The sequence below is a fragment of the Cinclus cinclus genome, chromosome 6, assembly GCF_963662255.1.
Source record: "Cinclus cinclus chromosome 6, bCinCin1.1, whole genome shotgun sequence".
Taxonomy (NCBI): domain Eukaryota; kingdom Metazoa; phylum Chordata; class Aves; order Passeriformes; family Cinclidae; genus Cinclus; species Cinclus cinclus.
In genome coordinates, this window is record NC_085051.1 from 56067514 (window position 1) to 56137485 (window position 69972).

Sequence of the window (69972 nt, forward strand, 5' to 3'; positions counted from 1 at the left end):
GCCGCGCTCCCCTCGCTCAGTGCCGAGCTCCGATTGGCTGCGCCCCCGCGGAGGCGGGACCGGGGGAGAACCGCGGCCAATCCGCGCCGCCATGAGCGCTTCCCTCGGGGTGGGGGCTGCGCGCAGGCGCGGCGGGGCGGGGCCGGCGCGGGCGTGAGGGAGGGAGCGAACGAACGGGGAGGGCGTGAGGGAGCGGGCGAGCCGCGGGAGGCGCCGGCTGAGGCGAGGGTAGTCCCGCGGTACCCGCGGTGTGTCGCCTTCCAGCGGGTTTCTTTTCAGGAGAGCGGCTTTCCTTTTCCGCGGAGCCCCCGTACCCCTCTTCGCCCCTCAGACGAAGTCTCCCGCCGCTCTCAGCTTGACCCCGGTCCCGCCGCTATGTCTCTCGGCCAGCGCCTGGCCCGGCTGGCCGCCCACCTGCAGGACCCGCGAAAAGTGGCCGCGTTCCAGCGGCTCTGCGGGGTGGAGGGGCCCTCGGGCTGGGCCGGCGCGGAGCAACGGGGCCCGGTGGCGAACGGCGGCCCCACGGGCGGGCAGGCGCATCCCACTGGGAACGGGGCCGTTCCCGGCGCGGCGGGAACCCCGCGGCGCTGGAGGAGGAGGCCGCGCCGAAACTCGCTGACGGAGGAGGAGGACGGCAGCCAGGAGTTCGCCACTCGCAGCCGCTTCCTCTACTATCTGTTCAGCCTGGGCACGGAGCTGGGCAACGAGCTCTTCTACATCCTCTTTTTCCCTTTCTGCATCTGGAATGTGGACGCCTGGCTGGGCCGGAGACTCATCATCATCTGGGTGTGGGTGATGTACCTGGGGCAGTGCACCAAGGATGTGATCCGCTGGCCGCGTCCTGCCTCGCCGCCCGTGGTGAAGCTGGAGGTCTTCTACAACTCCGAGTACAGCATGCCCTCCACCCACGCCATGTCGGGCACCGCCATCCCCCTGGCGCTCCTGCTGCTCAGCTACGGCCGCTGGCAGGTAATGCTCACACCTCCGCGTGCTCATCCGTGCGCTTTCCAGCCCCGGGCTCTAAGGATGTGGCACACTTGATTTCTCTTCAGGAGGGGAGGTGGCTGAGTTTGGTTGGGAAAATGTGAGATTCGTACCTTTTTTCCTTGCCTCACTCTTTTTCTTTTTTTTTTTTTTCCTCTGTGATTTGAGCAAGTGCTCAGGTAACGAGAGGTGTAATTCTGTCTTGTGAATGGAAGTTGTGCTGGCTTTGGGGACTAGCTCAGCACGCATGAAAAGTTCGCGGTAACAAATCTGCATTTTCTTTCTGTGAGGCTTTTTTTTTTCCGTCTTCTCTATTTGTGCAAAGTTTGGATGAGCATCCAGTGTTTATACAGCCATTTGGTTTTACAGAGTGAGAATTTGGTGGAGAGCCAGGGCTTCTTGTTGATCCTTCTTTGCTTCGAGTCACTTTGTACCGTCACTGAGTTGTAGCTTTAGCCTTTTCTTTAACGATTTTATTTTCATTAACCACAAGCTGGAAATTATTCTGGTATGTGTACTTTCAGGAGGTTCTACAGTCTACCAACGTGCTGATAATTAACAGGAACTGATAGTCTGTGTTATTTTCAGCACCTTCATTCAGCAGAATCTCTAAAATCTGGCTATTGCACTTGGGGTCAATAGATAAGTTAAAATAACACTGTTGATCGTCTGATTTACGCAAGCAGTGGCATGTGCTTTGGCGCTGGCTGCTGGAAGTATGGCAACAGCAGCAGCTCCAGAGAAAGCACATCCAGCTCTCTAAATCACTGCACCACTTTCAGCAGTAGCTGAGGAGAAGGCATTCCCAGATGAATGTCCTGTGCAGCCTTTTGCTGTGTAATGTTTAAGAAGTTAGGCAGTAATCCGACTCTTAAATTGTTAATGTTTACTAACCCTTACTGTGACACCTGCCTGGTTTAAGTTGGATATAAGAGAACTAACTCCGATTCGAAGCTTCGTGCAGGGGCTTAACTCTTGTTTTCACAGGTACCGGCAACAATCACCAGTTGTCAGCTGGCGCTGCCTGACACTTTGTGGCTCTGTCTCAGCATCTAGATTGGGTGACTGAAAGGAATGAGATGATTAAGGTTTAGAGATTTTATTTGGCCTCTCTAACCAAAGATCATGTATCTGTTTGTGCAAGGTGAATACATGTGCCCAAAAGGAAGCTCTTAGGGATTCATATTTGCTAGGCAAAGTTGAACTATTATCTGCTGGAGTTACACAGACATAATAATTCCATATATATATATATGTCATGTTTTGTGTTTGAAATAAATTTTTGAAGTTTTGCCTCTCAGATGTTTAATCTCAAAGTTGTTTTTATTAAATGACTAAAATCTGTATATTTGATTATTGCTTATTAGATGTGTAAGGCTGGTGTCATTTGGAAGAACAAACTGGATTTGTACTTCTTTGCATGTGGGAAAGCTCATTTAGCAGTACCAGTCGATCAGCTTTGCACAGACTGATGTCATGTGTGCAGAGGAGAACCTGTCTCGATTGCCTTTATAGAACCTGCATACAGGGTGTGAAATGGTGTTTTTCCCAATGAACCAACTTCGATCTGTGGTTTGCCAGCCCTGCTGCCGCTGCAGTCTGTGAAACACTCTGCTCATTTACTAAACATATTTACAATGAATGCGTGGTAAGAAATCATAAACGTTCAGCCTTGTTATTCATGTGGGACTGTGCTTAAGAAATGAAGAAGCTAAGTGTTTGAGTCTTGATTTTGAATCCTTTTTCTTAGAAAACGAATATGAATAAAAAAACCTCTCTGTAACCAACTTGTCATTTCGAAATACTCATGTAAAAAATATCCCTTCATTTTTAAATTATTTCCAAAAGTTAATCAGTAATTAATTAATGGCATGTCAAGAGTCTTCTGATTAACCTCTAGAGACAGCCTTTCATCTGGCACTTCTGTTCTCCCTGTTTTACTTCTGTTGAAAGGGAGTAGAACCTATGTGACATCTTTTTGTCATGGAAAATGGTGTTTTTCTGGAAATGGTGTTAAAAAAGACTGACCTCAGAAGTTCTTGGAAAGCTATTCAAGATAAACAAGTTTTAATGTGATTTTTATTAAATGCTACAAATTTACCAATAGGTGCAGGTGGCTAAGCTTAAACCTGTTGTCAAACTCTTTCTGTATATATTTAGTATAAAGAAGCCTTACACAGAGCCTGATTGTGATGAGACAATATCTTGGGACTGCAAGTCACAGTGGAAGGAGGCTGAGGGTGAATTTAAGCAGATACAGGTGTGTAACTCTGCAGGGACTTTTACTCTGAAATACAGGCAGCTTTGAGTTTGTCACTTTGAAGTTTATACTAAACCAAAGAAAGCTGCTCTTCCTCTAAAAGATGTTACACCAGTGAGGAGGGACTCTCTTTCTTGTGTAGCTTATTTGCAGCTTGCTGTCAGTGATCTATGACTTCCTACTATTGTGTAATAGTTCTTTTCTATCAGACAATCTGAGTCTTTTTCTTGAGGAACACTGTGAACAGAGAAAATGTGCTCCTATTTTTCTAGGCGTGGAAAGATTATCCATTTAAAAACATGTTTGGATTGCAGTAGGGTTTTTTCTTAACCTGTTGAGTTTATGCTTTTCAATTTTTGAATGCCTTTAAGCAATCCTCTTATTGTATTTTTATTCACATAGTATGCAAAAGGATTTTTGATTATAAAATGAAAATGCTCTCTATAAATGAAATTGTTCAAGTAAAATATTTTCAGAGATAATGTATTTTAAAGATGGTTTTGGCAAATTATCACAATTAGAGACTTTGGGTATAGGGAATATTCAATTAAACTGTTTTTCAGACAGAAGTGAGTTGCATATTAAGATAACTTTCATAATAGCTAACTGTTCTGTCCATTGTATCCAAATTTTCAGGGAGAACCATTTATTTCAAAGACATTTCAGTAACCTTGAAATATAAAGCTCATGTCAGACTGAGGAGAATTTGGGAATGTTATAAATGTTGATTGCCACACACCCCCCTCCCCCCCATCTTTGAAGCACAGATACTCTGAAAAGGGAGGGCAAACACTTAAAAGACATTGAGGTTATAGATCTTGATAAGATGAAGGAAAAAGTAACCTTTACAAAACTGGAAAAAACGTGCACTCTTTGAAATAGCACCAGTTTGAGCCAGGCTGGCTTATATCATGTCCCAGATGAGGGGAGGAAGAGATAGTGTGGACTGCTAATTATCCACAAAACCTCCAAAGGCTCAGGCTGAGACTTCTGGAAAAAATGTTTTTTATATTTTGTTTGATTGTGTTGAAATGCTGATTTCAAATAGATATCAAGGTGTATTTTATTAGAAATGCTCCTTGAGTTGGGATGGTATCTGAATGGGTCATAACTCTGCTGGCTTATTTTGAGGAGGAAAAATAAATACCAGCCAGGGGATGCAGAAAACTTGCTTCTCTCCCAGAGTTCCTCCAGGATGCAGCCTGGCTCTAGCAGTAGCTGGCTGCATTAGGAAATGATGGGTTTGCACTCCTTCCTGAGCTCTGCCTTAATGGGCTCAGTGAGGAGTTGCTGACTCTCACTGTAGCCACTGAGCAAACTTGGGTTGGTGTTCAGCAGGAGCCCAGAGCCTGGGCTGATGAGTAGCAGGCCTTTAACTACATTAACCAGCGCTGATTTCCCTTCTGAAGCAGCTTGTGGTGCTGAATATGACAGCATTGTCCTCCCTGGGTGCTGTCTGGGAGTGTTTGATATGCAAAGCCTGTCATCAGTGACTGCCTTTCCACCCTGCTGCTGTTAATGGTGACCTGGATAACACCTCTGCTAAACCCACAGTAGGTGCATCTATTCTCCAATGGCCTCTCTGATGTATTTTTCATTTACAGTTTTCATTTACTCAGTGCTCTTTTGACTCTCTGTAGTACTGGTTGTGTAAGACTCTTATGTGGTACCATGTGAAACTCCCTTGCAGAAACCTTTCATCTGCACTATGACTTTTATCAGCCAAGGCTGGTGAATGCAATTAAATGGGATGGGTTTGACAGTTTTGTATTGGGATTTCAGGGAGATCTGCATCACTCTGGTTCTGATTGACCGCTACTGAAGATTACCTCTAGAACTGTCTGCCTGCTCTCTCATTTCAAAAGGCTGAACTCTGTGATTCCCACTGGAAACAGGGAATAATTGGTTATTGGGGATGAATAAACAGACTGATCACAACAGTGCTGTAGTGAGAATTTTGCAGAAAGGGCCACATCCTAGTTTTAAATGTCTGTCCTTGGTGAAAGGCTTGCATTTTCAGTAAGATTGATGTAGTGATAAATCGGAAGCTACACACAGAAAACCATCTCTTACATACAAAATCTGTGTGCAGGAGCAAATGCTGTCACTTCAGGGCAGATCACCTCTCAGAGAATCCCACATGGGCCTTTGGCTAAAATTCTAAAATGTTGAGAAAAAATGTTGGCAAAGAGATGTGTGCATGCTTGTCTAATTGGTCTTCTTATATGTGTTTCTTAAACAGTCAAACAAAACCTCTTCTGACGTGAGAAGCACAGCTGAAGGGATGATCTGAAAACACAATTAGCCACACAGTGGTTTGAGAGAGATGGGAATTTGGAGGGTCAGCACTGGCCTTGTCTTGTGTGTTTGAGATGTAGGGTCTTCTGTGGGCCATATTAATGCATGTAGGTTGTAAAGGAAGCTGGAAAAAGTTGTTTGATGCAGGGGTTCTTAAAGGTTTAAAAAGAGCACAGCCAGTTCTGACAAATGTCACCAAGGAATATGACAGCCTGTTTTATTAGTCTGCATTGATTATCAGTAAATATATTTTTCAGTTTTGCCTAAGCAAATCTGTAATTAATGTAAAGGGTCTGGGGGAAAAACACGTAAATACCAATGCTCTAAGGTTGGGTACAGAGTTTTTGATGAAAAGATGTTCAAAGGAAACACTTCTCAAGCAGTTTCTTTTTTCTTGGTGCATTGTACACATGTAAAGCACTCCTTGTTCTTTCAAATCGGTGATTAAACTGAGGAAATACTATTTTGCAGAAAAAGTGTAGTTTCAGGTATTGGGGCATAAACAGAGCAAGCCATAAGTGATTGTTGCTAGCTGTGTTCAGAGAGGGATTATTTGTTTAATGACTGCAATGAAAAGAAACAACAACCTAATTCCTGTTGTTACTCCTTAATTTACAGATTAGGCGTATCAGAAAATTAAATACTTTAACTTCCTTCAGGACTGGCATTGAAAAGTTTATCTAGGAATTTTAAAAAGAGGTTCTTGTAGTGACATGTAATACTGAGGTTTTTATATCTCTTGATATTAAGGTTGGTCAGTGCGAGAAAGGAGAAAATAATTGGTAAATGTATCTTAACCACTAGTATTTACCACCTGGCCCATTTTGAAAGAAAAAGTCTGTTTTTCTTAAAGTGACTGATTAGTGGTCTCTGTTTTCTAACAATCCTCTTCTCCCTTTTCTCCTGCACTGTTCCCAAAATCATTTTTATGCTCTGCTTTTTGATCTCATCTGTCCAGCCAGGGTGCTGGAGTCATTCCCGTAAACATTGATTATAGCTTTTCATATGACTGTTGCCAATACATGGCCCAAATACCTTATTAAAAACCTGGTGCTGCAAGTGTTGCTTGGATTCTTTCAGTGAACTTTAGCCCAAAACAATTGTCTCAAACTCAAGTTGAACTTCTGAGTTATGGTATGATTAAAAAAGATCATTGAATACTGTAGAACACTGAAAATATTGGAAAGTTACTTTGGAATCCTTTGTGGGTGCTAGAAACTTCTCTGCTGTACAATGTGCTTTAAAAAGGTAAAGAAGTGAGTATTTATAGTTTCTTTTAATAATGTTCCTTTATGAAAGAAGGAATTTTCTGACCTAGGTCAAAGCTTTTAGGACAGATTGTTTCCTTATGAGCATTTTTAAACAATGGTTTTGTTATTAAGACTCTTGGCAAAAAGATCAAGGAGAGGGAGGAGGATGGGGAGGGATTTTGTGTGTAGTCTAGTCAGAAGTTTGCAAGCCTGTTTTTGGAAGATGTAGTGGAATTTTCTATAGGATGGGAGTTTTCTTTTAAAAACAGGGCATAAAGGTCTCAAAACTTACTGAGAGTAGTTTCACTGCCGTTTTACAAACATGAATTTAATTCAATTTCTTTGATTAAAACAAGATTCTGGATATGGGGAAAAAATTGAGGTAGGAAACATGATGAGTAGTTTATTCAGTCAGTTTTATTGCTAGCTTTACATTAATATGTGCAGTTAAGAAATCAATTAACTTTTAAAAATTATTTTTTAAATAACACACTTGTTGGTTTGGGTTTTTTAATATGCAAAAAAATAAAGCAATATGCAGTTCAAAAAAAACCACTCGACACTCAGAATTGATGTGGTGGCTTGTTGGCTATGGAGGCATAAGGAGTTTTTCAGGATATAAGATTGAGGGTAGAGACAGGGTTTGAGATGTTTGTGTCCAAAATGCTCCTGAATATCTGACTGAAAGTGACACCAAGTGTGGTCAAGAACTATGGTACATCAATTCTTTTACCAAAAAGAACAAGCAGAGAGAATGAGGCCTGGTTTCTGTGTCTACCTCTCTCAGCTGTGATCTCTGACAACCTTCCACAAGCTCATCTGGAGGGACATGTAATGCCAGTCTGCCTTCTGATGCCTAAATGAGTAAAACCAACAGCGAATCAGGGAAGTGGGTAGAAGTAAATTTGTGATCTCTTGTCCTTTGTGCCTCTGTAGGTCTGATCTGGCATGCTAGGAACCATGGGACTAAACTGCTGGAGTTCACCTGTCTTGCTTTAATATCTCACATTTAAGTAGAGACCCAAGTCGAAATCATAAAAAGAAAAAGTGTTTATGACTTTCTTCCCTGAACACTTGATAGAAGTTTATATTCAAATTTTCACATTACTCTTTTATAAAGTATGCCTGTTTTAATAGAAAACCTAGTAAAAGCTGTTATTTTCTTTCTTTCTTTGCATATTCATTTATGATTGGGAGAGAAGATTTTTGAAATCCATTATTATAAAAAAGTATTATTAATTGCTGGTACCTCAGCCTTGCAGGACACAATTTGGAAGTAAGCTTCTGGCATCAGCTTTTTTTACAAGGATCCAGGTGATATCCCCTGTTGGTGGTATGACTCGGCATGCTGCTGAGCTCAGGGGTGTGTGGGAGTGCTGATATTCTCCTTGAGTCACCTGTGCACTTAGCCCTTTGTGTGAGGACCAAATACATGCTTGTCTTACCCCATCTCAGGGCAAATTTTAAGCAGGTGCTACCAGTTTGGTGTTCTGGGAATTCTCGAACCCAGTGGCTGCTTTAAAAGGTAGGAGTGAAAACAGGCCAAGGAGGACACAGGGTGTTGTGCTGAATTTGTGATCATTTCTTAAAAGGTGCCTGTAAGAAAGATGGGAGCCAGCTCCTTTGGGCCTTTGGTGATAGGAGAAGGGGTGAAAGTTCTGAACTAAACAAAGGCTACTTTAGATCAGATGCAGGGTGGAAGTTTTTTTATTTCTGGTGGTGAAACACTGGCACAGGTTGCCCGGAGAGGAGGTGGATGCCCCATCCCTGGAAACATTTGGGGCCTGATTGGATGGGACTCTGAGCAATCTGTTCTAGTTGAAGATGTCCCTGCTCCTAGCAGGGAACTTGGACTAGATGGCCTTGAACTGTCTCTTTGAACCCAAACTATTCTACTGTGGTTTGCTACAGAGGAAATAAACTAGCTCATGTTCTCATATGGTTTAAGAGGTATTTATTCAGAATTAGAGTGAGATACGACAGAGTCAAATAATCTTTCTAAAACATTCTTCAGAGCTGGAGTTTCTGTTTCTTTCTTCCTCAAACACCCTTCCCCTGTGAGTTCCCTGACAGCAAGCATTTCTTCTTTCATTTTCAGAATTATTATGGTCTCCCTGCTGTTCACAATCACCTGCTCAGGACTTTTAAAACAAGACTTCTCACCTGACTATTTCCTTCATACTCCTTGTTCTCAGGATTTTGCGGTTAGCTGCTCTAACCTCTTTCCTCCCACAATCCCAACCTCTTACCCACACTACCATGAATGGCTGCTGAGCCTGGCACTTCATTTATCCTCCTGCTAGAGCTCTAGGTACTGCAGAAACAGGACAAGTCTTATTTATTAAAGAAAAGCCCTGCCCTTGATTGGGCTCTGAAAGCACACAAGATGTGTGTCAGGAGACAAGGATGGACATAGGGTATCAGGTGATGGCCAAACAGCTGGGAACTCGAAGCTGCTCTTTGCTTCAGAGTCCGCAGGGCACAGCTGTCCCTGCTCATCCAGCGCTTCTGCTTGGGGAGTCCTGTGGGAGGGGAGTGGAGCAGCACGGTGCAGGGAGGGTGTGTGGCTGGGGCAGGCAGCATTCCTTCTGCCCTGAGCCCAAAGGAAGAAGCACAGTGAGCACAGGGATGTGGCTGCACTTGCAAGGTATTGGGGCTGCTTTTGTGGCTGCTGTAGCCATGTTGGTATCTGATAACTCTGCAATCGTGTGTGAGTGTGACACAGTTACTGGTGCATGGCCCGGGATTAGCAGGGTTCTGAAAGGCAGGAAACTCAGTTTGTTCACGTCAGAAATGAGTCTCAAGTACACAGTTCTGTTTAGATTCAGTTTGTAGATGAATGTGATAGAAGCAAAGACAAATGTTGCTACAGGAAGTAGAGTTTAGTCTAGATGGAACACAACTATGAGCTGGGTGTTTAGAATTTATTTTAATGTGAAATCTGCTTCTTATGTAAAAGGTAAGCTTCCTGATTTTCTCTTAGTTTGAGAACAGTTATTTTGGGTTTGTCATACAAGCATGGTCCTGGAGTTGAGAATCCAGGGAAGGCAGGAAAAATGCAGAGGAGTGATAGTCCTACCTCCATCCTTCTGAAAGACTGATTTTGGAACTTTACAATCTGTCAAGTGGCCTTCACAGAGGACACAGAACTTCCTCCAGTAATTTTAAAGGTATTTTCTCTAATTGGCTGGATCTTCTACCCCTTCAGGTTATCTATTTAAAAAAAAAAAACCAGGGAAGGGCAAGAAACCTGCCTGTAATTCTTAGATTTTATTTCTAGGTTTGAGTACCTTGAGGCTGCCTATTTATATTGAAAATGTTTATCGTAGGAAGCGAAGCAGTTTTGGAAACTTGCCATTTTATCTTGTGACTGTGTCTTTTATAGAATAGTGACAAAAAAAGGAAGCTGTATCCTGTCTTGTACAGCATTTTGCAATAGCAGGGAAAATACTTCTTACTGTTCTGTAACATGGAGATTAGCATAGTTTTATCCAAAACCTGAGAAAGTTAAAAAACTATGTTTCTCTACATGATATGTGCTTATTAAAGCAAAGTATTTTATTTCTTCCTGGCAAACAGTCCTTATTAATAAAAAAAAAGGTGAGAAGATGAAATTAATTGGAGGTAATTATTTGATGATTTTTGTTTAACAAATGCAGCTTGTAGGAGGAAATATATGTGGGTTTGGAAAGAACAAAAAAGATTACTGTTTTAGGAGTTTCATGCTGGTGCTCAGAGATTGAGTCAACAATTTGCAGAAGCTCTAAAACAAAGAATTGAGGAAGGAATTGAATTTTTGTAATTTTGTTATGAGTTCTTCCTTTTCAGGAAAAAAAGTGAAGCCACTTGGTTCTGCCTGAGTAATTAATTGCTAACAATACCTGTATGTGATGGAGCTGCTTCACCCAGTGTAAAACTGTTGCACAGCTTAACACACTTGTCTCTGCCCATGTGGTCAATTCAGGATATCAGGGCATGGCAAGACAACTGCTACAGAGATTGATGCATTCCTTATTGCTTTGAAAAAGTCTGATCAAAGCACTGAAATTCATATAGCCTGAATGCAAAGAAGACAGGGGAAGTTTGAAAGCTTGACTTAACAATGACTTTATGAAAAGGTGCTCTGCTAGGCCTGTGGAGGGTAGGGAAAGGGTAAGCATCAGTGGCATTAGTTGGAATTAATTGTAGAATGTTCATAGAGTAATTATTCCTTTTTTTTCCCCAAATTCTAATACAGTTTCTGCATTTTTCTTCCCTACCAGTATCCCCTTATGTTTGGACTGATCCTGGCATTCAGCTGGTGTTCTTTGGTTTGCTGTAGTCGAATTTATATGGGAATGCATTCAATTTTGGTAAGAATATAATCTAATCTACTACTGAACTTCTGTTTTAATCCTGTTCTGATTTTATGAACTTCCATCACATTGAAGGTTTTACAGTGCAATAATTTTATACAGATGAATTTTATGGAATGTCCTACCATACAGAAACAGAAGATTTCCATTTCTTCAGCATAGAAATTGATAAAATATCTAGAAGTGGCTCTCACACTAAACTTATTCTTGTCTTTTATAAACTCAGTTCATGGTTGAAACTTAACAGGTGTTTTATGTAATTTTTTAGTGCAGAAATTGATGACTGCTCTATAGTGTAGACTAAATTTTTCTCTACAGAGTAGAAATAATTTTGCAGAATGAGAAAGTGACTGCTAAAGCTCATTCCATGTCAGCTGCTCAAAGCATGTGTACTTCAGAGTGCCACTCTACCTGCTAGAGTTTCATCTACCAGAGTTTCTAAAACCAGGTAACAAAGTTGTCATCTTTGAAAAAACAAACTCATTTGTTAAACAGGATTAAAACTCCCCAAACTGAAACACAAGTGTATGCAATGTAAAAATGAGAAAACAAGAACACTACAAAGTGGTAATCGCAATGCAAGACTGCTAATTAGGCTGGCTAAAGATGTTTTTGAGAAGAAAAGCTAACAGACAGAAAAGGCTAAGCCTGGTAGGGAGTAGAAAAGCTGCCAGATGAGCACAGTGTAAAACGAGCATGGGAAGATAAAGCGGCTAAGAAAAACTAAATGACATTTTTGCATCAGTAGTTAGGAGGCTTCCAATCTAAAACCACTCTGTCAAGGATGATGTGATGAAGTGATAGTTCAGCTGGCACAAAATGTCATACAACAAAGTCATGCAGAAAATAGTGAGCAAGCAGACAGGGCTATTTTGCAGTTTCACATCTGAATCCTCTGCAGAGTTTGAGGAAATGCAGTTCATCATGTGGTGCCTGCAATATACATCAACCACAGTGCCTAAGTTTGGGGGCAGTAGGTGGGAAATAGAGCAGAAAGTTCTTGTTGCTTCTGAAATGAACAAGTGTGATGTTTTCATCAGACAATTTTACTAGAGCTTTTATCAAGCTTTCAATTAGTGGAAGCAAATAAAAATGATTCATTGAAGCTGGAGTAATGCAAACTCTGCTGATTGAAGTCCTACCTCCTGGCTCATGTGGAAGAACTTAGAAGAATGAAAATGAAGGTAGGCCACTTTGTAGTGCTTGGGTTGCACAAATTCCTCTTTAACAATCGAAGGTGACCAAAGTAGCAGAGAATTCCATGCACCTGAGTGTTCAGTCAACTGAAATTTAATGCTGAAGTAAAAAATAATTGGGTAACCTTTTTATTAAGAAAGGACCTTTAAAAACAAAAGTAAAACTGAAAATCAGTTAGGAAGCCACAGAGGTTATCTCTTCCTCTCCTTTTGTATTTGGAAACGGTTCCCATTCTTCCAACATTGTTAATTGTGAAGCTGGAGTGGGAAGTTAAAGCTGCTCAGCACTGCCTGGCTGCAGGGGTCCTTGACTGCTGCACCAGCTGCTGCTGCTGCCAGTGTTGGGTGCGTTGGCACCCAGGCCCTCTGAGCCACTGTTGAGCTGCTTCAGCAAACTTAAGTTGGCAGAACATATTTAGCTGGGCTGGATTTGTGCCGACTGTAGGTTGGAATGCCCTGGCCCTGACAGGGCCAGCAGAAAAAAATCGTAAAAGAATCACAGAATAGTTTTGGGTTGGAAGAGACCTTTAAAGATCATCTAGTCCTTGCCCCCTGCAACAGGCAGAGACATCTTCAACCTGAACAGGTTGCTCAGAGCCTCATGTGACCTGACTTTGAATGTTTCCAGAGACAGGACATCCTCCACCTCTCTGGACACCCTGTACCAGTGCCTCATCGTGCTCATTGGATAAAAAATGTCTTCCTTACATCCAGTCTGAATCTCCCCTTTTTTAGTTTAAAACCATCACCCCTTGCTGTGTCACAGCAGGCCTTAACTAAGAAGTCCAGGCCTGCAACTTTGAAGGATCCTTTGATCATAACTTCATCCATGATCTTGTCAGGATGCAGGTGATTGGTTAATAGGTGATCAAATGCAAATCCTTACCTTATGTTTAGCATAAGAAAGATTTAATCCTGTAAAAGGGTAACGATGGGAATCCACAAGTCGCTTTTAACACTACAGCAGCTAGGCTTGTATTCTTGCTTGTATTCTTGTATTCTTCTTAATGTAACTTGATTTTTTTTTTTTTAATAGTTACTACACTGAAACCATATCTTTCTCTTCAACAGGATGTTATTGCTGGATTTCTGTATGCTATTCTTATCCTGGTTGTCTTCCATCCAGTTGTGGACCTGATTGATAACTTCAACTTAACTTACAGATATGCACCCTTAATTATCATCAGTCTCCATTTGGCCCTGGGAATCTTCTCTTTCACCCTGGACACGTGGAGCACGTCACGAGGAGACACAGCTCAGATCCTGGGCTGCGGTGCCGGCGTGGCCTGTGGCTCTCACGTCAACTACATCCTGGGTCTGCAGCTGGATCCTCCTCCCCACACCCTGCCCTTGTCTCTGTCCTCCCTCACCGTGACTGTGTTTGGAAAAGCCATACTGCGCTTGTTGATTGGAGTCATCGTTCTGTTGTTAACAAAAGTGGCCATGAAAAAAGCCACGATTCCGCTGGCGTGTAAAATGTTCCGCATCCCGCACGAGGACGTTCGGAGAGCCCGGCAGCGCATGGAGGTCGAGCTGCCCTATCGCTACATTACCTATGGCATGGTTGGGTTCTCCCTCATGTTCATTGCTCCTTGCCTCTTCCATTTCATTGGTCTTTCCTGAGGCAGTCGGGTCACTTTTGAGTAGGGAGAACTGAGCTAGTTGCTTTTTGAAGAGGTGCACTAGTTTGCTAAGGGAAGGCCGGCCAGCTTGGCTTTAGCAGGGTCTTCCTATTAACAGCAATACAAAGCAGGCAAAGCATTTAAAGGGCTTTGCACATCTCTGGGGATGGTTTAGGGCCAGCAGTCAAGCATCAGTCCAGGAGAAGTGCTGACCTCTGTAAATGCTTTTTTTGGACTTATTGCTGTAACCAAGTCTGTGTGTGTGATGCAGTTACTGTATCTGGGATGGCTGCCAGTCTGTACCTGTGTACACTGACCCTTTAGCAGGTATGTCTGACAGCTAATCAGAAGGCTCCATTCATGATCTGTTTGCCATTTCACAGTAATAATTCAAGTTGCTGGACCATAGAATGTTAAATTTGCTTTCTTCTATTCTTTCCTGAAGTCTTGCTTCAAGGTATTTCAGCTAATATGTATTTCTCATGGACCAAACTTGTAATGAGGTTGAATTTTTCTAAATAAACAAGCAGAAGCTTTTTTCTTTACTCCCCCTTTGCAGAGAAAAATGTCTGGATTGCCATTGGTAGATATCACTAGAGTATATATAATTCAGGTACTGTATTTTATGGTTTAATAACTGTGCCTTTCTGTTGCTAAATTAAGAAATGCCATATGTACTGTGATGCAAAAATGCCTAATTTTATTGAAAATCCTAAGTAATTAGGCAGATATTAAAAAATGTTAGATTGTCCATGTTGTTGACGTGGTCCAAGTTAACAAGAATGTTCAGTTTTTCTTGATCAAAATTGCATAAGTGAAATGACCCAGGAATTGTGTCCTTGAGCTCAAGGTATTGTAAATTAACAGTAGTCCCTTTTGTAAGTATTTTTAACATGTATTGTAAGTTACTGCAAGAGGATATATTTTTCTGGAGATTGTTTATACAGTGGATGGATATTCAAAATTAATTATTTAAACATATAAACAATAAAACCACCCCATTCTGCAAAGAAATGGGCCTCACTTATTATTCCAAATTAATCTAGGAGGACTGCTGCTTTTAGGTATTTCGTTACAAAATATAATACTTATTCTAGAAAAATCTGTATTTTTATGCATTAACATACTATATTTAAAGGTGATGATAACTTTTATCCAGTTTAGATAGTTATAAGACAATGTAACAATTAAAGTACCCTTGTAATAATTCTGATTGACAGATTGTGAGGAGTCAGGACAGTAAGGTCAATCCATGAAGTTTTTGATGTCTATATTTGGCAGGATTTTATTATGTACTTTTGGGCTTCTCATGATCCTTTTCCCTTCAAGTGTAATTTCACGTGCCTTTGTCTCTGTTTCATTTTGTCTTGTTCATGTGTTGCCTGATCTGTTCTTTTCACGTCAGGAACAGTTACTGCAGGAAGCACTGTCTTACAGACACCATTACTTCATTTTGTATTGTACATGTTTTTCAGGAGAAGTATCATTTGGTTAGGAAATATGGTGATTAGATAGAATACAAAGCCTACAGGTTTTTTTTTTTGTTTTTTTTTTGCAAACAATATTTGGTTTTAGAAGGGCTTTTTTTTTGTGTTGGAGATGATATCTCCAACCTGTTAATGTGTAGACTGACACAATTAACTTCACTTTCTTTGAAGCAAATGAGATTTATGGTACGCTGGCACTGGATGATGTGAAAAACTTAACTTTTCTGGTGCATTTCTCCAGTGTATCCTGAGTGCACTGCAATGAATGTATTCAAACTGAGGTATTCAGAACTGAGAGTGTGTTAAACAACTCCCAGAGCTGAAAAGACCTTAACAAGTAGAAAATGGTAAGCCAGTTTCAGTGTATTTTTCTGGATTTGATTTTTGTATTTTTTCCTCTTTTGCAGTACAACGCTGAATGTGCAGTAAAAGGTAGATTGATTTTTGGGCTTTTGAGAGTGGGATTTCCACGGATTTGGCTTCACACACCAAGACAGCCATTAAATAAATAGCTGGGGGAATGTACATGAAATGCCTTATGCTTAAAGCCCTAAGCAAGTTTCAATTATGTTCAGTTAGTCTGCGGACTACTAATAGTGAAAATAGTTAATAGGATAAATTTCTCTGAAATTCAGGGCATATTCTCCTTAAATATCCTAGCTTTACAGTTTATAGCAAAAAATGTTAACATTCTAGTACAGAAAAGTGAGTGAGCAAAACTAATTTTTTAAGGTACATATTGGACTTCTAGGAACTTCCAAGTTTACATCATAACACACATAGTTAAACCTGTATTTGCTCTCTTGTATTAATGGAACATGAGATGTAATGTGGAGGATCTGGAAGGGGTGAAAATGATCACACAGAGCTTTCAACAGGCTAAGGAAAATTGCACTGTAGCTTATTCTACTGTCATAAATGTGTTTTTTATGTTTTTATACATTACATTGAGTAAGTTCAAAATGTCACGTTCCATGTACCACTACCCAGGAAATGTCCATCAGAATGTTTATGCAGCACCTTCAGCAGCTACTTCACTGAAGTTTACATGAGAAAAAGGTCTGCTGTTCTATTTTCATGTTTTATAAGGGGCTAGGCTCGAGAGGGCAGTTAGCACAAAATGTCTTGCAATATGAATACCTTTAGAGAATAGGGAATCATAGACATACAAATACTTAAAAATCTGGGTAAAGTATTAGTATTGTACTATAATTTTGTTTACTGATAAGCCAAGATTCCTTGGAGTTGGGCATAACAAAGCAGCAGGTAAAACTGGAGCACTTTCTTTGCCCTAATCTATACTTAGAGTTGAACATGAAAAATGTTTCTAGTGTGAGCACCAGCTGGTACCAAATTCTTTATAAATAAAGTGAACATAGCTTTAAGAAGTAACCAAATGTCTTTCTAGAAGGACAGTGTGCTTGAAACCCTTTCTGACTTGGTGCAAAAACATCCTGTTACTGAACTCCCTCAGTCCCAGAGGGAAATACTTTATAGAACCAGCTATCAATGCACATTTATTACAACCAGCTACGGGCTAAATTTGCCTTTTAAAATTATTGTATGAAATAAACCTTAAAACTGACAGGCAGATGGAGAGCAATTTGACATAAAATTCTGTTTTCTGAGACTCTGAAGAGACTCAAAATAGTCTGAGACTGCCTTAAACATAGGAGCAGGATTTTTTTCTGACCTGGCCCTCAGTCAGAATTGACATGTGCATTGCATCTTTGGTGAGTTTTAGAATCTGTTATTTAGGAAAAAATTTCATGTTTCTAAAAAAGTGTCGCTTTTGCTTTCTCCTGTGTGATCACCTGTGAAGCTTTTGGGTCTCTGATCAAGAGGTGGAGGAGTGACTTGAAGGTAAATGGGCTAACCAAAGGGACTTGGGGGTTGTTTATTTATTTGGAATTTTTTTAAGATTATGTACAGCGTTTATCCTGGGGAAAAAAAAAAACAAACAGAAAGATGCATTTCTTTTGAAATGGCATCTCCAAATGTGATGTGTGACTTTTGTGTTGTTTTGTTTTTTTCTTACCAGAACAGTGTTAGATTGTCTGGATATTATAAGCTAATATGCTTTCCTTTTTTTTTTTTTTTTTTTTTTTTTTAATTACTGCTCTCAGTATTTTTTACTCCATTTTTTGCTGATTTCTGAGAGTGTCCAGAACTTCTGCAAGCAATTACTACTTACGTGAAGATTGTAATTTTGAACTTGTAAATAATTAAGGGTTGTTAGCTGCAAAAATATGAAAACAAATCCTTGCATGCTGTAAGTAAATACATCTGTTATGCTAAAAGTTGTTTCTGTTTCAGTATTTGCTTTCTCAATAAAAAATTCCACTTTTCACACACAATACAGAAGATATTTAATAATTCGATGGTATGAAGGGGCATTGCTGTCAAACTCCTGCTAACTTTACTGGGAGATTTGCACTTGGTTCTTTCCACACCTGAGAATGAAGCCCAAAGGACAAATCCATGCTGACCTGTGAGCAGGCTCAGTGTGTGTGATGTGACTTGGCTTCTAGATGTGATAGCCTTGCTTTTGGGTGATTCTCCTTGTTAAAATCACAATTAGCCCTGTTTTTACGAGATTGCTAAAGGGCTTAACCTGGACGCCCGTTCTCTGTAGGTGGAACTGGCAGCACATTTCTAATGCTCCCCCTCTGTACCATAATTCTGTGAATGAAGAGACCCCAGAATAAAGTCAGTAGATAAAATGAGAAGAGAATTGATTTCTTGGGGTATTGTGACTCAGCTTACTGTAATTGATTCTTGAGTGCTCCTTTGGTCTAATGTAGAATGTTTGTTTGTTATATAATTCTGTATTCTACAAACAACTTTGAGGAAGATTAACTTTTTTGTGGGAGGAAGTTGAATGACTTCTTGCCAGACTTTATTCTACAGGAAAGCTTAAATGGCCTTTTTGTTTCAAGAAAAAGAAGTAAGCCTGTTTTAAAATTTACTGCAAATGATATATTTGTCAAATTGATAGATTAATTGGGTCACTAATATCATTGTTTTTCTTGCAATACTGATAAAAGCCAATGAAAGCTGAATTTGGAAAGAAAATGTGATATTGTGTGGCAGAGAGGATATTGTAGCACTCTAGGTGTTCTCTAAAATGCAAGTATCTACACATGCTGGTTTTGAAGCAAATTTGGCCTTGCATTAGAAAAATTCCTTTGCATTCCATTCTGCATCAGAAATTATTTGCATGTTGGTAAGAGGCCTTGTAAGAACAAGAAGGAAAGCAGGGTGTGCTTGCAGTGTATGATCAGTAACTGTTCCTGTAGGATCAAAGGAGAAGAGAGGGTATGTGGGAAAATAGTACCTTAAGGATACTGACTAGGAAATGTAAATAATTCCCATCAAGTTGGAGAATTTTTTTCAGTCACTGAACTTTGACTAAATTAGTCACTAAGTTTTCCCAGAAGTTTATTTTTGTTAGAAAGTGTAATGGAAGATAAAACTGATATTACTGAAATGGAAATTATCTTTTATGGCAGTTCTAGATGTCTAAATTATCAGAACTGAAAAAAGATCAGTTCAGGAGCAAGTAATGGGAACAGTAAGAATAGAGTCTGAGGGGGATTTTGTATTAAACTTAATGCACTTAAAAATTATGCCAAAATTTGGCCCGCACTTGATTTACATGAAATCTGTAGTACAATATAAATACATATATACATATAATATTGTGTATTGGAGTTTAATTTTTTATGTATAGATTTTTTTTTTTCTGGTTACTCAATTCCCTGATAAAAGGAAGTGTTGATAAAATACAAACCAGCTTTGTCTGTATAAGGTAAGGCTGTGTGTTAGAAACCTTTTGGGAAATAATGCAGTTGTAACCCAGTCTCTCAACCTCTTGGAGAACTTGTTTTTAAAAAAAACAAAACAATTGAGAGGCAAGCCCCGAGTTAGTTGAGGATCACATAATGGTTGCTGTATAATAGTGTACAACTGATGTTTTAAAAATTAATACATCAGAACTTTTTGTTATACTCTTGTTAATGATTTTGTACTCGGTGTGCACTTTCTGAGTTGTCAATTAATACTTAAGCTTATATTGACTGGTAACTGAAGTGTCTAACTTCATCTGCATTGTGTGGGTAATAAACTCCTGTTGGATTCAGTTGTGTTATTTGTCTTTATTCCTTCCAGTGCTCAGGGACAAGATTTGGGTTTGTGGATGGATTCAAATCCCAGAACAACCCCCCACCTTTGTTTTCTGAAAGTTCTTTTCCCCTTATATGTGCAAGGCTGATTTGATGCAGTAGCTTAACAAGCATAAGCAGAAAGTATATTGTGCTTCCATGTCATTTGAAAAATTATGTTGAATTATTTAACCCAGCATGGTTTTTCATCTCTCCTAGTATGCCAGTAGCCATAGGTGGGTGGGAATTCCTGCTGCAGAGTTAAGTTCTGGTGGCTAATCAAATCCACTACTGCCTTGGGAAGATTGCCAAAATAATGCCTCTAATGAAGAATTCCTTTGCAATTGCTTACCTCATGCTGTTAGGCAAAGGGATGTAATCCTGTTTGCCTCGTATAGAATGATTACATTTCAGAACATGATGACCCAGATTTCTACTAACTTGCAAAGATTTTCAAACTGGAAATTTAGGGATGCTGTTTCCCATGCTTCACTGTATGCAGCAGGCACTTTAATAATCTGCTTTTGGTGCTTTACTGCTTCCAGCATTATTCATGCTGTAATGGCTCCTGATTGCTTAATGGTCATTGCTGTGGACTGCAGTACATCAGCTGCAGATGCTGAAACTCTAAATTAAATAAAGCTTTGACTCAAATTGACACTTTCAGCTTTAAGAGTGAGAGTATTTTCTCTCAGGTGATGTTTTTGGGGCACAATGCTTTCTCTGATCATTTTTAATAAGGTTTGAAAGTGTAAAAGTTGCTGATCTCTTTAACACAGTGGTGAAAGCACAGAGTCAACAGGTCTGGCATCCAGAGTGATTTCACAGCGATGGTAATTAGCACTGCACTGTTGCAGCAGCAGTTCAGTTCTCTCCTGAGGCACTGGCCATGTGTCAGTGTTGGTATTGTGTCTAGACTTCAGGCCGACTAACCTCACTAATCTATAGTTGAGAGAAAAATAATAAATGCTTCGGGTCAGGTTGGCTCTTTACACTTTGTGGCCTGTTTGGGCACCTTTTTTAAACTTATGATTGCCAGGTTTTTCTCGTGAATGCAAATAAATTATTATTTTAGAATTTATATACAAGATACTTCGGTAGTTACGCAAGCACTGTATTCTAGGATCAAGAATTCTGAACTACATATCTGATACAGTGACCTAGTGCTGAATTTGGGCTTTTGGGGACCAATCTTCTGTAAGTGATCTTGGTGTCAACCTGTCTCAGGGTAAAGAGATTAGTTGCTGAAGCAAAAATAAAGATGGCACCCTCCCACCACAAACCTGTACAACCTGTGGACTATAACAATCTTCCTTCTCCAGAAATTGCCCCTCCCAAAGGCAGTAAGCAGCAGATCTGAGCTGCTTTAAAATGCAGGCCTTTTGCATTCAGGAATCTAACACGTGGGTGGGTTGACTGAGGTTCTTGAGAAAAGTCAGCAAGAAGGGTAATGGCTCAAGCTTGCTTCCACTGTTTTGCCTCTGTACAAGCACAGAAAAACCTGAGAATTCATTAAGTGAACTGTGCACTTCAGGTGCCCTCTGCTACCCCTCAGGTGGAAGGAAAGCTCCTGCTTTAGTGGCCAGCTTGATCTTTCCTCTTCAGGGAGGAATCTGGAATTCTTGCCACTAACAAAAGTGCCAATAAAAAAAATCAGATTTCAATAAGTACGCTCCAAGCAGGACTGTTCAGGCAGTGAGGATGACCAGGAAAACATATAGATGTGTCTGCAGTCTGTTTTCCTACCTGAATCCCCTCAGCCTCCGAGGGTCAATTACAGGAAACATGTGAGGAGGTTGAGGAGGAACCCCCAGTGCATGGCCCAGGTTTTTGCTTTCAACAGGATCCAATATAAAATCTTAACCTGACACCCCGGGCAGGTATAAGAAATGGTGAGCACTGCTGCCAACAGCAGCATTATTAAAATAAAGAATTGCTGTAGCAAAGAGATACAGTTTATTTACTGCAGGATGAAGGAAGCTAGCTTAGTTTATGTGAAGTCAAACACTACTAGCTCTAAGCTGACCTCCAAAAATGGTGTCCTTACCCAACAACTTGACTTTGCAATCAAAACTTCTTTTTATTGTACTTGTAATCAGAGCATAGAATTTAATCACCTTTGATTTTGGTTTATTAAATGCTTATACAGCATTAAGTGGCAATTAAACATTGAAGTGCCTTCAGTAAATCCCAAACCTTGATCATCATCAGTAATAATAAATTTGCCTCACTTGTGCATTTTGTCAAGTTCTGCAGCTAGAACTGCCAAAAAATGCTGGAGAGAGGTTTGTGAGCTCCCTGCTCCCTCTTATCTCCAACAAACAGAGGAGAACTGAGAAGTAAAACCCAATGATCTGTAGCTTTTAAAGATGTTAAAAATAAACCCTTCTCTCCAGCAAACCACATTAACTTCTGCTACTTCAGCTGCAGGAATCTGCTGAGGGAGTTAACATTCATTGATCCTTGGTATGTAACACTTTCTATGAGTGTCGGAGCTAATTACAAATTGTTATATTGAAAAAGTTGGTAACCAAACTACACTGCCACAAAAAATAACCTTGGCATATTAAGTAGATGCAAACAGAGAGAAGAAAAAAAATCTCATTCTAGATAATTTGCTGTTTGAGTTCTTGACCTCTGGCGTAGAGTACATGACACTGAAACTCAGATTTGTTCAGACTTCAGTTTCTTCTAAGGGAGGGGCGCCGGTCTTGAAGATTCCTTTCTCAAAATATCATTTATGTCTGTAAAGTAACTGTCAAGCATTTTAAGTGATCTCTGGAGCATCTGCCCTGCAATTCCTGAGGTAAACTTCACCCCTGCATCTCTACCCATGGTACACTGACTCAGCAGCATTGGTGTGCTATACAAAACCTGGTATTTTCTGTTAATACAGCTGCACTTGTCTGAGAGTATTGGGCACCAAATCTGTGATGGCAGACCATGGCATTCCAGTTGATCTTGCAGCTGTTTTTACCACATGAACAATGAACAGAAGGTATTTGATGAATTCATGGTGACTGCCCTGGGAAACTCAGATTAAAAACTACAATCTGAAAATATGATTGTAATACTGATATTTATAATACAGTCTTATAATGCATATTGTGTCTTCAGTGAAATCATCTGCCTCCTGTTTGGAAATCTTCAGAACTAATCTCACCAGTGTGAGCAGACTTTAGTTCTGGGTGACAGATCTGGCAGGATGAGGCTTTACAACGAGGGAAAGACATCTACTATGAAAACATAAGTGTGTCAGTTGGGTCTTTGTGCTTTACTGCACTTAGATATTTTTCTATGTTCAGTGCACTGTAAAAATGTCCACCAAATAACTTTTAAGGAGCAAAAATAAACAAAAAAGAGGCACTTTTGCATGGCAGTTGGGAGTTTGGTGAGCTGTGAATCTGTGACTCCTCAGGAACCCAAGTACCTGGTTCTAATAAATTATTCAAAATGCTGCAGTGATCAACAGAAAAAGGTAATCTCTGCTTCCAGAAAGATAATTGCAGTGGTAGAACATAAATACATGCATTATTTATGTACCTACCTAAGTGGAAATGGTAAAAATAACAGTTGTACTGGAGCATGTAGAATTAAAATTTTGCACATGGCTAGTGACAAACAAATGAAATTGTCAGCATTTTGAAGTCTTTTGATTGACTTTCTTCTTTAAGGCGACATAAAACAGAACTACAAGGTGTGCTTTTTATACTGCTCTAAGGTCATTGTTCATATAACTTGACAACATCATTTTTTTTAGCTAAAGCTTTTTTATTTTGCTAGAACAATACCTAGTCAGCTCAAATGTTAAGATTCCAATTTTAAAAAATGGAAGTGCAAACTTAGCTAATGAAAATATTTCTATGGTTAAAAAAAGCCTTTAAGTTATTTATTTGTCCATGTTATTGGTAATATTATTGACATCGTTTATCAGAAAACGCCATATATGTGATTTTAATTGCTATGAAAATAAAGGTACAAATTATTTTCCTCACTGAGTAACATCCATCCAAGGCTATGGATTAATGCTGCTCATCATTGCTGGACAGTAAATTCAAAGTAAAGCAAGGAATTTTGAATTACAAAACTTGGGGAAATATTAAATAAAACAATAGAAGAAGCAAATGTTAGTTATGCCATCTTCCTTTTCATAGCCTGGATGTGTTAGCCTAGTAATTGGTAAGTAAAAAAAGGACAAAAGTATTATTTGGAAGTTGAATTGGAAGAAAAATATAAGGATCTGGGAAAATCTGACAACAAGATGAAGGAAAAGGAAACCTAATGAACCTTCGTCTCTGGGTTCCTCCTAGGAAACAATCCTGTGTGTTGCTGCTCTCCCGGAGCTCGCTCCGGCTCCGGGCCCGCTCCCTCCGGGGCCTCCAACCGCGACACGGCCGAGCGCAGCCGCGGCGCCGGGGCGGGGCTTCCTGCGCCAGCCAATACCAGCGCGCCGACTGCGTCCGGCCCCGCCCCCTCCGCATCTGCACCAATCCCCTTCCCGTGCGTCGCTTCCTTCCCCGCCTCCACGGGCCGAAGATGGCGGCCGCTGCAGCCAATGGCGAGGCGGGGGCGGGGCTGGCAGGGGCCGCGCGGGGCGCACGCGGCGGAGGCCGGGGGGCTCTGAGGGAACGGGAACGGGAACGGGAACGGGAACCGGAACCGGAACCGGAACGGGAACCGTGACACGGCCGGGATAAGGATCCAGGTAAAGAACACCGGCAGGGAACAGGGATAAGGATCCGGGTAAAGAACACCGGCAGGGAACAGGGATAAGGATCCAGGGTGAGGAACACCGGCAGGGAACAGGGATAAGGATCCAGGTAAAGAACACCGGCAGGGAACAGGGATAAGGATCCAGGGTAAAGAACACCGGCAGGGACAGGGATAAGGATCCAGGGTGAGGAACACCGGCAGGGAACAGGGATAAGGATCCGGGTAAAGAACACCGGCAGGGAACAGGGATAAGGATCCAGGGTGAGGAACACCTGCAGGGAACAGGGATAAGGATCCGGGTAAAGAACACCGGCAGGGACCGGGATAAGGATCCAGCGTAAAGAACACCGGCAGGGAACAGGGATAAGGATCCGGATAAAGAACACCGGCAGGGACCGGGATAAGGATCCAGGGTGAGGAACACCTGCAGGGAACAGGGATAAGGATCCAGGTAAAGAACACCGGCAGGGAACAGGGATAAGAATCCAGGTTGAGGAACACCGGCAGGGAACAGGGGTAAGGATCCAGGGTGAGGAACTCCGGCAGGGAACAGGGATAAGGATCCAGGGTGAGGAACACCGGCAGGGAACAGGGATAAGGATCCAGGGTGAGGAGCACCAGCAGGGACCGGGATAAGGATCCGGGTAAAGAACACCGGTAGGGACCGGGATAAGGATCCAGGGTGAGGAACACCGGCAGGGAACAGGGATAAGGATCCAGGGTGAGGAACACCGGCAGGGAACAGGGATAAGAATCCAGGTTGAGGAACACCGGCAGGGAACAGGGGTAAGGATCCAGGGTGAGGAACACCGGCAGGGAACAGGGATAAGGATCCAGGGTGAGGAACACCGGCAGGGAACAGGGATAAGAATCCAGGTTGAGGAACACCGGCAGGGAACAGGGGTAAGGATCCAGGGTGAGGAACACCGGCAGGGAACAGGGATAAGGATCCAGGGTGAGGAACACTGGCAGGGAGTAGTGATAAGGATCCAGGTAAAAATGCCTGCAGGGAAGAGGCTGCCCAGGGCAATGGTGGGATCACCGTCCCTTGGAAGTGCTCAAATTCATATGGATGTGGTGCTTAGGGACATGGTTTAGTGGTGGCCCTGGCAGTGCTGGGTTAATGTCTGGACTTGATTATAAATGTCTTTTTCAGCCTCAATAATTCTGTGACTCAATAAAAATATGCATTAGGAAATCGTGATGGCAAGCACCAGCTGACCTCACCCAGGTTTGGTGCAGATGGGAATCTTTATTAGTAATTGTAGCAGTCTAAAACAACAACAAAAAAACCCAAACAAATCTGGAAAAGGTCAGAAGAAGAAATAAAAGTCGCAGTTTGGGGGTTTTTGTTTGGTAGTTTTATTCCCTTGGGGAAAAAAAAGGAAAAGAAAGTTTTCTATAGTTTTGGAAAAAAAAAAGTAGTTACAGAACCTACTGCTAATGCTGTGATATCATATTCTTAAATTATGTTTTATATAATTATCGGATATCTCACAGTATACTGTGTTGCAGAATTAACTTTTCCTAAAAGGTACAGGGAGTGGAATCATCAGTTCCTTGTGATGTTACTAGCTCATATTGGTTACAATCCCATAATTCTAAATTAATTTTTTCTAGACACATGGTACATATTTGAAAGAATGCAGAAACACAAGCTATTTTCTTAGTATGCTGGTTTTTAAGTCTGTAAAAACTTTGTTCTGAGAACTAAGTTATGTTAGTGTCTTTTATTTCCTAATATTTTCGGTGTGTTTCCTGTTTGAGAGAATAGTCAGGTTTAGTGAAGTGTGTGTGCAGAGCAGCTCTTGAAGATAATTGTCCCTGTCAGCAGAATAAGTGAACAGGTTTGTGTTCATGTGAATCCCATGCTTTCTAGGTGCAGTTTTTACATGGTGCTTGTTTAAAGTTTGCATTTTGGTTTCTGTTTGTGTAGAGTTAAAGATTGGTGTAGCTGTTTGTATTTTTCTCCAAATACGATTTTATGGGGCCAAGGAGCAGCTGGGTAGGGAAAGGTGGGCACAAAATTCCTGGGCAGCTTCTGCATACATTGACATGACCTGAGGCCTGTCTGTCTCTTCTGTGGTCTCAGTCCTTCTGCAAATAAATATATTCATTTTTTCCTTATAAGACTTCTGTGCATGGGATGATTGATGATGTTCAGGTGGCTTTTAAAATTTTTTTTTTTTTAAAGAACACAGAATCGTAGAGTGGTTTGGGTTGAAAGGGACCTTAAAATCTTATTCTATCCCCCAGCCATGGGCAGGGACACCTTCCACCAGACCAGGTTGCTCCAAGCCCCATCCAGCCTGGCCTTGAACATTCCCAGGGATGGAGCAGCCACAGCTACTCTGGGCAGCCTGTGCCAGTGCCTCACCATTCTCACAGTAAAGAATTTCTTCCTGCCCTCTGTCAGTTTGAATCCACTTTCCCTTGTCCTGTCACTCCAGGCTCTGGTAAATAGTCCCTCTCCATCTTTCCTGCAGGTTCCCTTCAGGTACTGGAAGGCTGCAATTATGTCACCCAAAGGCACCCAAAGCCTTCTCTTTTCCAGGCTGAGCAACCTCGATTCTCTCAACCTTTCAGAATTATTTTTTTAAGTGTTTTTTTCTTTCTCTGCATCATTTTTGCAGGACAGCCCTGGGGTCTGGTCTGTGCCTGACTGCATGGGTTGTCTCCTGAGAGACCAGATGGTTGCTTCCTGCTGACAGCATTTTCCAGCTTTGTTGTGCTTTTTACTGGAAGAGTACAAATAATGGTATTTCCAAGCTTTTCTGGAGGGGAAAAAAAAGACAAATGGGCAAAACAGAAGGGAATCAGCACTACCATGCTGCTCAAGTGTGTTGCTACCAAGCTGCCTCTGCAGACAGTCTCAGACTTGGGTTTATTTGGTGAGTGAAAATACAGTTTTTATGGGGCTCAGCTTCTCCTGTGTGAGGACAAGCCCATTAGTGGCTTTCACACCAGACATTAAAAGGAAGTGTTGAGAATTGTGAATCAGGGACTTAGCAAGGTTTTGGAGTGTGCTTTTGGACTTGAGAGCAGTTCAGGTGCAAGATGGGCAATGGGGGATGTAGGAAAGGCAGAAAAAAAGCATATAGCCCAATTCCATCTGGGGTTAGGAAGTTCAACCTGAAACACACCTTTGCCCTCCTCAGGGACCTTCAGCCTGACCCACCACCCACTTCTCCCTTAGGTCTTGCCCTTCTCATGTCCCTGCAGCTTCCCCTTTCCTCTAACAGAGAAGTTAAACACAGAACTATTGCATAAATTCTTGCTGGTGCATTTTCCTCTCTTGTTTCCTCCTGCATTTAATTTGGGGTTGGTTAGTTAAGTGTATGTGGAGGTAACTTCTGCACACGACTGAGACAGTTCTTTTTTTCTAGCTTCTCCAGTGAATGAAAGGTGGAGGGTTTGGGAAATGGGATAGAGATGGGTGCTTTGGTAAAGTAGAGCTTTAGACTGGGAGTGAAGGATGTCTGGTACCAAAATATTGCCTTGGTTGAATTGTTTCTATTATGTATTTTTGCCTTAGCTGATACTTGGATGCAAGTTTTAAGAAAATATTTCAGTGAGAACAAAGCAGGAAGTGGGGGTGGGAAAGTATTAGCTAAGCCAGTGTACAGGAGTGTAAAAATCACACTGAAATTGCAGCACAAACACTGGGTGATTCCATGAGGCTGTTCTGAAGGTCCCAGCATAGATTGTGTTTTCTGTCCTGTTTCTAGGCCCTACAGGATGAATTTTTGCAACAGTCAAAATAATTTGGAAGAATTGGCAGGAAGCAAATATTTGCAGCTGTCTATTTTAACAAGAATTATATTATAATATATATTATTATGCTATAAGCTTTTTAGTCTGATAAATTTTGATTCTGTTTATGTCAGGTGTTAAAGTCTGAAAAGGACTATTACATTATCTAGTCTGATCTCCTTTGCAACATAAACCATGTGTACTGTTGTTTATACCCTTTATAGACTTGACATTAATTTATCAACCCTTTTTCACATTCATCTGAAAACACTTCTTCCAGATTGCTAGTATTATCAGGGTTTTGTATTTTTTTTATTGCATTGTTTGTATTGTATTGCTGAAAATATTTCGAGGTGACCTAATGTTTACTTTGAGACTAAATTTGCAGCAGATAAAGGAATGCAAGTATTTCAAAACTTACTAGTTCCCATTGTTTTCCTTTTTGAGACTTGTTTTGTATAAAAATGCACTGTGGCCTTGAAAGGGCACTTTATATATATATATATATATATTTATTCTTTAGTTTTTCAGATAAATGAAAACCTAATAAAAATCAAAATTAAAAGTTCTTTGTTTAATATGGTAGCTGAATCTTACCTGTGAAAAGGCAGCTGCATTAAAGCACCCATGGTTCTTATGCTGACTTAAATTAAATTATGCAAATCAAAAAATAGTTTTAAAGTAAAATGATTGTTTTGCTCTACTGTTTATAACCTTTCTTGCAATCACTTTTTTTCTTCACCAGAAACTTTTTTTGTATTTTTAACTGATTAACAGCTTTTCACTTGCACCTCTCTCTGCAGCTCACCATAACTACTGAGATCTTTCTTTCTGCCTGTTTCAAGGCAAAATCATTGCTCTACTTCTCATTAAAAAGAATGTGTACAATTGGTGAGCAGTTAAATTGGTGAAAAGACAGCCCAGTATTTAATAAAATTGGCAAACTGGAGTTGTATGCTGGCAGTACCTGGAATAGGAAGCTTCAGATATTGTTCACTTTTCAATGATTTGAGGCTCTTTTCATAATAATAATTTGTGTATCTTTGTTGCTATGGCAATGAGTGGGAGAGCTGGAATTAAGTGTTATTACACCTTTGTGTAATCAGAAGGGACAAGCAGCTGTGAAAGAAAAAAGTTTAGAAACATCCAGCTCTTAATAGGAATTCTAACTTGAGTTTTTATGCAGTTTATGAAGGAGTTTTTTGAGGTGAGAGGATTTGATTTTAGTTTATTTAATGTCTGTCAGGGTATCTAAAGAAATGCATGACTCAGTTTTGAAAGGGAGAAAAGCAGATTTAAAGAGAAGTTAATTCTGGTGGTTTAATGGATTGAGCATCTATAACCTTGCATGTGCATTGGGCACTCCTGATTTGGGAGTGTTTGTGGGAGATAGATTATACGAGTGTGAGAGATTGAGAGAGGAAGGGGTTTGTAGTTGTTAGGTTTGGTTTGTTCATCCCTCTTCCCTAGGACATTTGGGATGGGTGTGTCTGGACTCAGCACTTGCTGGATGCTGAAAGAGCAAGTACCAATGCTCGCAAGTCAGTCATTCCCTGTGTGTTCACCTGTGCCTTGCATGGACACATCAGGAGCCTCATCTCGCATTGTTGTGAAGTCTGAATGATCAAACTCTGTGGATTAAATTCATCAAATGAGACGTTAATAGAGAACGTGTATATTTTTAACCTCTGTTGAGAAAGGAAAGTCGTGACATAGCTGAATTTGGTTGTTTTTTTGTGGTTTTTTTTCATCCGTTTTTCGTGCTAGGCAGTTCTAAGCGAAGGCTGTGATTTTTGATTAGCGGTCTGATCTGCGGAACGGAGGCTTTTAAAAGGAAGGAAAAAAAAACATTGGTGCTTAATTAACGCTCGGGGGTTAATTATTATTGGCTCGGGTAAATCGCGACACTCGGTGAGCTGCTCTGGGACGGTCACTGGCGACACCCGGTGGCCGAGAGCGGAATGACAGCCCATGGCAGCGTGTCCCAAACTCCGGGGTTTTCCACCCAAAATCCTTGGCATTAGACGTGGCTGTGTGGAGGGGCACGCTCAGCTCCTTAGGCTGGAACTGTCCCGACAGTTCCAAGGTCATGGAGAGGAGACCACCTTCAGCTGGAAGCTGTGTTCTCTTCATGCACATACATGCTCTCTTACTAAAGTCTTGATGCTGCTTTTGAAAATATGGACTGAGCAAATATTACGTCTTGCTGTTGACTGCCTGGCTGCATGGTATCTTCCAGAAAGGAATAATGAGCCAGCTTATCTCAGAGTTGCTTGTTTCTCAGTCTGCCTTCCTATTTGGGTTCTTTGCTGTGCAAGGACAGTGGTGGGTGCCAGGCTGGCGGGGTTATAAAACCCAGATAAAGACAGTTAAAGTTTTTACCCCCACTGTTACAACTGGGAAGTATTTTGTAAGATAAACTTTATGATTTCTGCTTCATATTTTATTTATGGTCAGTTTATACTCTTAAACTCTTGTGCCAGTATTGTTCTTGAGCAGCTCCCCTCCCACCCCAGCATTTATTCCTTTGATGTATTTGTAGATAGTGATCCTATCCCTGCTCAGTCTGTCTTTGCCAAGCTACACAAGGCAAAGCATCCAGCTACTTCTTGTGAAATAAACAGTCCATTACCTGCATCATCTAACCCTTCCTTCTCTGCACTTGATTGTGGCTTAGTTATCAAGACATTTGCCTCAGCAAAGGGCACTGCTGGGAGCCTGCCATGACCCTGTGAAATATAGGTTTACTTAAGCATTGAGAACAAACAAACAAACATGGCTTGAGAGCAGGGTTACGAAAATGCAAAAATCTCTTGACTTTGCATTTTGTCCTTGTCTTATTTTGGGGCAACAGGCTGCTGAAGATGTTGTGAAGGTGTTTGTGGGTTTTCAGGGTTTGTGTGTCCTAGGAAAAACACGGAGTTTTGCTAGCAGGAATTGTCTGTGTTGCTGCATACAGCAGGTCTCTTGATTAGAAAGTCTGGAGTATCAATACCTGCACGCTTTCTCCTTTGTCCTTCCCTTTCATGATTTTATTTCTTGTGACTGGGTCCTAAATCGCTTAAAGTTGCTCACTTAAAGTTGAATGTGAACTTCCAGTGGATTATGGAAAATCACTGTACATTTGGGTGTCATGAAAAGTAAAAGCTGACTTTTTGAAAGCCTTTTATGGCATTGGTGAAGCTGCTGATAGACTTCCTTGTATGGTTCAAGAGTAATCACTGTCTAAAGGCTCCTGAAGACAAAGAGCTGAAGAGAATGAAAGTGTCTTGCATGGGTTCAGTATTCAACGTCCACATCCTTGATGCCTTAGCATCTTTTGTGGAGACTCAAAAATAAATTCTCCTGATCAGGATAAAGGCAACATATCTCTGAGACCCTTTATTTCAGCCTCTTCCATCCTCCTGTTGTCACTTAGATGACATCTTTTCCTTTTGTCTGCTACAGAGCATTGAAAATGGAGCTTAGGGCATGATAAAGATTCAGCAGAGCTTCCAGCTGTCAGACTGTGCACAAAGAGCATGTTTTGGAAACTGATAGTCTGTGAACTGTCACAGGCACACAGGGATCTCAAATTTCTCTTGTTGCTTTGAAACTGGAGAGGGTCTGACAATTTAACTTGAGGTGGGGATTTTCTGGAGTAGCTAAATATAAAAAAAAAAAAGGATATTGTGGGATGTGACTGGTGAAGACACCTTAGTTTTCTGCAAATTCTGGGGAAGCAGATGAGGAAAATGAGGAGAAGTAGTTTTCCCTGCTTAGGCTTGGCAGATGTTTGTGCCTGTGCAGTACATCTGGAACTTCAGAGAACTGCTTGGGCAGTGATGTTAGAGTGGGGCTAAGAATTACCAAGCACACAAATGTTTGTCTGCTATTCCTCTACGTCTGCCCATGCAGGGAATTATCTTACCTGTTCACCAGCAACTGATTTAAGCTTGGGTTGTTAAGAAAAGAATCTTGAAGACATAATAGTTTTGTGTTTTGAAAAATGAGCTCTCATAATGAAGTGTACTTAAGGTAAATTACTGTTGTGAAAGAATTTCTGAAATGTTCCAGTAAATACAACATCCACTTTATCTTGTTGTAGGTATTTTGGCACCAGTATGTGGTAGTAGAAGTTTTCTTGTAATTTTTCCAGTTACAAAAAAATTTCTTTATATCCTTTTATTATGGTTGCTGCTAAATTCAGGCTGAGATTTCCCAGGTTTCCTGTGGTATAGAAATAAATTATTTGGAAGAATTTAATAAAATTTTATTAGTCTTTGGGAAGACTTCTTAATTATTTCCAGGTTTCTTCTTACTTATTTCCAGGTTTCTTCTGTATGAGGATGCTGGTAGTAAGTGCCAGTGTCTAAATTGAATGAAATAAATGGTGTAGTTTCAGGGTCACTAAATTATTCATGCAGCCATGTAAGTAATTTTTTCCTTTCACCTCTCTCTGTAGGGTGGATCATTGGTGTTGCCTGTTCATGTGGTGTTTTGTTCAGTTTAAAATGGCCCTGAAAATCGTTGCTCTTGGAGTACTTTCTTGTAATCCCAAACTTGAAAGGGCATCAGAGCACTTTCTGATTGTGGAATTTGCAGGAGCACCATGTTGTCACAGTGACTTTTGCATTGTATCTTGCAGTGTAGACATTCAGAACAAGGCTTTTTGTGTGAAAGTGTGCTGCAGACTGTACTTACTACACCTTGTTTGCGTGCACAAGGATTGTGTGTCAGGCAAATACTGTCCTTGTTTCACTGATTGGGAAAGTGAGGAGAGAATGTTGGCCCTTCCTGGGAATTACTCAGCAAGCTCTTCTGCCGCAGTCAGGACTGGGAAGTATTTGTAGGCCAGGCTCTTGTTCAAATCCACTTAGATAAATACTGTATTTCTGTCTTGTTTGAGATGACCATCTCAGTGCATAGCTCTAGTGCCAAGTCAGACAGCAAAGCTGTTGGACCTCTTCACAAAGGAAAATGCTGTTAGTGAGCTTGAACCTCCTCTGGTGGCTGCTGTGTTGAAATGTGAATGGATCAAAACTTAATGCTACATGCAGGTGACCATTGTACCCTCCGTGTTTGATTTCCAGCAGCTGTTGGCTGTCTGTTATTTGAGAGGCTGATGAGTTCTGTATCTTCTTTCCTATGTTTGTGGTTACAAGAAGTCATGGATGCGTTCGGTGGGAGGTGCTCACAGGAGAAAGGAAATGACTTCTCTGTGGTGGCTGTGGTCTGATGAGATAAGCACAAGTGCAGAAGGCTGAGTCTTGGATTCTCTTCAAGGTTTGCAGCACCCTGGCAGGATAGCTGTGGTTCCATTAAGGCAGCAGGCACAAGCCCCATCTTTGACCCCTGTTTATCAGAGCCTTGCTCAGTGCAAAGCCAGGGCCCAGCACTAGAACAGTTTTCCTGTTCTCTAGAATCCACCTGAGGATGCAGCATTTGTTGTTCACCTGTTCAGAGGCTTCTGAGACTGCAATTCAGGCATAGATGAGCTTTCAAAGTGTTTTTAAATACAGTATTCTTTGCCAGAAAAAAAAGAAAACATAATAATAATATAATAATAATAATAATAATTTAGAATACAAATAGCCCAATTGCAGTATCTCTTTCTGTAATTTACCCTTTGCCTGGGACTTTTTCAGACCTGCCTTTATAAAATAGGATTGCTTCTGCCAGCTTGATCTGAGAATAGCCATGAGAGTAAAATAGAGCATCTCTTATCCTCTTATTACTCCTTTATTGGATGACCACCTCACCCACACCTAGATGCAGTCACATCCTCTACCTGGTGAGGTCACTACAAGAGAAGCTCCCCTCACAGAGGAGTTCATGGCAGAGTGGGATTTTGGGGACAGCTTCCTTTTTGGCTCCTCTGTTGGTAGGTCTATGTCACCAGCATGGAATTGCATGGAAAGAGAAGATTGAAAAAGGGATATTCTCAAATGTGTTTGAATTATTATTTTACACAGTTCCTTAGAGTATTTAGAAACTATGTTTCCCATGTTTATGCCTGGGTCTTATAAATTGTTCTAGAGAAGGCAGGTTAGCAATATGAGCATCATATTTTAATGAATTTGCCTTAATTTTGAAGCCAAAAATTGTAAATTGGCATTTTTATAGTTTCGTATAGTGCTTTCTAGCTTATTTGAGTTTTTTAATTGTATACTGGATTATTCTACACTTTTTCAATTGGTCATTTGATCTTTTGCAGGTCTTTACCATCTCTTTCATTCATGAATTACTGTCACTAGGCTTTCCTTACTTGAGTTTGAATGTTAATTCATTGCACTTTGGACCCAAAGGCATGCCTAAATATTCAAGATCTCTAGATCACTCTAGATCTCCATCATATTTTCCAGTGTTGGATGCAAAATCAGGATAGGTCTTTCTAGTTTGAATGCAGAATCTTACACCAAAAAGAAAAACAACCAGAAAGTATCTTTTGATGAAAATAGTCACTGTATGGTTTTTGTGATCTATGCATTTAAAGCTATGCTTGATCCAATTTAGGAGTTGTTTTTGCATTCCATCTTTATGAATGTCCAGTATAATATTCAAAAGAGGTTTTTTTTCTGTATTGATGTGAATACTTGTCTATGCCCCCAAAAGATGAGTTCAGAACAGTTGTAGTCTCCATTTAATTTTTTTTTTAATTATTGAACCCCAAAGCACTGAGCACCTGGGCCTTTTTCCCTTTATTCTCTTCTACATCTGACTCTTATTTTTTCCCTCCAACCAATACTGTTTTAGGCTATTTCCTTGATTCTCTCTCCCACCTACAGTTCTTCTCTCCATTGCTAAGCAGGATTACACCCCAAAGGCAAGTAGCTTGGTAGACCTATTTTTTTTTTTTTATTTTCCCACAGACTTTGTGTTTTTATCTTTTTCCTTCTTTCTATTCTACTGATACAATTTTCTTTGTACCACGAATGAAGAATTACATGGAGCTTCTTTCTGACTGTGCCTTGCATTTGGAAGCTAGATGTAGTTGATTGGAGAGGATGAAATAATTCTCTTGGCAGTTACATCTTGTCTCTGCATTTTAGCATAGCCTCTCGTGCATTTTATTCCCTTCCTGCCTGATGACTAAATGCTCTTTGCCTTCAGCAGGCTTTGTGGGAATGCTGGAAAAGCCCTTTCTCCCTCTGCTTGGGTGAAATGACAAACTCAGCTATAGCAGAGTGTGTGCTGGACAAACTGCATTCCTGAGGGCTGTTCTGTGCTTCCCCTCTGTACTCAGATAATTTGCTGCTCCATCTTCAAATGAGGAGTGGTGCCGGTGGGGAAAGGTCTCTGTAGGCTGCTGCACTGGGGAAGTGCAGCACTGCTGTGTTCTCCCTGCACTGGGGAAGTGCAGCACTGCTGTGTTCTCCCTGCACTGGGGAAGTGCAGCACTGCTGTGTTTTCTCCCTGCACTGGGGAAGTGCAGCACTGGTGTGTTCTCCCTGCACTGGGGAAGTGCAGCACTGCTGTGTGTTCTCCCTGCACTGGGGAAGTGCAGCACTGGTGTGTTCTCCCTGCACTGGGGAAGTGCAGCACTGCTGTGTTCTCCCTGCACTGGGGAAGTGCAGCACTGGTGTGTTCTCCCTGCACTGGGGAAGTGCAGCACTGGTGTGTTCTCCCTGCACTGGGGAAGTGCAGCACTGTTGTGTTCTCCCTGCACTGGGGATGTGCAGCACTGCTGTGTTGTCCCTGCACTGGGGAAGTGCAGCACTGCTGTGTGTTCTCCCTGCACTGGGGAAGTGCAGCACTGGTGTGTTCTCCCTGCACTGGGGAAGTGCAGCACTGCTGTGTTTTCTCCCTGCACTGGGGAAGTGCAGCACTGCTGTGTTCTCCCTGCACTGGGGAAGTGCAGCACTGCTGTGTTTTCTCCCTGCACTGGGGAAGTGCAGCACTGCTGTGTTTTCTCCCTGCACTGGGGAAGTGCAGCACTGCTGTGTTCTCCCTGCACTGGGGAAGTGCAGCACTGCTGTGTTCTCCCTGCACTGGGAAGTGCAGCACTGCTGTGTTCTCCCTGCACTGGGAAGTGCAGCACTGCTGTGTTCTCCCTGCACTGGGAAGTGCAGCACTGCTGTGTTCTCCCTGCACTGGGAAGTGCAGCACTGCTGTGTTCTCCCTGCACTGGGGAAGTGCAGCACTGGTGTGTTCTCCCTGCACTGGGAAGTGCAGCACTGGTGTGTTCTCCCTGCACTGGGGAAGTGCAGCACTGCTGTGTTCTCCCTGCACTGGGGAAGTGCAGCACTGGTGTGTTCTCCCTGCACTGGGGAAGTGCAGCACTGTTGTGTTGTCCCTGCACTGGGGATGTGCAGCACTGGTGTGTTCTCCCTGCACTGGGGAAGTGCAGCACTGCTGTGTTGTCCCTGCACTGGGGAAGTGCAGCACTGCTGTGTGTTCTCCCTGCACTGGGGAAGTGCAGCACTGGTGTGTTCTCCCTGCACTGGGGAAGTGCAGCACTGCTGTGTTCTCCCTGCACTGGGGAAGTGCAGCACTGCTGTGTTTTCTCCCTGCACTGGGGAAGTGCAGCACTGCTGTGTTTTCTCCCTGCACTGGGGAAGTGCAGCACTGCTGTGTTCTCCCTGCACTGGGGAAGTGCAGCACTGCTGTGTTCTCCCTGCACTGGGGAAGTGCAGCACTGCTGTGTTCTCCCTGCACTGGGAAGTGCAGCACTGCTGTGTTCTCCCTGCACTGGGAAGTGCAGCACTGCTGTGTTCTCCCTGCACTGGGGAAGTGCAGCACTGGTGTGTTCTCCCTGCACTGGGAAGTGCAGCACTGGTGTGTTCTCCCTGCACTGGGGAAGTGCAGCACTGCTGTGTTTTCTCCCTGCACTGGGGAAGTGCAGCACTGCTGTGTTTTCTCCCTGCACTGGGGAAGTGCAGCACTGCTGTGTTTTCTCCCTGCCTTGTCAGCTCAGCTCCCAAATGCAAACCACATGTCCTGTGCATGCACGAGCTGCTTCCCGCTGCCCAGAGCTCCGGGTTTGTTCTCAGCTTGCTCTAGAACTTTTAATTGTGAAAATAATGGGAGGGTCTGTTTGTATTGTTTATAGTGGGAAAGAACAGTGCAAGATTTCATCTGCTGCTGTTCAGATCTCTTGCTATTTTTGGTATTTGACCTCTGCAGAGAAGACTGCCAGAACTACAGGTCTTTTTAATTTTATTATGTGTTTCTGTCCTCCTACTCATAAGTTACTCTTATATTAGTGATTAAACCTTTGAGAATGTGCCATTATTCCACATTTTCCCCTGTATTTTTTAAAGGAAAATTTGTATTTCTATGTATTTTTGAGCTAACATTCTCTTTTGGAAAGATGAACTGTGCAACTTGGCAGCATCTTCTGTACACCACTCAAAGGGAAAGGGAAATAACTTACGATTTGCTGGTTTATCTTTCAAAAAACGTTCAGGATTGAAGAGGACTGATGAGCCTGTTGGCTTGAATTGAAGCTGCAACTTTTAGAATACTTCACAAACAGCACAGCAGTATGTGCTGGGACAATGCTAAGTGTTTAGTTTGTTTAGATAGGTACTTGCTTTTCATTTCTCCACCATTGGAAAGGGCTGCCTTCAGCACAACTGTTTGCTTCTAGTCTTGCTGTGTGGTTGTTTCCACACTCCATATAACAAAGGCATCTAAAAATCCTGTCCTGCTTTTTTGGCATCACTTCCACTTCATGCCTTCTATTCTAAACATCGAGTTTATTTCTTTTTTAAAGGAGCCTTGTAGGATGCCCTGGAGGTCAAAATATTTTAGGTTATTTCAAAGAACAGTATTTATTCTGAGTTCCCAACATGTGAGTTTTGAGTATCCTTCCAGAAGCTTATTGTGTCTGGTAGTTGTGCTGTCCAGGAGATGTGCAGGGGTTGCATGTAACTGTGTACTTAAATTCATAGAACGGATCACCTGAGTGTAGTTCCACAAGTCTAGCTGTAATAACATAGAAGTTTGAGGTTTAATTCATACAGTGTGGCTTTTCCTGGCTCTGGGGGTACAGGTGTGGATACAGCTGAAAGATTCAGCTGTTCCACATAAGGAATGGTGATTCCTAAGGATGGGATTGCACCTCTGTTTCAAGCACAAGTGACTGGCCAAAGGCAGACACCTTCAGCCAGGTACTGGTGTGTCATCCCCGTGGTGGTGATTTCCTGGCAGCTTGACATCGTCCGGATTTTATCAGTGTTGAGACTGCAAATCCAGACCTTCTCCAGATTTTGCTGGAGAAGGTGGAATTTAATGAACTACCTCACATTCTGAGCAGAGAAGGAGCCATGGGGAAAGAAGAGCTTTTGACCAGTGCCCTCTGTGATTTTTTCTGAGGTTGAGGAGCAGTCCAAGAGCAAGCTGTTGGTACAACTCTGTGCCAGAGAGTTTGTCATACAGACATGAGCAGTTCTCCTCTCTGATCATCACAACTGGTTGTTGTGCTATGTCCAAAACGTTTCAAAGACTCTGATTTTGCCAAAGGATTCTTTGGAAAACAGATACCTCTGTTGTTGAACTCAAGGAGCTAAAAGTGCTTCAGTGCAGGGGACCGTGTGCTTTGTAGGTGGCTGCAGTCCAGTGCTTAGTTATCTTCTATTGTGTTTGGAAGACCATTGTTTCCTATTTGTCTCATAAATTTAACACAGATCCTATTCCTGCCATTTAAACTTTCCCATCAAAATACAACAGTGACTTCCCCTTCTGAAAAGGAAGGGCTGGCAGCTACACCCTGAAGTTTGAGCATGAATTGTTTATATAACCTTCAATCACAATTTCATAATAGTATGAAGACTTTCTTACTAAGGCAGACATTTTCCTGAGTTTTTAGCAAAAACCTAGGTGCCATTGAACACAATTTTAAGGCTTCTTAGTTGTTGAGGTGGAAGTGGGATTGAAAACTGAACCTTCAACTTCCTGTTGGTAGAAATTGCACTTCTGTCTGAAAACATGAGCATTTTCTGGTATTTCAGAATAGCTGTACTTAAGTCATTCTGGGTGAAAGCCTAAGAGTTGTATTGAGCTAATTTCATTTCCCAGAACATATAATTAAAACTGAATGAACCTCCTTTTGCAGACTCTGGCTTTTTACAACTTCTGGGTATTTATAGAGTTCCCTTGCCTTCCCCACCAGTAAAAGCTCTGACATGAATGTTATAGAAACTGCTTATTGAAGGATACTCTCTATCACAGTCAGTAATATTTAAACAACTGGAGCTTGCCTTCCAAATGGATGACATTTGTCAGGAACATGTCTGTTTGAGTTTTCTTGGCCTTTTGAGTAGACAAAGTCTGAATATTTAGAGCTTAAAATTCAGGTCAACTTGGAAAACTACATTTCTCTTACAAGAAATTTACAGACATAACCTGATTTTTTTAGTAACCATAGCACTGCAGGAGAACTGGTTTACAAAAACTCCTCTCTCCACCCTCAAGCATGTGTGTTTGAAACTCTATTTAAATAGAAGCTTCCATTGTAATTCTTCAGTAAATTGAATTAAGCAGTTTTCCTAATTAATAATGTTAAAAATATTTTATTTCTTCAGTTTATATTACTAATTTGCAAGAATGTTTAACAGCTTTGTGTTTAAGCAGCATAGCAAACGGCGTTTGACAACAGTTGGCTTTATGTAATAGCTCTAGTGAAAGCTTGTTTCATTTGAGGACATACCCAGAAAAGTAAGTAAGGAATGAATTCTGTGGGTAGGCTGGACCCAGGGTAATGCCAGAAAACACGTTGAACTTCTTTGCTTCAGAGGGGAAAGGAGTTTCCACAGGATGTCTGCATTTTATGGCATAAATGGCTGGTGGATGTGCTCTGAAAGGTTGCTTTGATGTAGAAGATTAACCTGGGGACCTCATTGTCAGGATATTACTGAGGCAAATCGCTTAGTGAGATTATTTGTGACTTGGGAATTAAGTTTTTATGTGTTCCTGCTTAAGTTGTTTTTTAAGAATTTGCTGGTTTGTCACATGGTGTCGTGAATATTTGTGTACACCAAACCAGAGGAGGGAAAGCAAACCCCTGAAACCACAAACACCACCAAGAAGGGGAAAAAAAGCAGAATGCAGCTTTGTCATAGCAGCTTTTCCTTTGTTTTTGGTCTCTCATGGACAATTAATTACAACTAAAGCAAGTAATACGCAGAGACTTGCATATACCACCCCTAAAAATCCAGCCTGGAGAATCTGCAGAAAAAATTGATGATAGAACAGCTGGGAAGGCATGAGAGTATTTTCTTGTGTTCTGTGTCTGCCTGATTTTTATTTCATTTTTCTTTAGATTTTTTTTTTTTAAAGGGTCATTTCATGCATGTGGTATCTGGGATTGGCTGCTGGCCCAGACCTTAAGGAAATATCAGTACCAATGAGGAATCACTGGAGAGTTGACCCCTTAAAACCTGCTGTGATCCTCTCAATGTTTGGGTTTTGATTCTTTTTAAACACAGAACAGTGGTCTAACTGAGCCTGTGTTTTTGACAGAAGTGGATGACTGTAATAACATACCTACATCTTCCTTTAAAAAAAATGGTTGTAGTTTGTGAACCACTAAAACCATTGCATATAGCTCTTTAAAATGTAAATGCTGCTGAACTTTTCCTGACTCTGAATTGATGGAGCTTTACTGCAGTTGCAGAATAGAATTTTCTGTTGTGTTATAGAAAGGAAAACTATGTCTTTCCTCTTTTTTTAGGGCATATTATAGAAGTGAATCTGTGAGAGGATGCAAGAGAATTTTGTTTAATTTTGGTTTTGCTGGGTAAAGTTTGCATTTGTGCATTGCTGAAATAGTTTGGGTTTCTAGGAGAGTTCAGTAGTGCCAGAGAGGAATTGCCTCTGAAGGGAAGATTTTTATCAGCTGCACTAAAAGCCAGTGTTCTGTGGTTTTACAGGAGGCTCAGAAAAACGTTGAGGTGCTTAATTGCAGTGAATTCCACAGGTCACATAGCCTGTTTAGGTGGTCCCTGATAGCTGGCAGGTGTTTCTGTGAGTCATTGGGCATCTAAATACTTGTAAAATTACCCCACCAGGCCATTTCAGGCTGTAGTGCTGTGTAGTTTTGATCTTGTTCTCTGCCTCCCCTGTGCACGTCTCTCAGCACAGTTCACTGGAGAAGTCTCCTGTTGTACTGATGCAGCTGCTTGTGAGCTGTGCTTCCTAGAACAAATCTTACTGCTCTTCAGGTAGAGGGGGTGACTCATTTTGTTTCCACTTGTGGAGAACATCATGTTACTTTATAAAAGTAATAAAGCAAATTTAGTTAAGTGACTTCCCCAGGATTCCCAGATAGACTGTTTAATCTGCTAAAGGGATTATCTGGTGTGGTGCTTACAGACACGAGAGACTGAGCTCCTGGAATCAGGGAGCCCTTTCCTGTTATGTGTTCCTGTGAATGAAGTTGTGGTGGGGAAGGACATCGGGATAATTGAATTTTAGCTCCGTGCATCACCTCTGCACAAGATGCTTCCTCGTACGTGTTTTGAAAGCTAACACCGTTGAAGAACGTTGTAATTAAAACTCTCCTTGGCTTTTACTTGTTGCAGGTTTCTGGCGAGGCTGGGGAGATGACCGCAGCGGAGAAGGTGGAGGAGCGGCTGGCGGGTCTGCGCATAGCCGGGCGCTGCGCGCCCAGCGAGGAGCCCGCCTACCTGCTGGACGTGGACACCTCCACAGCTGCCCAGCCCGGCGGCGGCCGCCTCGTGGCAGTCTGCTGTTCCAGTCAATCCATCAGGCTGTACGACAGGGAGACGCTGCGCTTCCTGCGGGAATACCGCGCCCGCCCCGGCACCCTCAGCGGGGTCAGGTTTGCCCACGCGTGCGACAGCGTGCTGTTCTCAGCCCTCAGCCGGGGCACGGTGCAGTGCTGGGATGCTCGCTCGGCCACGCGGAAGCCTGTGCGGGTGTTCAGTGGCTATCCTTCCAACGTCTTCATCAGCTTCGACGTCAGCTGCACTGACCTCATCGTTTGTGCCGGAACGGAAAAAGTGGAGAAGGACGCGTTTCTGGTGTTTTGGGATGCGAGAGGCGTTACGGACTGTGCCGGTGCCACTAAAGAACCCTTGGGAGTCTATTCTGAAAGTCACAGTGATGACATCACCAAAATCTGTTTTCATCCTGTCGAACCCAACTTGCTAGTGTCTGGGTCAACCGATGGCTTGGTGAACGTGTTTGACATCAACAAGGATAATGAAGATGATGCTTTGATATCGACTTGCAATTCAGATTCCTCAGTGAGTTCTCTTGGCTGGTCTGGGGAGGATTACAAACAGGTCTATTGCATGACACACGACGAGGGGTTCTGCTGGTGGGACATGGCTCAGCTGGACACTGAAGAACCAATAACCCTGCTGCACGATCTGGATGTCAGACAGTCGGTCTGTGCTGAAAACCACGGCCTGCATTACCTGGTGGGTGGCTTGTACCACGAAAAGGCAAAGAAACTCTTCCTGATTGGGGGAACTTCCACGGGAAACATCCACCTGATCAGCTGTGGCACCGATGGCCTGAGCCTGGTGGGGACCCTGTGTGGAGGACACTCTGCCACCGTCCGCTCCTTCTGCTGGAGCCCCACGGATGAGTCTCTGCTGACGGGTGGAGAAGATGCTCAGCTGTTGCTATGGAAACCCGGGGCTGTGGAAAGGTCCCTCACAAAGAAAACGTCTCTGAAGATCTCTTCTTCTGTGCAGAAGAGAGTGAGAGTTCACAACACCACTCTCAAAAGCAGGAAAAAGTGCAATGCCTAAAGTGGGAATCTCTGCTGTGTAGAGCTTTCCTGATGTTTAATCTCCCCAGGCAATACTTGGCTATGTTTTATTTGGAGGTCTTCTGTGGAAAGAACTGTGGTGCTTGAATTCCCCCTGGGAATGTATTTCAGTCATCAGAAGAATGCCTTTTATTTTTTTAACTTGCTAATATTAATCAGAAAAGAGTAAATGCTTGCTCCTGAGTTCTTGAACAACAGATGCTAAATCATATTATATAAACCCATTTCTGTGGTTATTTTAAGTCTCAGACAATGTTTTAAATGTGTAATGCAGGCGTGTGGCTTGCGTAATTTGTTACCTTCCCAATTATATTCTCTGGCATATTTTAAAAGCTTTTGTATTCCATGCTGTATTTTGCTTTCTTCATAGAAAACTTAATGAAATCACTCAGTTTAGTAAAAGATTTTATGTCACATCTTAATGCCTGAAGGAATTACTTCTTGATGAAACAGAAAATAAGTAGTTTTGCACTATTACATCACTGGTTTAGAACAAGCTCATAAAGAAGCAGCTGATAGAGCCATCTTTTTCATAGCAGATATGAATGTATTCAACTAAACAGCAGCTAATTTGTATGAGTATGAGAACTGTTAAACTGGCATTATTTCCTACATGAAAATACCCAAGAATTTTGCAAGCAGCTTCATTCTCTCCTACTAAATGCACCTGGAAGACTAGGAAGATCTTTGGTGGGTTGGAGAAATTAATGGGTGTAATTACACCAGTGGTGCTTAAAATCCCAAACCCTGACTTGAAAGGAACTGGTATCACATGCTGGGTGGGAATGCTGAAACCCAAAAATGAGCACTGCCTTCAGAGACTGTAGTTATGGAGGAACAGACTGATAAGAGGAGACTTTAACAAAACCTTTTAGAGATTTGCCTTTAGAAAACATTTCTCTCTCCAGAGGGGTTTATGCCTGGACATCCCCCAAGGAGACTTTTGTTTATTATTCCACCGAATACCATTGAGTGGTGCAAAAACATCCCTGTACTTGTAAAATGGGTGAGGCTTGAAGCTTGTTCTGCTTTGATGGCAGACTCCAACCTGGGCTCCTGGCTCTGCACACACACTCACCTCCAGCCTTCCCAGGACCGCTGCAGGCAATGGTGTTGGTGCTTAGGCTGTACTTACACATGTGCACTACAACTGAAGCCAGCACCACAGTATTTAGGAATTGCTCTGTTATACATTAGCTGGCAAAGGATTTAAGAGGGGTTCGGTTATTTTATTTCTTTTTCCCCTTGAGGGTGGCTAGGTAATTCTTTCAGAGCAAGTCCTGAACATCAGGTTTAGAGGATTATCCTGGAGTTTAGAAACAGTTTCTGAGGTACAGAACATACTCTAGTGTATGGTTACAGCTGTGCTGAAGATGCCTGAATCATCTCTGGAATTGAGTCCTTTTGAACCACAAGTATCAAGTTTCCACAGGATGTTTCACAAACTGTTAATACCCTTTAGCCACAACTGTGAATCTGTTGTTGGTTTGGGTTTGCCTGTTGGTGATAAGTGGGATGATTCACTTGGTTTTTGTTACTGCTGGTTATTTAAAAGTGCAGCTTCTATTTGAGAATCACAGCTCTCTACAGATGTTTTTGTTGCTTGTGTTAAATTCGTGTTGCCCTCAACATCCTTATCTGTTGCTTTCCAGATTACATTGTGCTATTTTGAGATGAGGTGGGCAGTGAGTGTCAGGGCTATGATGCACCTGGGTCTTGTGCCCACTCAAGAGTTATTATCCCAGGTCACTCTTTTTTGCCTATTGTGTAACTGAGTGGACCAAGAGCTTCAGACTCTGAATTCCCTGTAAAGCCCTCATGGGCCTGACTTGCTTCAGTGCCACATTGGGGGTGGGGGACTGAAGGATGATTCTGAGACCTATTTCATTGCAGGTACAGTGTATAACTTGCTTTTTAGATGTTTACCCACTCTTTTCCTGGTATCTTGACACATTCAGTGGAGTAAAGCCGTCGGGTCTGTCTCATGCTTGATTTCTTGAAGACAGGTTTGTGTGCACGTAGAGAAATGCACAGAGAGGGAGCTTGTGGTTGCCTCCACTTGCTTTCAAGTGTCTGCTGAGTGAAATTCCAGTGTGCTCTGCCAGCTGCCTCTGAATTAAAGCGGCAGAGGTGGGAGTTCTGGGACTGAAGAGTTTGCAGTATGCAACCTGTGCTTGTTATCTTGTTTCTGGATTAGGTGGATATCGATTTGTATCAGTCACAGCTGAAGCCATGATTTTCCCTGGGAAGCTGATTTCTCCCTTTTACGTGCATAACAGAAATAGCAGTGGAAGGGAAAAAATGTGTGTCCGTGTCTTAAAATTCCGCAAAGGCACAGCAGCTGTCACGAGACTGAGGTTTGTGTTGCCTCTGAAAATACTCAATTTTGTTGTTTCCCTTTTTCTTTTGTGTTGACTTAATTTCAGGTTAATACCCATAAAATAAATATAGATGGAAACCACGTGTGAACAAGTAATTAGCACTGCTTGCTTCTGTGAGCTGCAGACACTATTTCATAGACCACAGAGCACAGGCAGAATCCATGTGTGATCACATAAATAATAATAGACTCTAAATCAGGGTAATTTGTCCAACAATATTTAATCTCTTAGGGTTAATTTGGCATCTCCCAAGTTCGCTTCAGCATTGCTAAGAAACTCTGAATCATCAAATCAGAGAATGGTTTGAGTTGGAAGGGACCTTTAAAGGCCGTTTAGTCCAACCCCCCCTGCAAGGAGAAGGGATATTTTCTTCAACCAGAGCCCCATCCAACCTGACCTTGAATGTTTCCAGGGATGGGGCATCCACCACCTCTCTGGGCAACCTGTGCCAGTGTTTTACCACTCTCATTGGAAAAAATGTCTTCCTTATATATAATCTCAATCTACCCTCTCAGTTCAAAACCTTTACCCCTTGTCCCATCCCAGCAGGGTCTGCAAAAATGTTTGTCCCCATCTTTTCCATAGCCCCCTTCAGGTGTGGAAGGACTGCAGTAAGGTCTGTCCAGAGCCTTCTCTTCTCCAGGCTGCATGCCCCCATCTCAGCCTGTGTTCACAGCAGAGGTGCCCAGCCCTCTGTGCATCTCTGTGGCCCCCTTTGAACCATCTCTCCTGTGCTGGGATCCCAGAGCTGGATGCAGCATTGCAGGTGGGCTCTCAGCAGAGGGGCAGAATGCCCTCCCTGGCCCTGCTGCCCACGCTCGGGATGGGATGCAGCCCAGGATGGGGTTGGCTTTTTGGGCTGCAAGCACACACTGCCAGCCCCTGGCCAGCCTCTCCAGCAGCAGCACTGAGTCCTTGGCAGGGCTGCTCTAGATCCCTTCATCCCCAGCCTGGATTGGTACCAAGGGCTGCCCTGACCCAGGTGCAGCACCCAGCACTTGTTCTTGTTCAGCCTCGTGAGATTCCCATGGTCCAACTTCTTGAGCTTGTGCAGGTCCCTCTGGGTGGCATCTCATCCTTCAAGAGTGTCAGCAGCACCACTGGGCTTGGTATCATCTGCTGATCTGCAAAGGCTGCACTCAATCCCACTGTCTGTGCCATTAATTAAACAGATGATCCCAGTACAGACCCCTGAGGGACCCCTTGACCTCTATCCGGACATTGAGCTGTTGACCATTACCCTCTGGATGTGACCATCCAGCCAATTCCTCCTCCACCCAAGAGTCCATCATCAAATCCATCCCTCTCCAGTTCAGAAGGATGCAGTAGGGGACTGTGTCAAAGGCCTTGCAGGACTCCAGATCTGACCTTTATAAAAGTTACATAATTGAAGCTGTGTGCAAGTAGCTTTTGGAAATCATCACTGTGTGAATTGTTTAACCCCAAGGGAAGCTTTAATTCCGGAAGCAGTTATCAGGTTTGTTCCAGTAAATGAAAATCAGAAATCCAGATAACTACTTAAATGCAAAAAACAATGTCTGTCTTTATTCAGAGTTTATAGTAAACCGGTTGTACGATGTATCTGAGCAGCAGGAGATTATCCTGCTGTAAACACGTGAAAATTAACTTACTTGCATTTGGCACGTCCTGAAATTTAATCTTTGTTTATTTTTATTTTCTCTGTAATTCAAGTGCAGTACTTGCACGCTCAGTTTTTCAAGTAAAAGACATTCAGGATGACATCCCAAAGTCTGTGGATAACTTCATCAATTACTTGAGTGTAGGATTTTACCCACACCTTGGAGTTGAGGTGGAAATTATTTGACAAATCTAAAGTTGTGAATTCATTTCTGGGTGGAATTTATTTATCCGGTTGCCAGCCATAAGCTGTTCTGTGGCCAGATTGTATATGGTACATGTCCTATGTATTCAAACTGCATATCTACGTTCAAATATCCCTTACCAGAGAAGCTGATACAGTAAAACGTTTCAAAGACATGAAATGCTGTTCCAAATGACAGCTTTCTCTTGGCTCCTGCTGTGCAGTGACTCTCTAGGTCAGAGTGTTGTGTGAAGCAATGCATTTTGTCATGGGAAGTGCTGATTTGGCCCCTGCACACTCCTGGAGCTGCATCTTGTGTTTTACAGGATCTTGGACTGGTTGGGGTTGGAAGGGACCTCTGGAGATCATCTGGTCCAACCCCCTGCTCGAGCAGCTTCACCTAAAGCAGGTTGCACAGGATTGTGATCAGGCAGGGTTTGAAAATCTCCAGGGAAAGAGAATCTACGACTCTGGACAGCCTGGGCAGTGCTCTGCCACCCTGACAATAAACAAGTTTTTCCTCATATTCAGCTAGAAAGTCCTGTGCATCAGTTTCTGCCCATTGCCCCTTGTCCTGTCACTGAAAAGAGCCTGGTTCCATCCTCTTGGCACTCACCCTTGAATATTTGTGTTCTGGGGAGAGGCTCCCTTCTTTCAGGAGGGCATTGGGTATGGATACAGTTAATGGCAGTGTCAGTTCATTAACAAAGCTTTTGCACTCCTGACCGAGCTGACACCCTTGCCCATCTCTTAAAGCTTGTCTGCATTTGCCATGGTTAATTTGGAGTTGTTTTTCTCCACCCCTTCAAAATGGTCTTCTGTTGTTTGGCTTCTTGCTCTCTTTTTGATGGGGTAGTGGCAAGCTGTGTTGGCACCTGCTTTTCTGAAGAGATGAGTCCTGTTCCTTTCCTCTGGGAGCTCTCCTGCCCTGTGCATGGGCTGCTGGACTCTGCACTTCCACACCACACCAAATGGAGGGTGGGAAGCAGAGGGAGGGAAGAAAAAGGGAGGTTGGCCCCCAACTGACCCTCCAACAGGGCATCTCTCCAGGGAAACCCCTTGATAAGGAGCTGGACCCTCTACCTTTTGAAATACATGTAAGAGCTTATTCTGAGCTTGATGTAAGCAGGATAGGACCTCAAATAAATTATGCAAGACTTAAACACCCTTTAAGCATAAAAGCCAGTTCCTATTTGTCTGTGAGATGAGGTTTGTCTGTGAGATTGTCTGTGTGATTTGGCAGTGAAGTGTGTGAGAGGCAGAAGGTGTTCACTCACCAGGGCTGGGTGTTCTTTGTTTGCAGGAGCAGTGAGCAGAGCCACTGGTTGAGCCACTCTTGCTCTCCCTGCTCTGCGGGAACCAATGGATTTGGGGATCCCAAGTGCCATGAAAAAAGGAGGGCAGGAGTTGGTATGGAAATGACATCTTAGGGCAGCAATTCAGTCTGTGAAAGTGCTGCTGTTGGGGTGATTACTCAGCTCCCTGGTTCCTTATCAGAGTTATTTGCTGGTAACCTATCAATCAATTCTGAGGATCTTTGATAACTTCTTGGTTTCTATTTCCTTTTTCTGCACCAGTTTGTGACCTGGCACAGCTATGTTTGCTAAGGGGAGAGGGGTTTCCTGCAGTTACTGCCACTGCAGGCATGACCTCAGCTTCCTGACAGGGTGTTCTATTCTGTCCTGCTGGGATTTCTACATGTGCGTTTCTTCCAGCCCTCCTCCTCGTGTCTTTGGATACTTTGAAATTTATATTTTGAAAGTTATCTACTTTTCTGGAAATAGAATGTCAGAAAGTACTATTCTGCATTTGCAGGAAGAGAGTATATTCTTCCTGCAATCTTGGCACCAGTATTTTTAAGGGGATAGATTACATTTTCAATAGCAATTTCAGTCTTACTCTCTGAAGATTTGATGGAGCTCCAGCCCCATAAAGGTGGTACTTGAGAAGCCTGGGGCTGCAGGAACTCAGAACAGGCAGTGAGAAGTGCTGGGAGGAGTTCAGAGCTCTCAGTGCTGATTTAAAATAGTAATTTGGAGAATTGTCCTAAAAGTGGGGAAAAAAGAAGGTTCATTAAGTCAAAATACACAGCAGGGCACTGAAGGACCTTTGCATCCCAGGTAATATATTTGATATTACTGATTTGGAGAGTATATTAGATAAAAGCTGAAGCAGTTTTAGAGTCCAGTTTTCTGGATGTTTTTAATACAGGAATTCTTGATTTTTAAAGGAATTCTTGATTTTTAAAGGAATTGAATACCTGCAAGTACAATGTATGCCAGCCCTCACTATTTCAGGTCCAGATCAAAAAATACTGAATACACACATAGCAGGCCAAACAGCTGGAAGTGGCTCCCTTAACCTTTACTGGGGCATCTGGAGAGCAATGCCCATGGACCAAGCACAGTGGTTCTGATTTATGTCTTTGATTTCACTAATGCAGATACATGAAAAATGAAGGTAGAAAGGTAGACTGATATGTCTTGGAAAAACTGAGGCTGACACACTTTTCTTTTGGGAACTCTGACTGGTACGTGGAGATCTCAAAGATTAATTTAAAAAGTTTTTCACTCAGACATTTAGAGAATGCAGAGTGCAGTGTTTTCTAATAGTAATTTGGGCATCATTTGAAGGAGGGAGGCTCAGGGCTTCACTCTAGCAATGATCTGGGGGAACTGTCTCAGTTTAGGATTGATACCTGAGGGATCAGGACAAATAAGGGGATGTTCCTTGGATCAATTAGGATGGCGGTTGTACTTCACACCCCAAAACCCAAAGACTGGCTGAGGCCAGCACTGGACAACCTAGTGTTTATTAGAAAGGAATTAGCATTTTAGAAAACAATCTTGTTTTTATAAATGAAGACACATAATGCTGTATGGGTCAGGAGGATACCTTGAGATAGCAGCCCATCAACATGGCAGTAATAAAGATCTTATGTAACTTTCTAGATGTGTGTGGTATTAAACCACAGGTAATTAAATAATTGTTGGAATTAATTCCTTTAGTTGGATTGAATTTATGGAGTCCTAGCTGTTGCAAACAGGAGAAAGTATTAAGGCAATTCAGGAATGTAGTAATAGGAGCACACAGGCATCCCACCACATGCCAAAGAATGAATAGTGGTGCTTTGTTAAAACATTTTGGCTAAAATAAGCCCAAATCCTTATTTATTCTTAATAATGTTATTATTTTAACATTTCTGTTGTGGTTTACTGCCAGGATGCCTAGACAGTGAGTGAGCTGTAACTCAGTTGTTCTGAGCGAGCTCAGGGCCATGTGCAGGGGGTGAGAGCTGCTCTTCCCTCTCTTGTCCCACCTGCCAGCCAGGACACTCCTGTCTCCCACCTTTCACCTTGCTTTTGTTTCAGATGTTCTAAGTCAGCAGGTTTATTCTATTTCATGGAAGAATTTGCTCCCATTTATTTTCTAAACTGTTAGAATGCCCCAGGACTGCATTTAAATGAGACATAGCTGAAGTATTTGTGGTTTCTTACAGGGGTGTGTATTAGACCCATTTGCTGATTTATTATTAGACACATTTAATAGATTTACCAGCATGGCAAAATTAGCACGTGGAGAATTACCTATTTATGCATTAATACAGCAGTTTTAACTGCCTTGTCAGTACTCTTTAAATACATACACGCAAAAAAATTCCTGAGGCTTGATTATAGTTGACAATTCCTGTAGGTGGGGGTGTTTTTAGAGAGTTTTGTTGATGCAACAATTCCAAAAAGCTCCGTAGTATCTTGTAAATGAAGAGCCAGTGTTTTCCAGATGGCTCTATAAATAAATTTGGTAGATGCAGAAATAAGTGAAGGTGTTTCAAGAGCTCCAAGCGTGTTTTTGCACATAGTGCTATAGTGAGCTAATAGAGGAAATGAACTTCCTTTTGTTTCCAAAATACAAAACCCCTCCAGTTCTTAACGTTTTTTCCACCCTGCTGGGCGAGTTCAGCCACGGCACAGCTTTTCCATGTGGATCCTGGGTTTCCACCTGTGCCACGGTCAGGAGCACAGGGAGCTCCACACAGCTCATGTGGCTGCACACCAGAACATTCTGCTGGGTCCCAATCCAAGGTCTAGGAGAATAAATCCTGCACCTGTGGCTGGCCCAGAGGAGTAAGAGCTGAGAGCAGTTGCTGCTGTGTTCGTGTCTTCCCGTTCTTTTCCCTATTTTTTTAAAAAGATGCTTTTAACTTCCTGTGCAACCTGGTGTCATCTTACTACAAAAAGAGAGTGTTACTGAACACTTGAGACAGCAGAATCCAGGTAGCCAAGAAGGCCAATGGCACCTGGTCTTTGTCAGGGCAGTGATTGTCCCCCTGTACTGGGCACTGGTGAGGCCACACCTCAAAACCTGTGTCCAGTTCTGGCCCCTCACTGCAAGAAAGACACTGAGGGGCTGGAGTGAGGCTGGAGAAGGGAACAGAGCTGTGGCGGGATCTGGAGAACAAGTCTAATGAGCAGCTGAGGGAGCTGGAGGTGTTTAACCAGGAGAAATGGAGGCTCAGGGGAGACCTTATCACTCTTTACCAGTCCCTGGCAGAAGGGTGGAGCCAGGTGGAGATCAGGCTCTGCTGGCAGGGAACAAGGAATAGGACAAGAGGAAATGGCCTCAAAGTAGACCAGGGGGAGTTAGAGTGGATGTAAAAAAAAAATTCTTCACAGAAAAGGTTGTCAAGCATCAGGTAAGGCTGTCGGGGGAGTCACCATCCCTGGAGAGTGTAAATGTATTAAGAGGTGTAGATGTGGCACTTGGGGACATGGTTCAGTGGTGGCCTTGGCAGTGCTGAGGTGATGGCTGGACTCGATCTTAGAGCTCTCTTCCAGCCATAATCATTCTGTGGTTCTAATCTCTAAGAACCTCCTGTTCCCTCCCTTATTCTTCTTGATCTCGAACAATTTCTGTTCTTTAGGCAAAGGTGAACTTGACAATTACCAGGAAAATTCCAACTCCCTGGCTCACCACACAAGTGCTGGGACAGCCCCAGAGAAACAGGAAACATGCTGTTTAAAAGAAATATTTTTAATCCCAAACTGCAGGAATGTTTCTAAGTGCTCTAAGAGCACTCTTGCTTGCTGACATTTTGGGCCATGGGGCTTCGTTCAGAATATTGAAAGAGGAGTGGGAAGTGCAGGGCATTGTGCCCACCTGCCCTTTTACCTGTTGGATGTGCAGAGAGAACACGTGTGAGCATCCCTGCACCCTGAGAGGCTCTTTGCTCCACTTTTTGGAGCTTGGAATCACTTAGGAATGCAAAGAGCTATCAGAAAGGTTTTAATATGGTTGATATTAAAGCAACTGTGTTAAGTGGAATAGTCTAAATATATACTTATATACTTGGAATAATAAACTATTGCTAATCTCCTGGAAGAAAATGGTCCTCTGTCACTCAAAGATTATTTTTCCCAGATTTTAGACAGGATTTAAGCTGGGTTCCCCCTGTCTCCCCCCCCTCCCCCCACTATCTCTGGTATAACTAAAATAAACCGACTGTTTTTTAAAGTTATGTTACATAGTTATTCTCTAGCAATGAAATTAAAACCTCTAAACTTTAGAACCCAAATTGAATCTAGGTTTCTAAAAGCGCAGATTTTTTTAATATAAAAAAAGGACACAGTTTGTTCCATCAGGAGGGTTTAATTACTGTATATTTCATGAGTAGAATGGTCTTGAAACCCGTTGATAAATATTGTATCGCCTTTTAGAAAATGGTTCAAAACAGCATCTGTCTTTACCTTCCTTAGGAAAGCCTTCTCTGAGTGGCACTAACTTTTTTTGACATGTTCCCTCCCAGCTGTTCATGGTGTTCATTGTGACCAGCAGGGCCCAAGGTTTTCCTGCACAGATAAACAGCTCTGTACATGCTGCACGTGGTGTTTTGTGGATAAACAGTGGATTGTCCTTCCAGAGAGCTTGTCCTTCGAGTCTCTCAAACAGGGAGGGGGTGCTGTATTTTTCATTTTAGACAGGGAAAGTGAGGCAAAAACCTCCTGAGCTGCACGTAAGAAATCTGTGCCAGAGCTGATCAGAATCAAGAACTCCTGCCTCTCTTCCATTTCTCTGCTCCACAAGGCTGTTGCTGTTTTGGCCTCTTGTGGAGTTTATAATGTCATCACCAGCAGTAATTTTTTTTGTTAATTCAAAGATTTGAAGCTTGGGCTCTGGAACCCCAGAGGACAGAGAGGCAAGGGGCAGAGAGCTGATGTACTGAGGGAATAAACCACTCAAGGAAGGGGAAAGAGATGAGAACAGCAGCAAGGCAAGTCACAGCCATCAAACCAGAAACCCCCAACCTTTCCTCAGCCCCTTCCAATTTCTGTCAAGCTTTTGCAGACTAGGTGGCAGGGAGGTGGATGAACACATGACGTTAAAGAATTCTTGAGAGTCAAGCAATGGCTTGGTGGTTTCCTGAGAGCCCCTGGGGAGAGCGAGGAGGGGCAGCAGAGGAGAGAGCAGGAAAACGTTCATTTGGAAGTCAGACAAAGAGGTGATAAAACTCCTCCTAGATGTGTATCAGGCAGGAGTAAGGCAGGTGCAACCCGTGTGGCCTGTCCTGTGCTCCATCAACGCTAAACTGCAAACTCAAGGGCTCCTGAAGGGATGGCAAGGGCTCTGAGGCACCAGAGTCCTGCTGGGGGATTGTATGGCTCAGGGGGATTGTATGGCTCCAAAATGTGCTGGAGATGCAGCGAGGATCCTGTTCGTGCGAGCCTGCGGGGCACTGACAGATAATGATGGTTCAAAAAACCCAGTGGGCAAATGTTTGGAGAGAGGAGGAAGAGTCAGGACAACTGTGACCGAGATGTGCAGGAGGAGCTGGGTGCAGTGTTTGGGAACCGGCTGAGCTGTCACCCCCGCTGTTTTATGATGATGCCCTGCAACATGATCTCTGTTTACATTTTAATAGATCCATTTAGCAAACGCAGTGCCGGGATTGCTGCCAGCTCTGTTTTCCTTGCTAATGAGTGCGAGGGGAAGTGAAACACAGGCAGGGAACCTCTTGTGCCAGTCCAGCAGGAGCTGGGCCTGGGGATGGGGCCAGTGGGGCTGAAGTTTGTGCTTAGCCTAACTCCTGTCCCTGAGCGAGGACTTGTACCAAGCTCTGCCCTCTGCAAAGTCCAGGCTGTGATCCTCTGTAGCCTCAAGATAAAGATGAATGGAGTCTTTTTACCACGTGTGGCAGCACCAAAGCAACCTTTTGGTGTTTTCTTTTGTATGTTTTGTCATTTAAGAGCTGGATGGGAGAACAAGAGCAGGGACGCTGAGGGTGATAGGAAGAGATGGTGTGAGATGAGAGACCATGGGGCACACAGGGGCTGTTTGCCTTCTGTCCTTTGCTGCAATGACTTGACTTGCCTGCTGTGTTCCTGTGTGGGTTTCAGAAATTGTGGGAGCTCTAAATACCACACACACTTGGGGTACAGCATTAAGTGTGTGCAGGAGCCCGGCTGTGCTTGGTGCCATTGTACATTATGTAGGAAGAGATGATAAACCAAGTCTGCTTCATTTCACTTTAGTTTGAAAAACCCATGGATCTCTCCTGTGACTGTTTGCTTATCAGCACTTTAGCAGTGTTGTATTTACTGGCCCAAGGGCACTGACAATCCCTTTAAAATCATCATTCTTGGAAACCTGGACAGGTCTGAAATGGCTGAGCTTTCACAGCCTCCACCATGAGAAGGCTGAAGATGTTTTTTGGTGCTGTGCTGGGTCTGGCTGGGATGGAGTTAATGATGCCCCCAGCAGCCCTCACAGGGCTGTGCTGTGTATTGGTAGCTGGGAAGGTGTTGATAAATAACACATGGGTGTTTTGGCTGCTGCTGCCCAGCACTCCACAGCATCAAGCTGCCTCTCCAGCATCCTTCCCTCACCAGGAGGCTGCAGGGGGACAAGGATTTGGGAGAGGACACAGCCAGGACAGCTGACCCCAGCTGACCAAAGGGATTTTTCAAACCATTTGATGCCTGATCATCCATAAAAGCTGAGACTGGGGAAAGAGGGAGGGCATTCCATCCTTACAGCTGCTCCATGCTGAAGCACTTCCCAGGAAGTGGCTGGACCCTGTCTGCTGGTGGGAAGTAGGGAATAAATACTTTGTTTTCTTTTGCTTCCGTGCATGGCCTTTGCTTTTGCTTTATTTAACTGCCTTTATTGTGACCCATGAGGTTTTTTCCATCTTCATTCCCCTTGTCCCCATCCTGCTGAAGGACAGGACTCAGAGTGGCTTGGTGGCTTCAGCCCACTACAAGGAATTGTCCTTTCTCTAGGTGCTTTAACTCAAATACAGTATATAATACAGCCTGTGTGCAACTGAGATCTATTTACATGTGAGAAATATCCAGACTTAAGCATGTTTAAAATTTCTTTTGCAACAGAGTCTTCCATGGAGACATCACAATTAGTAGTAAAATTAATTAACAGCCGAGAATATGAGAATCTAATCCTGCTACATCTGTGAGAACTGCTGAATTCAGGTTTGGTGGGATGACTACCAGAGTGGGATGCCTAAACTTATGAGTATTTTCCTTGCAGAGGTCATAATGTATAGGGGAAAAAAAACAACCCCCAAAAGTACAAGCCTGGCTCTAGGACCTCTTCTCCACTGACCCTGCAGTCCTGCCCCTCTCCTGGGCTGGGAAACCACAGGAGAGAAGACAGAAGGTTTTAAGATGCTGATTATTCTGTTTGAAACAGCCTGTGAGCACTGCAGACTCTTCAGTTTGCATATAGGAATAAATTCAGTAATGAGAATATTACAGTAATCAACGTATGACAGGATGAATGCCTGGGAGCCAAAATTGGACATAAATTCCCATTAGAAGTAAGGTACATTATAATGGCAGAGGCCAAAATTAACCATTCAGCAACCTGCCTACATCATACAAGACCACAGCACAGGAAATACTAAAATTAAGATGGGATTTCCTTCACAAGAGATGACAACTCCTCATTTACTAAAGCATCACAAATATTTTCATACTCATATATACTTTCAGATATTTGAGTATATTTTCATATACTTATAAAATTCTCTCTTTTTTTTTTTCTTCCTCAAAATAATTTCCCTGACAAAATGTAGAATGGATCTTTCAACTCTTTAGCCAGGAATATTAACTTTCATTGAATTCTTATCCCTGCTTTCCCTCCCAGTTAAGAAATTGTCCCTCCTGTTAATAAAGTTTAATAATTCTCTGAAAGGATTATGCCATCTGCATTCCCATAAATTCTTGGCTTTTTTTCCTATTTGTTTAGCTCAGGTGTATAATTTATCAATTTTCAGGAAAAAGCTGCAATAACTTGGTGCATCCTGGAACATGGGAATGGCCAGAAGCCACTAAAGGACAATATAAGGGACAGTTCTGTCATTCTTAGAATGATGCCTAAATACCCTGAAGGTTTTTAACTGTGAAAGAACTGTTAAAGAACAACAAGTTACAGGAGAAAATGATCCTGAGGAAGAAAGAAAAGCAATAAACAATTCACAGGAGCAGGAGAACTAGGAGATGGGAGGAACTTGATAAATTGTGTTTTGTGAAGCATTGAGTGGTTTTATAGTTTTATAGTTTCATACATATGTGTTTGACCATGGCATTTTTGCCCCAGTTTCCTCATAGGTTAAAAGCTGCAATGAAATCATTCTGGTTAAGCTGAAAAGAATAGAGAAATGGGTGGTATTTCTAGAGGAGAGGTATTCTTCACTTACTGGGAGGGTTTGAGACTTCTGCTTGCAACACGATTGGCCCTGGTTCATCTTTCTTGTTTATATTTTGAATTTTCAAGTCACATACTGAATTATGCCAAGTGACAGAAGGGAGAATGTCTGTGTGGAGCAGAGTCATGCCCCCGCAAGGAATTGGCGTCCTTGGCACCTCAGTGTTTTCAGGCACTGGTGACCCTGAGTGAGAAACAGAAAGAGGAATGATGAGCCAGATTTCCAGACAGGCATACACAATTAAACACATTTGAATGTGCCTTATTTGTGCTTGTAGGGAGTTACTTGTATTTTTCTCCTGAACAGCTTGAGCCTACTGTTACCTTCTTTAATAGCCACACAGGGTCACTGCCCTCTTCAAGGGCCTGATGAGCTGGACCTTGCTGTCCTCCACTGTGGCAGTGCTGGAGCCCCTGACAGGGTAGAAGAGATTTTGGGGCAGTGTAAGCACACACAGCAGTTACAGGGGGAAAACCCTGAGCTGGATGTGGGATATGCTTAGGGTGTGGGATCTGTGTAGGAGTATGGAGCAGGAAGGAGAGGCTCAGTGTTTACCAAAGGCTTTTGGCTGAGTGTGTTTTAGGCTGTGACTCTGATCAGGATTTTCATAGGAAGCTTCTCTCCCACTTAAAATTTGCAAGGCTGTGCACATGGCCCTTTCCTTCTGATTATAGCAAACATCAGTAGAAATGGAATCAATAGAATGGTTTGGAACATACCTGAAATCACCTTGTTCCAGCCCAAATCAATAGAAATGGAATCAATAGGATGGTTTGGAACATACCTGAAATCACCTCGTTCCAACCCAATGCCATGGGCAGACATCTTCCACTAGATCAGGCTGCTCAAAGCCACATCCAACCTGGTCTTAAACATGGTCAGGGATGGGGCAGCTTCTCTGGGCAACCTGTGCCAGGGTTCCACCACCCTCACAGTAAAGACTTTTTTTTACTAATATCCAATCTAAACCTATCTCTTTCATTCTGAAGCCATTCCCCCTTGTCACTTCAGGCTCTTGTAAAGAATCTGTCTCCATCTTTCTTGTAGGCTCCCTTCAGGTACTTACACTTGATTCCAGGTCTCTCGTTGAGGAATAAGTGATTTTATGCCTCCTTTAACCATGGGTATCATTCACGACAGTTTTATTCAAGCTCACTTGTGCCAGAACCTATAACGTTTTTTAGAGGTGGAAAACTATTAAGAAAAAATTATTCACTGAAAGGGTTGACAGCCATTGGAACAGGCTGCCCAGGGATGTGGTGGAGTCACCACCCCTGGAAGTGTTAAAAAACATGTAATGTGGCACTTGGGGACATGGTTTAGTGGTGGGCTTGGCAGTGCTGGATTAGTGGCTGGAGTCCATCTTAGAGGGCTTTTCCAACCAAAGTGATTCTATGACTTTAAGTTTGTCTCATTTTGCATTGTTTATACTGTTGTCCCTCTTCCCAGATGCACAACCACGTGGTTCACTGAAGCAGGCAAAATGGTTCACAGATGCTTTTGCTGAGTTTGAAAAACTCAGTGGAAAAGCCCAAGAGCCACTGCTGTGGTGAAAAACTGTAAGAAAAAGGACAAGAAATAGGTACAGCTTTGTGGTTCATACTTTATTTACAAACACCTTTGAGTGGGTCAGTACCAGTTGTAAATCTTTCTTGCTGATTAAAGAACCAAATCAAGAGCAGAAATACTGCAATTTGCAAAATATACTAAATCATTGGCAGAGTTCCATGGCTGCAGGTTATCTGCCCTATTTCAGTGCCCATCCTTCTGTGGCCAGGATACATAATAAAGCAAATGGAAACTCCTGTCTATATAAAGGGAAATGTTGATAGGTTGCTTTTCTTGTAATATTGATTTTTCTGAGCACAACCTTTTCTGAAAAAAAAAAGAAAATCTCAAGAAAATCTTTGGCTGCCTATCCCAGTCAATGGCACTTAGTCCCATTAGTGGGAAGAAAAGTCAGAACCATCCATGGAGTGTCTCTTCAAGTACAGAAGCAGCTGTTAGAAGACAGGATTAACAATCTCATCTGTTACTCCAACTAGTCAGAGGTTTTGACCAACAGTGTGATGGGCTTAACAAGTTTGTTAAAAAAACCCCAATGAATTTTAAGGGAAATTGGAGTGTGAATAACTTTGATTTAGGAAATAATGAAGACTGTTTTGGACTGTGACTATCCTACTGAATCCTTAATGGAAATATGCACTCCAGAGCCACTGGGAGCTTTCTACATTGGTGTGATGGAGGAAAATATCCCATGATACACACTAATTGTGCATTGGGTTTGCATGACCAGAGAGGTTCTGGATGATGAAGGATAGTTAATGCTAGCCTAGCTTGCACACAGACATGTTTATATTCAGTGTATTTGGAGGAGAAACATCAGAAATTTTGTAATTCTTTAGAATTACTTCCTGGACTTAATGATCTAGGAGGTATTTTCCAGCCCTAATGATTCTATGATTCTGAACAAATGGCATCATTTTTAGGGCCTCTGAATGCAATGGAACAGATGTGTAGCCCATTGAAGATCATCCATGCAAAGAAATCAGTGCACAAGTTGTAGAAGAATGCAGGTGTTCTTTCAAAAGCCTTCTTTGATGCTAAATACTCCAACATGAGATGGGAAGTGGGCACAAATGGCTGAGACAGAGCCTGCTGCTCAGTGGAAAAAATTTTAAGCAAGAAAAGATGAAGCACCCTCCTAAACTGCCCTTTCCTTAGGACACAACATTCTCAACAGACCTAGTGGAGGCTATTAGCCTGGACTTGCAGCCCAAATAACTCCTTTTTTTACCTCCTTCTAGGAGAAAAAATGAGTGGGAATGGGTCCCTGAACACACCATACACATGCAGGGTCAAGTTTCAAGCTGAGAAAATTTGCCCAGAGAAGTTGTGGATGCCCCATCCCTGGTCAGGGCCAGGTGGGATGATCCTTGGAGCAACCTGGTCTACTGAAAGGTGCCACTGCCCACAGCAGGGGGTGGAATGAGATGCTCTTTGAGGTCTCTTCCTGCCCAATCCATTCCAGGATTCTGTGATTCCTGCTAATTCACTTGGACACTGAAATGCCCCTCATTCCAGACCTGGGGTTAAGCATGGACACATCAGGGTACAGCTGCTGCAGGGAACCAGGGTAAGGACGTTTGTCTGTGGCACGTGTCCCTGAGTGTTACCTGAGGTAGAGAAAGTACACATCACCTCCTGCAGATCCTACAAGGATTCTCAGCAGGGACTGGCTCTGAGCATCAAGAAAACCCAGGCATTCCAAAAAAACACTATTTATCTCCACAAGATACTTAATCACAGAGAGGAAAAAATAAACATACACAGATTCTAACAAATGCACAATGAATTTTTAAGTTTGGTGTTTAAAGACTTGCACATAGAAGCTGTTACCAGTCCACCTGCAACTTTGGCTGGCTCAACCCTGCTGTATATCCATCCTAAAAATCAAGAGGAGCTGAGCTATAGTCACCATGTAGGACTGATTCAGGCTACATGGCTTTGTGGCTGCATCCACGTTCCCACCTTCTGGAAGTATACTGGGTTTGGATTCCAGAAATAAGTCTGCTGCATGGGAAATGTGATCCATCCTGTTGCACACAGTTTGCCGAAGCAGCAGCCATCTGCTGGGGTTTATAGAAAGCTGAGGAACACAGGATGTTTGCTTTCATTCAGATGTGCTGTGGATGTGCCTCGTGTGAGCAGACTTGTCACAATCTTAATAAAACAACTGGGACATCACACTCAAGAGGAAAGCTTGCCTTATGGGGTAAAATTAGACTTGAGCAAGATAGAAAGCACTACAAATACACATGCACATGTGCATATACATAATCATTTAAGTAAAGGTCAGCAGAAAACAGGCCAGACAGAAATTTCAAGCAAATGCAGCGCAAACTTTGAGACTGAATTAAATGCTTTCCAAGGTGTTTTATTGAAACCACTTGCAAAAGAAAAAAAATCCGCAAAAGGCTAGATAAGGAATGGCCCAGTTGCAAAATAAACCTACATGGAAAAATTACGAGATGAGATTAATTCAGATAAAACTCTTCCACGGGGGATTTGGGATTACTGACAGAACTGAAACGTGGGTGTGGATTCACAGCGTGAATCCAAGACTTCCGAAGACGAGACAGAGGCATTCCCTTATCACTGGCAGTGATCACCAAGGCCATGCAAGAGGCTTGAGAGGGAGATGGCCTCAGGTGTCTGCAGGTGCAGGAAAATGTCATCCACAACGAGGGTAACCTCAAGCTGCTGTGAATGTGAGCCACAAAGGGGAAACATTCCCATGAGAGCACAGAGGATGCAAGCAGCATTCTGCAAGTGCAGGAGGAGAATGAATCTGAGGAGTAACCAAAGATGCAGATGGAGATGCTGGCAAACAGCATGAGCAGCAGCTAAGGTTGTTTTTGCCAACAAGGGAAGAAGTTAAGTATAGTAAATCAAACAAAATTAAACATGCAGCAACAATGGATGTCCCACTTTTCTCTGCAAATGTCTTTTACCCATTTTTCCCCAGGAGGTAATGAGGATTTTTGCAAATCTCTGTCAAAAGCAAACAGCCTTGCTTATGTTTCTGTCTAATGGCTTAAATAAGTGGAGAATACTTCAGGTGGAAAATATATTTTCAACTAAAATAAAACAAAAAATTATGCATATGTGGCATTGAGGTTGAAATACCCTGTAGATGATCACCAGCAGGACTAACACTACTGGTATTTTTTGTGAAGAAACCATTTGAATGGGTTGATAGGCACTATATAAAAGCTTTGGTGAGTATATTTGTCAGAATTCTGTCAATTTGTCAAAAGCAAAGTGGAGAGGGAACTGGGGACAAGTTAAATTGCTTACACAGATGTATTGAACCAGTTTGCTGACTTGTAATGCTACCAGGAATTCTGAAAAAAGTCTCCAAACTGTTGTGTATCAGAATGGTAGTGTGTAACTTCCTGTAACATCCCAAAGAACAATTGCTGGGTCATGCTGGGAGAAGGGCTGAGGTGGGTTTCAGTGGGGGTGGAATTACATTTAATGCGATCAACACAGTTTGAATGTCATGGAAGGAAATTCTAGATCAAAACCAGTACACTTTGGAAGAAAGTTTAGTAACTCCGAAAGGATGCTTTATGTACAAGATGAAAAAAAAAATCTATTTTCACATCTTCCAGGATGTGACTTACATAATATTTTAAGATCCTGAATGAAGCTGCAGTGAGTTTTCAAGAAGGGACCCAAGATCATAATATGAATTTGACCTAGGTATAAATCAGAGAAAAGACAAAAAATTATGTTTTAAAATTGTTCTCAAGCAGGCATTGCACAGCATTTCCCTGGAGTATCTCACACTCATGCATCAAGATGGTGACAAAATTTAAAGAAAAAAAGACTCTACAAAGATTATGGAACTAAAAATAAGTCTCAACAGCCTATCATTAAAAGGCAATAATTGCAAGAAACTAATTATTCTAAAACAAACTTGCTGGAAAGTGCTTGTCTAAAGGGCTCTCATTAGCCATTTTACTAAAAGCTTTTAATATGAGAATTTCAGTGCCTAGTGTATTTTTAATGGACATTAAGTACAGGTGCACCCCTATAGAATTGCAGTTAGAAATGAATCTGCTCTGAGGCAGAAGCTCACCTAGAAAGGCACCTATTAGAACTAAACATGATTCAGAAACACACAACTCTCTAAAATATTTCTTTATTTATTTGTATTTGAGCTGAAATGGCTCAAGTGGGAACTACAATTTTTTTTTATGTACTAAATATAGCTTAAGACAATTTTTCCAGAGCTGTCCTCTGGTGCCACTTGGTGCCCCAGCAAACTGTGGTTTTAACTCCTCCTTGCTTCTTAAAAAGGAAAATCTCAACTTTGTTTTTGATCAGCTCTCACTCAAGTCTTGGCTATTGATTCTTGCTATTAAATTCTTCCAGGTCCCACCTGACACTGGATAATGTTGAAAATTCCCCAAGTATGGGGACTGCACAGAATGTCAAAGAAGCCACTCAATAATGATAATAAGTCAAATATTGCCACATCACAGATTTTATATTGGCTCCAATTCTTCTGTATTTACTGAGTATCTTACCCTAAATCTGGTGTCTAGACTTCTCTATAGAGCAGACTTTTAAAGCTGATGGTGGTGCATTTTTATTTAGTAGATAGGCCCCTCTGCTCATTAATATGTTGTATATGTCATGTATGTTGCAATTAAAGCAGCCCACTAAAATATGATGATAATTTAATCTCCTCAGTGCCCTTGAGGATCTGGTTTTTAAAATTTTGCTGTATTGAAGCTGTTCATACCTTTAGCCTCCCTAACAGGATGTGGAAGCTTGCAATATTCCACCTTCCCAGATAACATAAGAACAAAAAATACAAAGCAGTTTTGATAAACAACTCACTCATTCACCTGTCTCCCTTCCACTGAAGATCTTGACAAACCTCTGTTAAATTCACCATGAAGCTTTTTTTGTTCTGAGATAAAGATCACCAGTGTGTGAATCCTTTCCTTCTCTGGGAATTGTACCAAGCCACCTTATTTCTTGGCTTTCTCTACATTACACAGAGGTAGAGATAAGGAAGGATGCACAATGGATTTGTACAGTGGTATATTTCCTGCTTATTTGCTATTCTTTTCCTGACCTTGGCATCCTCAGCTCTTTAGGCCATCAAGTATGGGAGAGGCTTTAATGCCATTCCTTCTCAGTTTTTCTTAAAAATCAGTTCTATCAGAGTGCTCCTTTAAAGTGACACATCCTCATCTCTTCAAGTTTTTAAACTTCCAGTGCTTGCACAGAACACCAGTTTTGTTCTTGTTCCAGTTATCTATTTTTGTGTGGTCTGCTTAGTCATGAGATTATTTAGATGTTTCCTTGCTATTTTCCATCTCAATATAATGAATTTTCTGCCTTTTTCTAGGACTTATAGCTTTTGGATTTCAACTCCAGTTCCTGTCTCACATGAAGTCCTTTCTTACTGGTCATTTATAGGGTATCTAAAATTCCTATACAGGGTCATGACAGAACTACAACCTCCAAATTAATGTAATTTTCTCAGTGGCAAAATTGTCCTATTTGTTTACCTGACAGTGGATCTCAGAAGACTCTAGAAAATACTCCTATTACCTTTGTTTTTCTATCCTTCCCATTTTGGCAGTATACCTACATACCCACTCATCCCTGCTGCAAAATTTGGAACCCATTAAGACTTGTATTTTAAACTTGAGTGCTGATAGACAGCCCCCCCCTCCCCCCGTGATAGAAAGCAAGAAAGCATTCCTTACAACCCTGAGCTGAGCCACTGACTACAGAACACTTTTCATTTGCCCTGACATGAAAATTTAAAAAGTATCCAATAGGTTAAAGCTGTGCCATGAGAGAGATAAATCAGGTTAAAAAAATACAATGTGAATACTTGCCCGTTCTCTTTTACAACAAAGAGAAAGAGGTATCTCTTTCTCAGCCTACTCCATCCTCAGGGTCTCTGCACTTGTGGAAAAATCTGAGAGTTTTATCAACTGCTGCTATGGAGAGATGCACTGAGCTTGGAAGGGAGCTGGTGATGCTCAGAGGAGATTGGGAAGTGCTACAGTTCACACACTTTCTGGGCACCTTCACCACACAACAGAGGTATTTTACTCATTTGTTCTTTCCACGATGATGTTGTAAGTAGGAAGCTGGGCCACAGTAGAAGGTCTGACCTGAAGAGGGTGGTTATATGGTAGTGTATATATTGATTTGTAACACATTAAATGCAGAGGTAACTGAGGAGACAGATCCAAGGAATGCTTTGGGTTGAGAGGGACTTGAAAGATCATCTCATTCCAACCCAATGCCATGGGCAGGGACAATTTCCACCACACCAGATTGCTCCAAACCCCATCCAACCCAGCCTTGAACACTCCCAGGGATGGGGCATCCACAGCTGCTCTGGGCAACCTGTGCCAGCACCGTCACAGCAAAGAATTTTTTTTGTAATACATAATGTAAACCATTCCTCCTTGTCCTGTTATTATATGCTCTCAAAAAAATCTCTGTCCATCTTTCTTGTAGGCTCCTTTCAGTTACTTGAAGAAGACTTGATTACAAAGCAAAGAACACAAGCCAAGCTCATTTCACTTGAGACTCAGACATCCCCCAGTGGCAGAGAGGCCCACATAACACACGTGGCTGCTTCCAGGCAGTTTCAGGTGCCAGAGGCTGCCCTGTGGGTGCTGCCCTGTGCCTGGGGCAGCACCAGAACCTTCTGAGGCAGTTGCAGGTGACAGTTGGGGACGGCAGGGACAGTTGGGGAGGGGAGTTGACCCAGCAGTGCAGCCCAAAGCCCGGGGAAAGTAAGAGGTAAAAAGGCGGTGAAGGAAAGCGAACAAAAAAATTCAGAAAGCTTAGCTTAAAGGAGTGCCAGGGGCCTGGAGGCAAGTTAAGACGCTGGGGGAGGGGAACAAAGCAGGAACAAACCCATGAATTGGGGAATAAGTGAGAGCAGTGTTGTGCTGGAGGAGACAGCTAGCCAGCTGCCAAGGCGAGCACACTCCTGCTTATCTTGCCATGTTGACTACAGAAACAGACTTCAAATGATGCAGCATCTATAAACAGAGAGAAGAATTAGTTCCCATTAGGGTAGCTGTGTCTATGACCCTAAAATGCTTACCCCACACCCACCAGGAATTCAGTTCCTGAGGGCACTGACAGTACCATGGCACAACTGATACGAGGAAGAGCAGGAGGAAGGAGTAACCAGCACTTGCTTATTATTAGGGAAACTTGGTATGGCAATTTCAAACACTGCCTAAAAGCCACACCATTCTTCCCTAAAAACCAAAAACACGAATCAGGAGTCAACTGCAGTGTAAACAGACTTAAGTAGAATTCTTTCTTGTTAGAGGTGAATTGGATTCAAAAATAAACAAAAAAAGGTCTCAGACTGTGCCCTTTCAATCACAGTGATGGATAAGGACTGTTACTTTGATGCAATGTTCCACAGTGTTCATTTTTGTTAAAAGATGTATCAGAAAAGCCCCGTTCACATGTTGATTGGCCTCTTCAAACAGCTCTGCTGCTTCCTCCATACTACTTTCTCTGGCTGGTCTTTCTCCTGGTGGTCTGAATAATTAGTTCTCTGGGGAGATCAAGTCTTTTCTTGCTTCCTAGTATTGGAACAGAGAATATCTGGACTAATCCCATGGTAGCCTGATAATGCTCCTTTTCACATACAGGAGATCCTTTATGGAGCATTATGTGACCCTTCCTGTAGACAAATAGATGTCACATGTGCCAGGTGAAACAAGCTCCAGCTAGATCCATTTATGTTTATCACTCAGTACAGCAGGACTTCCACCGTGGTATCTCTGCAGCAATCCTGTTTGATAAGCTGCTCTGCAAAGAACAGAATGCCAGTGTGGATGAGAGCTCCCATATTCCTGCCTGGGTGGCCATAACAGATGGTCTGTAGTGGAACTCCAGTCACACAAAAAAACGTGAAGTGGCACAAATCTGAGTCACTGGTACAAAAATCTCTGTTCTGGAGGGCTCTTGACTGCTGTTCTGACTGTCTGGGTGCTAAAAAGCAGAGCAGAACTGGTGAGGAGCTGGCCCTGAAAATTCCTTTCCAGCTATTTTTAAAAAGTCCTTTTGCAGGAGAGTGAGGCCATTTAAGTTTTAAAAAGAATAGGTTTGTCTTGTACCTTTGATAGCAATGAAAAAACACTGATCAAAAGGATTTATTATTGCTTGTAGATCTCCAGGAAGTGCTGCATGTACTGAATGTGCACATATTTTCATGTATTTGCCCACATGCTTGTATGGGAGATATTGGTCATGTAAACTTTTATCTGAGGAAATTTAATTTTTATTCTTGCAAATTAGTATTACATGAATGTATACAAACACATACATAAATATGTATGTGATACATAAATATGTACAGATACACATCTACTATAAAACAGGTGCTAAACACCTATCTCTGCTTGGGATTCGCATAATCATTTTCAAAGTAGCAACTTTTACTGAATACAGGCTAAACAGAGAATAGAAGAACAAGTAACAGTATCCCTTTGAAACATCAGCATTTTTACATTCATATCTTATGATGTGCTCTGAAATCTCATCACAGATGAGGACTTCACAGATTAAAGTAGAAAAAAGAAAGCGACCAGGAGATAAATGGGAAGCCTACTGTGTAAAATCTGATGGCCACACGATAAAGAAAAGGTAAGATTTCTCTTTATTCCCTGCTAAAGCCTGTATTTTTTCTTGAATTGCTACTGTCCACACATCGCCTGATATAAAACACATCATAAAAATGCTTTACACAGCCAAAATGAACCAAAGAGACCACATGATGACCATCTAAGAAATGAATTAGCTGAATGCATTATTTGCCAGCTTGCTCAGCTGTACTGAAAAACTAATTCTGTAGTTATTACACAAAGTCAGAATGAAGAATAAAAGACATCTGTGTGCACTGGACAGTGAACTTGGACAGCACTGTTGATTTTTATCCCTTCTATGGCAGTTATTTTAATAGATACCCACATCACAGGCTTCAGTTTCAGATATTTTGTGTTTTACAAAGATGGATTCATCTCATACTAGGAAAACTGAAGTACAGTCATGTAAAGTGACTTGCTCAACTGCATCTAAAATGCCAGTGTGGCCATCAGGCTGTGCTAGAACCTCCCTTCTGCAGAGTGTGCTGCCAATAAGTTTATGAGCTGCTCATTGCACTATGCACATCAAAAGCAGTACTCAGGACAGTGAACAGAACTGAGGAATTCTGAGCTAACAGAATTAAGCACATGGAACAGCAAAACATGTACAAATACAGGTTCTGTTCCTCACTAATGGGATGTTACACTGTTTGCCATATTTTACTTTATATTGGTATAACTCTGACCCGCATTCTTTGTTGCCCGCCCTTATTTGCATTTAGAATATTTTAGCTGGTTTAGTCTAAGAAAATTTAAAGTTTAAAATATCTAAAATACATACAAATCACTCTTCTAAACGTAAGTTACACAACCCTTCTTCTATGACTATGGCACAGTACAATCTTAGTTTTGCTTTTTTAAATACAGTTCTGAGGAGTGCAATCGATTTACAGAGGATGACAAATTCTACTGTTCTATGACTTAACATCACGTAGAATTTCATTTTAAAAGATGTCTTGACTGCTTGATTATAAAATAAAAATGAAGGCATAGCATTAGGGCTGTTGCAGGAAATAATTTCTCAAGCAGCATTACTGTCTACTTGAGGGAGAAATACCTGGCTTTGGAGGTCAGCAGAAATGGATGCAGGGGTAAAACAGGTCAGCAAGATTGTGAATAGATCAAACTAAAAAAGCATTTGTATTGGCACCTGTAAACAGAAATGGGGTCTGTGACAGGCAGGGCAGTAGATGCTGGCATTGTTGAGGCCTTAATTTTAGTAATGTCCAGTCTTGGGTGCTACAGGTTAAAACAAAAAAACAAAAAAAAACAAAAAAAAAAACAAACAAACAAAAAAAAAGTGAATGATTTTGAGACAACACAAGAAAAAGACATAAGCATCTTAAAAGATTTAAAACTGTGCCACACCAGGAAGGACTGAAGGGAAGTGAAATTGCTTTGTCTATAAGTAAAAAAAAAATATAGGGGAGACATATATTGTGTGATATAAAGAGGCATTTTGAGAGATGAGAGGCAAAACTGCTCACATCCATTACAGTTATACTTCAGTTACAGTGGCTATGAGCTTTTAACTAGTATTCCAGGTTCCTCAATGGGAGCTGGACCAGGGAACTGGCTGAAAATTAGCAGTTTTGCAAGTAGTTTTGACAACAGCTTACATGACTTTAAATGAAGTCTGACACAGTCTCACTTCCTCTGTTATGCCAAAATCTGAGTCAGGAAGCTGAGTAGGATAACAACTAGATACCCTTTGCAGGGTTAGTAATGTTGAGAGGGTTCAGTACCTGCACAAACAGGAGGGATGTGAATGACCCACCAAAGCAACCATCTCTCAAACTTCCTTTGAGCTAATTTCCTTAAAAAAAAGACTGTACGTCAGAAGGATTTGGTTGTATCAGCATAGGAGGGCTGCTACTCATAGACATGAACTTTTTTTTCCTGCCAGAAATACAGGTGAAATGGTGGAGCACGTTTTAAAACATAACATTTATATTAACACCATTACAGAATCACACAATCAGTCAGGTTGGAAGAGACCTCTGAGACTGAGTCCAACCTATGAATGACTGAACACCACCTTGTCAACCAGACCATGGCACATCCAGTCCCTCCAGGGACAGTAACTCCACCAATCTCCCTGGGCATCCCATTCCAGTGCCTAATCACCCTTCCTGTACAGAAATTCTTTCTCACATCCAACCTAAACCTCTCCTGGCTCCCTGACATCCCCGACTGTATCCCTTCTGTCACTTGTAGTCTGAGAGAGAAGAGACTGAACCCTTGGCTACAGCCTCCTTTCAGGGAGTTGCAGAGCACTAAAATCACCCCTGAGCCTCCTCTTTTCCAGACTAAACATCCCCAGCTCCCTCAGCTGCTCCTCAGAGGACTTGTGCGCTGCAGACCCTTGCCCAGCTTCGTTACCCTATAGCCACTGGATATATTATGGGAAAACACTCAACAAACAAACCAGAATCCTCAAACACCAAGCCACCAGGTAGATAAATTTAAGCAAAATTTAGATATACTTGGGGAAAAAAAAAAAAAAAAGTGATGCAGACAGCGATCACACACTGGGCTAAGAAACCCAAGGGTGCAGAGCTGCAGCAGAGAAGAGTGAGGGAAGCAGCCGCTGCTTCCCAAAGGACGGGCCTGCCGGGCCGGTCCCTCCGGCTGCTCCCGGCGCGGCCGCTCGCCCGCAGTCCGCCCCGGGAAGCGGCTCTGTGTCCCCCGAGAGGGTCCCACGGGGCTTTACCTCAGCCTGAGCGCGGTTTCCCCTCAGCAGCGCCGGGTTTTACTGCTCAGCCGACGGGCCCGCCGCTCGCCCGGGCGAGGGATGCGATCGACGCGCGGGCGAGAGCGGCGAGGGACGCGCGGGGCTGCCCGGGGAGGGGGCGGCCCTTTCCCGGCGGTCCCGGCGGCCAAGGCGGCTCCGGGCGCCACTGAGGCGGCGCGTCCCGGCGGCGGCTCCGGTGGGCGGTCGGGGGGCGGTGGCAGCAGCGCGCTCGGTTGTGAGCGAGAGCGAGTGCGTGCGAGCGAGTGCCATGGCCGGAGCCCGCTG

The 69972-nt window shown here is 42.4% G+C and overlaps 2 protein-coding genes across 2 annotated transcripts; both read left to right on the forward strand.

The window, feature by feature from the left end:
• The first annotated feature begins 375 nt into the window (after nt 1-375).
• Nucleotides 376-13972, forward strand: SGPP1 (sphingosine-1-phosphate phosphatase 1). Its single transcript, XM_062495216.1, has 3 exons — nt 376-969; nt 11055-11144; nt 13415-13972. Exons 1-3 carry the CDS (start codon nt 376-378, stop codon nt 13964-13966), a joined length of 1236 nt encoding a protein of 411 aa, XP_062351200.1. The 3' UTR covers nt 13967-13972.
• A 10285-nt stretch (nt 13973-24257) lies between these two features.
• On the forward strand, nt 24258-43216 carry WDR89 (WD repeat domain 89). Its single transcript, XM_062494874.1, has 2 exons — nt 24258-24320; nt 41587-43216. The coding sequence occupies exon 2, from the start codon at nt 41608-41610 to the stop codon at nt 42784-42786; it is 1179 nt and encodes a 392-aa protein (XP_062350858.1). The 5' UTR covers nt 24258-24320; nt 41587-41607; the 3' UTR covers nt 42787-43216.
• The last annotated feature ends 26756 nt before the right edge of the window (nt 43217-69972 follow it).

Coding starts and splice junctions, on each gene's coding strand:
- SGPP1 (XM_062495216.1), top strand. CDS start 376: ATGTCTCTCGGCCAGCGCCTGGCCCGGCTGGCCGCCCACCTGCAGGAC. Junction 970..11,054: donor TCAGCTACGGCCGCTGGCAG/GTAATGCTCACA, acceptor CTTCCCTACCAG/TATCCCCTTATGTTTGGACT. Junction 11,145..13,414: donor TGGGAATGCATTCAATTTTG/GTAAGAATATAA, acceptor TCTCTTCAACAG/GATGTTATTGCTGGATTTCT.
- WDR89 (XM_062494874.1), top strand. CDS start 41,608: ATGACCGCAGCGGAGAAGGTGGAGGAGCGGCTGGCGGGTCTGCGCATA.